Here is a 72,089-nt window from a genome sequence, read left to right as displayed (position 1 = left end):
ATGAGAGGATGTTTGATTTCTCTAAGTTACAAGACTTGGAAAGCTATGAATGACATAATATTTGGAGGGGATGCTGGCATGTGCAAGACTTTTGCTGGTGAAATGCAAAAGTAGTTTGAAATGTCCATGATTTGCGAGTTGAACTTTTTATTGAGTTACAAGTGAAACAAAATAGTAAGGTATTTTTATTTCTCAGTCAAAGTATGTTAGAGAGTTGTTGAAAATTTTTATGGATTGGAGAATACCAAAGCAGTTTGTGGAGTCTCCTATGACAACTGGATGCAAGTTGATTAATGATGATAATTCTCCTAAGACTAATGCAAGCAAGTAAAAATCAATAATTGGAGGATTGTTATACCTGACTAATACCAGATTAGATATCATGTATGTTGTTTGCCTTGCAACTAGATTTCAGCACGATCTGAAATAGTCAATTGTTGTTGTAGTAAAGAGGATTTTTAGATATATGAAAGGTATAGAAGATTTTGGACTATGGTATCCTAGAGGATCAAATTTTACTCTAAAAGCTTATACTGATGTAGATATGGCAGGAATTGTTGACGAAAAAAATAGTACAAATAGAGGAGCATTTTTCCTTGGCTTCTAGTTAGTTTCATGGCTAAGTAAAAAGGACTCTATGTCTTTATCAACCGCATAAGTTGAGTACATTGTAGCCACATCATGTTGCACACATATACTTTGGATGAAATAAATATTGAAAGACATTGGTGTAATATTTGATGAGTTGATCTCAATCATGTGTGACAAGACAAGTGTGATAAATATCTCTAAGAATCTAGTACTACATTCTAGAACAAATAATATCTCTATCCGATATAACTTCTTAAGGGAGAAGGTGTTGGATAATGAAGTAAAACTTGAGTATGTACCTACAAAAGAGCAGGTTACAGATACTTTATGAAGGCTTTGTGCAAAGATACTTTTGAGTATCTCTGGTAGAAGTAGGGGGTAACACCCCTTCCTAGTTTCAACTAAGTGCATTTACTAGTACATTAGTCCAAGGAACTTCATGAATATATTTTAGTCTAGAGTAATGATTGGGGCTTCCTCTCAGGGCGAGCTTTGTGGGTTCTAAAGATAGTTACAAATTCTTACTTATTGTTCACCTTTGTCCTTGATGTCAAAGGGAAGAGATTGGAGAGATTAGAGTTATGAATTTGGATTTATATTTGTCATTGATAAATGTTGCCATCAATGACAAAGGGGGAGATTGTTGTAAATGTGAAGTTGATGGTGTGTTAGTATGGTTGTCATTGATGTCAACATATTGATTCTTTGATTTAGTGATTGGTTTGTGCTCCACATTTTTGATATGTTGCAGTTGTAGTCATGAAGCTTTGGTATGTCATTGGATGTTGCCTTGGGACACCATTATTATGATTTGGTGCTTTGAAAGTTGTGCTTTGGAAGTATATACAACAATGATGATATTTGATACTGTTTGCAGTGCTCCATATTTCTTCACATTTATGGTTTTGATGATTATATCTTGGATTTATGTTGTTCATGTCTTTATCTTTTTTATTCTAATTCAGGATGTGATGATGTGCTCTGGAGACATGGTTACAGATGTGTTCATTCCGGGTTAGGTCAACCTTGAATGTTCTATTTTTTTCTCTTGTGATTATGGAGTATGGAGTTATTTTGGTTGATGTAGTGCATTATGGTGTGGTCCACTTCTCATTCCTTTCAACCATGGGAATGTTTGGTGTAGACCTATTTCAAATTGGGTTCGATAAAATTCTTTAGCCAACTTGGGAGATTTATAGTTTAGAGACTAGTATAAATAAACGATTATTGTAATGAAGAATTATAGAAGCAAGTGGATTGAAAAAGAAAATGTCTCTCCTATTGGTTGTGTGTGATTGTGGTTGAGTAGTGTGGTAGTTCATTGATGTTGTTTGCTACCAGAGGCAGTGAGCCAAAGGTCTCTTTTGACATTACAACTTAGTGGTAGTTGTTCTTTAGTGGTGGATTATTTCTTTTTCCTTCTTCTTCTTCTGGGCAATGAGCCCACCTATAGTGAGCATTCTAGCAGCGAGCCACCCTTTGTAAAAATCACCTTAACCGGTGTCATCCTAACAAGTGTTTTATACTTGAGAAATAGCATTCTCTGTGGTTTTTCCCCTCTTGGGTTTTCCAAATCAAATCTGGTGTTTCATGTGTATGTTTCATGCATGTGCACTCTCATGCTTATATCTATTTATGGTTAATTAATTAGTAATTATTTTATCTGATCTATTTCTATGGAATAAGTAAAATATTTTAATTGACAACTAATTCACCTCCCCTCTCAGTTGTCTGGGATATTCAACAATGTTTACTTAAGAAGACTCTTCCCAAAAAATCTAAGTAGACTTGCTTGATTTGCTAGCTTACCTCATGGCTCTATCCCCTCATTCCTCGATCTTGTTGAAAAATTTGTGGCTCATTATGAGTACAACATTGAAAATGATGTGTCTATGATTGATCTATGTAATACCAAGAGAGAAATGTAGAGCCCTTTGCCAACTTTTTACAAAGGCCACATCACCTCATTAGGAAATTCCCTTGGGATATCCTCGAGTCATATCAAGTTGAGTTGTTCATTCACAACCTCGTACTTGAGATGTCCTTCTGCTTGAGTTGCCAATTCCTTTAGGACTTTGAAGAAGTCACCAAAAAAGATCTGGCTCTAGAAAGAGTGCTCTTTGAGCAAGGGATCCTTAAGCCATATCAAAAATATTCCCAAGGGTCATCGTCCAATGACAAGTCTAAGTATTGGTCCAAGAACAAACATGTCATAAATGATGGTGTGACTGATGCTAAATGTGTTCAAACCATTACCATACCATCCAATCCAACCACCAAGAACAACTTGCCTCATACTAAGTCCAATCCTCAAAAACCAAACCAAAACCCGCAACATCGTCTCCATTCCTAGTTGACCATCTCATCCTAATAACCAACCTCAACAAGAATACACCCCACTTCTTGAACCCATAGAGGTTGTCTTCCAAAATATATTCCAAGCCAATGTCATGGTCTTTCTTATGACATGTCCTTATGACCCAAATTGACCCAAGCCACTATGGTACTATTAACTATTTTTGTGTCAACTTAACAACATATCAGGCCTGAAATCTTTTTGCATAACCTATGTGTTATGCGCATTATGTTAGCAAAGTGTAGAGGGGCCCTTTTTTGCCTTTACATCCATTTTTGGCTCCTAGTTCTATTTTTGAGTTGACCAGCTTGAGGCCAGCGGGGTCGTTGGTAGACAGTTTCTTTTTGTTTCCACCGGTGAGCAACTATTTTTTCTAGCTCTTGCACCACCACATGGTTCTTTGGCTCCATTGTTCTTTCTTCACAAGCATCCCCTGAAATTTTTTCCGTTCTCCTGCTTCCCTGCATGTTCCTTCTGGCTCCACCATTCTTTACTGCGGGTGTGTGGGTGATTGTTTCTTTTTGGTTCCTTGCCACCCCGCGATAGATTTTGAAGACGCAAAACAACCTTGCGGGGAAAAAAACACAATGCAAATGGCATTCCCTGCTATCTCGTGATAGGGGTCAAGACAAAAAAATAAAAATATGCAGGGTAGAAAAACAAAGAGAGATGGGGTTCCCTGCCACCCCGCAAGCATTTTCAATATGCCAAAGGGGCCCTACGAGGTAAGTAAACAATAGTTAGTTTGATCATCACGTTGTCCTACGACAATTTCCAAGGAAGCACGACGACCTTGTGGGGTAACATGAGCATAAAGAAGTGGCTCTCTCTGCCATCCCATGAGGGAAATACGAAGAATCAAAAGACCTTGCGGGGAAACATATGAGGTAAAGGAGACTTAGTCTCCCGCTATCCCGCACTAGGTTAGAGGCGCATCATAGGATGCTGCAAGGTAACAAATACGAGGGGAGGATGGTGTTTCCCGACATCCCATGTAGTGAGTAGGACCAACTTGATGATCACAAGTGAACATTGATGTGGTCTCAACCCGCCACATTAGACATTTATGACCATTAGATCTTCATAAAGACTTGATCGAATGGTCATGTTTTAAAGTTCGATTGAGCCCTTTGGGGCGCTATGTGGAGAGATCTCACGCATCCATCTTGGCGTGAATCTCTCTGATCAATGACCAATTCTCAAATTTGTAGGGGCCATTGGCATTTAAACCTCTGTGCAAGGTGGTTGTCAACCCGATGGTTGAGGTCCCTTTTTCTACCCAGTCGACGCCCAATTCTAGATTAGATTTTATCCAGCCACCAGATTCTTTCAGCATTACTCTAGACATGAATCTTGCAGTTGATTTTAGATGCTATCCATGCCCCTTCAAGGCATTGTGTATAATTTAGTTCCTGCAGATGCCATCTCAGTGCATTCAATTATAGAGATTTCCTCCTTTTGTAGGGATTTTTCTTTTCTAGAGGTAGAGGGCACTCTCAGAGTTGAATTCAGCACATCATTAGATCATCCTTGATTTGATCTTCCTCCTCTCTAATATTTTTTTAACCTAACCCTAGCTAGGGTTAGGGTTTCTTAACTCCATCTTGACCTAAGTTATGCCCAAGATTTAAAGGCAATGTTGTAACACTACTCCAGGGTCCTTTTTTCATCTCTCATAGAATTTCATATTTTTTGTAACTGTAAATGTTGTCTTGCCTTTGCATTAATAAAATTATCCTTCTTGCCTCTTTTTGATTTTGATAATCAATCTAGTGTGTTCTGCTTCTTTATTTGAATCCATCTCTTTCCAGCTCCTTAATTATTTGACTGGGTTGTTCCCTCGATGTATGATGACTGCGAATTACCTTAATTCCTCTCTTCATCCTACAAAATTGCAACCTTCACTTATTCTTAGAAATCTCATTTAGATACAAACTTGTGCATACCTAATTTAGTTTTATTGATGTCCCATGTAGTCATAATTAGAGAGGATCAAACTTCCATCTAGGTGCAAACCTTATTTCCCTTCTTTCAAGCATCCCTTCTTTCTCCCTTTTCACTTTCAAAACTAGTAGAATAGATATTTCAATGTTGGGTTAGTCCAACACTTGCACTCAAATTGGAAAGAAAGTTCGCCTTCTTCGGAGAGTCAACCTCACTTCTGCAAGTCTCACATTTGGGAGGTTGTTTCCATGTTGCACAAGGTTGATGATCAAGGTTGTTCATCAAGAGGGCACACTTTTGTGACAATATTTTTTGGCATGCCAAGTGGAACTATCATTTCTACATTCTTACTAGGGATTCGGTGCTTCTCCTAATGATTTAGCCTTTGGAGGAAATCAATCAAACACTTGGCAACTCTAAGGAATAGATTCAGACTCTTGGTGATTACTAGTGGAGCTTATATGCCAAGAAGACAAACCAAGTCATCTTCTAGAGGTAATTTTCATTTTATTGAGCTTCCTTATTGAAATTATAGGAAAGGAGGTGGAAGACATTCTTTATCACCTATTAGGGGAAATCAAGTAGAAGCATCCACACCCCTAAGATCCCATTCTACCCTCCTATTACAAGAATATCATAGCCTAAAGTCCCTGCCATTCATATCAATAGGCCAGTATTTTCCATGGTAGTTCCAAGAGAACGTACAATTGTCACCTTTAATGGTGACAACCCTTTAGTTTTAGCCCAAAAGAATGACATGTCAGTTGCAGCCCTAAAGTCTATACCATTCTTTACCGAGGAAACCTATGTTATTCCTAATGAGCACATCCAAGATGTTGCAAGCATCTGCATGATTTTTGATGTCACAGAGGGAAATGTTTCATTGATTCTCCTAGCTTCATTATTTAAGGGAAAGGCCCTACAATGGTATAGGGGTCTTCCCTCTAACTCCATTCACAACTGGGAAAAATTGGGAGAAAAACTGTGCATGCACTTTGAGGAAAAAAGTGACCATTTGTCACTAGTTGAGCAGCTAACAACCATCAAGAGAGAACCCCATGAGTTCATGGATGACTTCAACTACAGATTTTAGAAGACTTAGGACATTATCCCAACATTGGTAAAACCCTCTTCCAATCATGCTTTCCTATATTTTCTTAGGGCTTTGAACAATGATATAGCTGCAATGATTCAATCAATGGGAGGAGATAACCTTATAGGGGCCTATGATAGTGCTATTAGGGAAGATAATTGTTTAATTCAAGCAAGGTAGTTGTCTCCTAGGCCTCCAATGCCCTTGTTCCCAAAATCTCCTACACAACAACCTACTTTGGCACCAATACCAATGGCATCAATGATTCATTTGATCACACCTACACCAACTCCATTATCTTCAGATATTAGGGAGTTGCAGACCTTACTGTAGGCCTCAATGGAAAAAATGGATTAAAAGATAGACCAGTGGATGCACGGGTTTGGGAATGAACTAGTCTCAATCAAGAGACAGTTGCCACAGACCAATAGGCCCTACCAATCTTCAAATCAGAATTATCAACAACAGAGGCCTAGCTATCAAGGACAATATCAATGGAGTAATCCTAGGCCCTTAAACAATGTGAATCCCTCAAGTGCAAGAACCTCAAAAGAAATAGTGCCAACTCAGGACAATCTTGCTTAGGAACAAGATGGTGTGTCCCATGCAATCAACCACATAATCAGGCCACATGTCAGAATGGTGAGTTGTCTTAGGCCTTAGTAGTACAAAATGAAACAACAACACCAGGGAAATAATAATTTGGTGATTTCTCTAGTCACCCACAAGGATATTCATCTTTCATGAATTGGCAGGAGACAATGTTTTTGTGGAGACAATGTTTTTGTGTTACTTCTACCATAGCAATCAAGGCTCCACATGCCACCATGAAGTCCTCAATACCAAAGACCCCTGATAAGGTGGTTTCTCCAAATATAGAACAAGATTTTACTCAAAAGGTCACACAAGGTGAGCAACCAAAGGTTCTTGCAATATCAAATCTTGATATTATTGCTACAAAGACTTATACTAAGGTTTTGATTCCTTTCAGTATAGTGGAACAAATGAAGAAGGCCAACCTTAATGTTTCTATGTGGGATGCATTCTCTATTCCATCTCAGATGTATCTACTTCAAGAGGCCCTAAAAGATATTAATATTGCTGAGGTTTCAAGAAAAGGTAGCAACTCTTCCACTCCTAAAAGCTTGGTGCAGCCTTTGGAAGCAAAAAATCAAAATAAAATCAATAAGCCTCCCCACTTTTATTTGTCATTAATCATAGGAGATAAACTCGTTCATAATTTATGTGATAGATAGTGGGGCTAGTAGTTCAATTATGCCTAAGGGGGTAGCTGACCACCTAGGTATCAAGTATGAGCCTATAAAAAGAGGGGCGGTGAAACTTGTTAGCACATCAGTTTAGACTATGGGGGTCATTAGGGATTTGAATCTATCCTTGCATGTTTTTCTAGGTTGTAGTGTATTGCAAGACATCTCAGTGATTGAACTCCCTGCTCACTTTGCTATTTTCTTTTTTATGGAATTCACTGCTAAGATAGGTGGCTACCTATCTTCTAATTGGTCTCACATGTTGTTTAGGACAAGATATGTCACCAAAGTAACCATTAGGGATGAGCCTACAACCAATGATCATATAGAGCCTCATACCCCTATCCAATTAACATGAATTGTACCCTCCATGAAGAGAAAGGATAAATTTTAGTAAGAGAGCCTACAACTCAATTGGAGGAAGTCCCTAATTTCTTACTTGATGATTGGGAAAATTTATTTCAATTTGATTCCATAGAGGAGGCCAATGAGACAGTCCTTGGTACATATTGCATCCATGAGGAGGATGCCCCTATTCCCAATCTTTCCAAAGAGAGAAGTGACATGCATGGAATGTGGGATATGTTCTTTGATGGCTCAAGGAATAGGAATGGTGCAAGGGTTGGTGTACTTATTATTTCTCCAAGAGGGGAGAAATATTACTTTTCATTCAGACTTCATTTTTGCTGCACTAATAATTTAGTTGAGTATGAAGCTTTAATTTTGGGTCTCCAAACGACACAAAGAAGAGGGATAAAATCCTTAAAGGTTCATGGAGATAGTGAGTTGGATTTTAATCATATTAGAACTTGGAGTATTGCAAACAACTGTTGGATATTTTGCTACTAGGATATGTTGTTGTCATTGATGTCAACATATTCATGTGTTTTGATGTCGCAGAGAGTTGTTTGATGTTCTGGTGATTACATTGAGTTGATATGGTTGGTTTATCTATTTGGGATGTTGGAATACCTCATTCTTTATTGGTTTTAGTGATTTGGAAGATTGATTGATCATATTACTTGATCTTGTTTATAGTTTAGACTTTTTGTGTAGTGGTTGGCAGAGTTTGGTGTTTGATCCGGTGAGCTCTGGTATGATTATATCTTTGGCTATGGATTTGGGAAAATATTTTGGATGTTCATGTGTATCCTTATTTCATATGGTTCATTATTTTGTGGTCCGCAAGTTATCTTTCTAGTCTAAATTACTACTCTTAATTGTTCTTGTGACTTAGCGTGTTGATCAATGAAGATTTGAATAAGTGGTGTTGGTGCAGCTATTGTGGATGGTTCTAATGTGATTGTTGGTGTTTCTTGATCATGTCCTATTTGTTTTGGTGGGCCGCATTGATCCTTGTGTATGTGCTTTCTATTTTTTTTTATCTGGTGATATTCTTCATGTTATGCGGTATTCTTGGTGATGTAGCATGTTGCGGTTGATCTTGGTGAGATTTCTGGTGGTGATGCATGTTTGGAGATTTGATTTAGGTCCATTCTATTTCATGTATATCATTATATTGGTTTGATGGTTCACATATGTATCATGTGATGTAATTGTGTAATTAAGGTTTGAGGGTTTGGTCGGCCTTGTAGTCAAGGTTGATGAATTGTATATATAGGTGGTATAATCATGTAATTTAGGCATTGATGATGTGTTTGCATTATGAGAGAGTGGTTAATTTTTACTTAAGAGAATTCATCCTTTAGTGTGGTGTATTGAGCAGAGATTGCTGCAGGGAAGACAAATGTGCTTAACCGATATGGAGATGTTATATTTGTAGTTCATGTAATCCAAATTGTAGTTCAAATTTTATTGTAAGGTAGTCAACCTTCCTTGAGGGTGACTTCTAGGTCATCATATTTTGAGAAATGAGCTCTAGGTAGTGTGCCCAAATACATGTGCATTCCCCATTGTAATATTTACACATACTACTACAAAGTATTATCTTATTGTGGGTAGGTTTGGACCGTGGTTTTTCCCTTAACCGGATTTTCCACGTCAAAATATTGGTGTTATGTGTGTTGGTGCTCTTGTGATTATCTTTATTCTTTCTGCGGTTGTTTAGATATGAGTTTGTACTTAATTTCCTTAATCTGGTGAAAATTGATTCACCCCCCCTCCTCTCATTTTTCCTTTTTTATTGCTGCTAAGAAGAACAACTTTCTCAAGTCCTACAAGCATAGAACATGGGATCTAATTGAAGGATTTGAGGCCTTCAACATTTCTAGTATCCCTAGTAATTAGAACAAGCATGCTAATAGATTAGCAACAATTGGTGCTCAACATGACATTCCATCTCATGTTGCAGAAAAAAAAAGAACAATAGATCAAACTTGTGGGGAGACCTATAGTGCCTGATAACCAAGTGAATTGGAAGGTCTTTGATTCTGATCAACAAATTGTGAGCTTCCTACAAGATGAAGTAGAGTTCTCACACAAAAATCAAAGCATATTGTAGGAATGGTATGGAGTTTAAATTATGCAACTAATATCAAACAAGCTACCTAAGGGATTGATCACCTTAGAAGGGATCTTCAACACTGATGCTTAGATGAAAGGGAGAGTAGTGAACCTGGCCGTGAAGAAGGGAGACTACAAAGTAGTCCCTATATCTGATGGAAGATCTCTCAATTTGAGAAAGGTATGTTCCCAAAGTGATCAAGTTACTTTTGTCAATCTTTCTCAAGAGTATAATGATATTTTTTCTTTTACATATGAGGATATAAAAGGGTTTGACCCTAGCTTAGCTCAACATACCATAGAATTAGATCCTAATGCTAAGCTTGTTAGACAAAAGCAAAGACCTATAAACCCCAAAATTGAGCCTTTGATGAGGAAAGATCTATCCAAGCTCATAGAATATGTATTATTTTTCTAATCAAGTATTCTTCTTGGGTAGTTAATCTTGTTCCAGTTAGGAAGAAGAATGGGGAAATCAGATTGTGTGTAGACTTTAGGGACCTCAATAGAGCCTCTTTCAAAGATCATTATTCCCTCTCTTCTATGGAACAAATTTTAACCAAAGTTAGTGGCTCAGAAATATTTTCATTCTTGGATGGATACTCAAAGTATAATCAGATCCTAGTCTAGGAATCAGACCAATTTAAGACTGCATTTACTACTAAGTGGGGCACTTATGCCTATTGTAAAATGCCCTTTGGACTAACAAATGCAGGTGAAACTTTTCAAAGAGCCTAAATATGGCCTTTAATGGAATATTAGAATAATTTGTAATTGTACATCTTGATGATATCACTGTATATTCCAAGTATGCAACATACCACTTTTCTCACCTTGAACAAGTATTTAAAAAGTGCATAGACTATGGTGTATCTTTGAACCCCAACAAATGTGTATTCTCCACTAATCAAGAAAGAGTACTAGGACATATTGTATCCAAAGATGGTCTAACCATAGACCCAGAAGAGTGGAAGCCATTGTGTCTCTTCCACTTCCACATCACAAGAAAGGACTTCAACGCTTCTGGGGAAGAATCAACTTTGTTAGAAAGTTTATCCCAAACCTTGCAACCTTGGTTAAGCCTCTCACAACCATGCTAAAGAAGGATTTTCTCTTCAAATGGAACAAGGAAGGAAAGGAGGGCTTTGATTGGATCAAGCAGGCTATTGCTCAGGCTCCTACCCTAGTAATTCCAGACTATGAGAAGGATTTCATCCTTTATACATTAGGAGGAGATGCAAGTATATCTGCTATCCTAACACCATTAAATTAGGAGGGATTGGAGAAGCCCATAGCCTTTTTAGTGAAGGTCTAAAGGACTATGAGCTCAGGTATAACTATGTGGAAAATTAAGTCATCACAGTTGTGAGAGCACTAAAAAAGTTTAGATACATGCTCTCAAACAACAGGATTCAGTTCCTAGTCCCACATGCAAGCATTCAAGTTTCTTTCTCAAAAAGGACATAGGTGAGAAGAGAGCTGGATGGATCACTAAGGTCATGGATTATGACCTTGACATCAAGATTATCGGGTTAATGAGGGGAAGAAGACTCTATCAAAATTTCAATTCATGTTTTGGAAAGGATTTAGAGGTCTCTCTCTTGCTACAAGAGAAAAACAAATTGAAAATCAAGAAAAATTGCAAGTTGAATGGTTCCAGAACATGTCTGTCTTCCTAAGGGGTGGAAACTACCCTCCTCACCTTGATATAACCAAGAGGAGACACCTTAGATTGCAATACATCCCCTATGCTTTGGTGGATGGAATTTTATTCAAAAGAGACCTAAATGGTGTCCTGCTAAGGTGCATTTAAGGTGATCAGACCCTCAAATTTCTAGAAGAGTTCCACAATGGATCTTTAGGTAGTCACTTCTCAACAAGGACCACAAGCATGAAAGTAATTAGGGTAGGCTATTATTGGCCCTACCTATTTGGTGATGCTAAAAAATGGATTGGACAGTACAAGGAGTGTGCACTTTTGTAGGCAAACAAAGATTAACAACTTTGCCCCTTTATCCTATCTCTGTTGATCAACCCTTTTCTCAATGGGGGCTTGATTTTATTGGCCCTATCAATCTAGTGTTGAGTTTAGGCCACAAGTGGATTTTGGCCGCCATAGACTATTTCACAAGGTGGATAGAGGCAGTTTCTTTGAAGGATGCAATTGAAAATTTGATAGTTCAATTCCTTGAGGGGATTGCAACTATATTTGGAGCTCCCTCCACAAGTATATCAGACAATGTTATGTCTTTTATGGGATCTCAGATTAGCTTATGCAAAGTCTACCATGATGTGTTTTTGAAAAACATCTTCAAATTACTATCCCCAAGGAAATGGCTTAGCTGAGTCCTCCAACAAAAATCTCATTAGGATCATCAAGAGGACTCTTGAAGATAATCAAAGGTCATGGCACCTCAAGTTGGGAGTAGCCCTATGGGCTGATAGAATCACTCCCAAAAGAACTTTGGGAAACTCACCTTTCATGTTAGTATATGGAAGGGAAGCAAGGCTTCCATTATCCCTTGAGTTTCCATTTCTAGACCTAGCACATCAGTTGGAGCTCTTAGAAAATGATGCCCTATCAGTTAGGTATGTTGAGCTTACAAAGCTTGAAGAGGTCAAAGAAAGAGTCAAGCAAAATTTAAATGTCCATCAGGGACAGGTAAAGAGATACTTTGACAACAAAGCCATTTTGAGGACCTTCAAAGTTGGATATTTTATCCTAAAATGGGATGCTAATAGAGAAAAACTAGGTAGACACTCAAAATTGGATGCCATTTTGAGTGGCCCCTATGCGATTACAGGCTATAAGGAGGCTAATTCTTTCAATCTATCCAGGCTAAATGGTGAAGAGCTCCCTATTGCAATCAATGGTATACACCTCAAAGCATGTGCTTAGGGTGACTTTCAACCATTGTAAATATTGTAAATATGTGGAGTTAGCTTTTCTAGCTTTCCATGAAGTGCTTGAGCACAGGTCATTCCTCCAAGAATGGCAAATATCAAAATTTTTTACAGGATGCAATGAGGGGTTCCTTCTCTATTCTCCCCCTTTGACTCATGCCCAATCAATACCTTCGACATATGGTCTTCTAGGCTTAGGGCCCCCTCTGAGTTGCCAAAATGTTGACTATTTCTATGTCAAGTTAACTATAGATCAGGCCTAAAATCATTTCACATAACCTACATGTTATATGCATAATGTTAGCAAAGTGCAGAGGCGACATTTTTTCTTTTACATCCTTTTTGGGCTCGTAGTTATTTTTTTGGTTTGACCACCCATGGAGGTCACTTTCACTTAATTTTACCAGCTCGAGGTCAATGGGGTCGTTGGTAGATGGTTTATTTTTGTTTCCACCAGTGGGCGACTGTTTTTTCTTGCTCCCATATCACTGCACTGTTCTTTGGCTTTGCCATTCTTTCTTTGTGGGCATGCGGGGAAATGTTTTCCCTTCTCTAGCCTCCCCATATGTTCCTTTTGGCTCCGTCATCTTTAACTGTAGGTGTGCAGGTGATTGTTTCTTTTTAGTTCTACACCACCCCACGACATATTTTGAAGATGCAAAGCGACCTTGTGGTACAGAAAAAACATAGCGTGAATGGCATTCCCCACTATCCCACAAGAGGGATTAAGGAAAAAAAATACATATGCAAGGTAGAAAAACAAAGAGAGATGGTGTTCCCCACCACCCCATAGGAATTTTCAATATGCCAAAGGGTCTTGTGGGGTAACTAAACAGTAGGCGGTTTGGTCATCCCGTCGTCCCACGATGGTTTTTGTGGAAGCAGGGCAGCCTTATAAGGTAGCACAAGCATTAAGAAGTGGCTCTCCATGCCATCCCATGAGGGAAATACAAAGAATCAAAATACCTCATGGTGAAACATACAGGGTAAAGGAGACTTGGTCTCCTTCTATCCCACACCAGGTTAGAGGCACATCGCATGATGTTGTGGGGTAACAAATACAAGGGGAGGATGGTGTTCCCCACCATCCCTCGCAGTAGGTAGGACCAACTTGATGATCACAAAGCAAAGAGGGATGTGGTCCTGACCTGCCATGTTAGAAATATTTGACCATCAGATCTTCATAAAGGCCCATTCAAATGACCATGGTTTAAAGCTCGATTGAGCCCTTTGGGGTTCTATGTGGAGAGATGTCGTATGCCCATCTTCATGTGAATCTCTCTGATTGATGGCCAATTTTCAAATTTGTAGGGGCCATTGGAATTTAAATTTCTATGTAGGGTGGTTGTCGACCTGAGGGTCGAGGTCCCCTTTTCTACCCATTCACCACCCAATTCCGGATAAGATTTCATCCAACCACCAAATTATTTCACCATTACTCTAGACATGACTCCTTTAGTTGATTTCAGATGCCACCCATGTCTCTTTAAGGAATTATGTAGACTTTTGTTCTTGTAGATGCCATCCCAGTGCATTCAATTACAAAGATTTCTTCCTTTTGAAAGGATTTTTCTTTTCTAGAGGTAGAGGACACTCTCGGAGTCGAATTTAGCACGCTATTAGATCATCCTTGATATGATCTTCCTCCTCTCTGATATTTTTTGTAAGCTAACCCTAGATAGGGTTAGGGTTTCTTAACTTTGACTCAACCTGAGTTATGCCTAAGCTTTAAAGGAAATTTTGTAAACCTTCTTCAGGGTCCTTTTTTCATCTCTTACAAAATTTCATGTTTTCTATAACTGTAAATGTTGTCTTTCCTTTGCATTAATAAAGTTATGTTTCTTACCTCTTTTTGGTTTAGATATTCTGTGTAGTGTGTCCTGCCTCTTTATTTGAATGCATCTCTTTCTAGTTCTTTAGTTTATCTAACTATGTTGATCCCTCTATGTATGATGACTATGAATTAATTGAATTCCTCTCTTTGTCCTACAAAATTTGAACCTTCACTCAATCTTAGGAAGCTAATTTAGATAGAAACTTGTGCATACCTGAGGTAGTTTTATTGATGTCTTGTGTAGTCATAGGTAGAAAGGATCAAACTTCCATCTAGGTGCAAACCTTATTTCCCCTCTTTCAAGCATCCCTTCTTTCTCCCTTTTCCCTCTCAAAACCACTAGAATAAATATTTCAGTTTTGGGTTAGTCCAACACTTGCACTTATATTGGAAAGGAATTCGACATTCTCTAGAGAGTCAACCTCACTTTTGCAAGTCCCACACTTGGGAGGTTGTTTTCATGTTGCACAAGGTTGATGATCCAGGTTGTTCATCAAGTGGGTACACTTTTGTTACAATAAGTGCAATGAAAATGAATATTGTGATTACCATTGTGTACAAGGTCATGATACAAGAAAGTGCATGAAGCTTAAAAATTATATTCAAGACCTTATTGAAAAAGGTGATGTTGAAGTTTTAGTTGCTAAAAATAAAAATTCTAATGATAAGCATAAAATGTATCAAGACCATTTTCCTAAACATGGTAAGGATAAAGGTTCATCATCTCATTTCGTTCCTTATGACTACACCAATACTATCACAGGATTGACTCCTTGTAGGACACATTGAGCCCATGAAAAACTATGTCAATACCATAACTATTAAAGGAGTTGATTCTACACCTAAGCCTCATAGGGGAAGGATGACCATTCAAGGCTTCCCTTCTTTTTCATCTAGTAGAATTACCCAAGAAAAGATAGTTATCCAAGGTACCTCACCTTCAAATCCACACCCTTCAAGAAGCTGCAATGTAACCACAAGAAGAGGAAGGGTAACTATTCAAGGATCTCCACCTCCTCCTCCACCTTCTTATTCTTCACCATCCACCACTCGCTATAAAAACCTTGATCACCTTGGTAAGATGCATGAACAAATATCCATTCTTGAGCTCCTCGAGACTTCACCCATCCTAAAGGAAAATGTTGAAATACCTGATAATATTAATGTTATGGAATTTTAGGCCTTAATAGGTAACCTTGCAACATAATATCACCTTGTATTTTCTTCTAAAGATGTTCCATCCAATGATCCCTCACATAACAAATCCCTCCATATTGAAGCTATTTCACATAAGCACAAAATCAAAGGACTCCTTATAAATGGTGGATCCAATTTAAATCTATGTACGTACAAGTTGATCAAATAGTTGGGATACTCTGAAGACCTCGTTGATTGTATAGGAATGATTACAATCAAGGCATATGATGATGTTGAGTGAGTCTCTAAAGGAACAATTACACTTCCACTCCAAGTCAACCCAACAACAGTTGAAACAATATGCCAAATCTTGGACCCCTATCTCCCATATAACAACCTTCTTGGCTGCCCATGGATTCATTCCATTTAAGTCATCCCCTCCACCTATCATCAATGCTTAAAATTTAATACAATGATGGAGAAATCACTATCCCCATTGATTCCCAACCCTTTTTGTATTATATAAGCTTCTAGAAGGGAAGCACATTCACCACTATCCACTCACTTCCCCCGCTTCCACATCACCCGCAACTCCTTCCAATTACACATCTACCTCTAATCCTAATCCACCTAAGATCATGAACAAGATTATTGACAAGGGATGTGGTGAATATAGTCTACATAATGCACTTTATGTGGGGAACCTCCCTACATCTCCTAAATCTTATGGTAGACCCAAAGAAATTGAGCTTTCAAATAAACCTACCATCCAATGTAAGACATATCCCCTAGTAAAAACCTGGAAAAAGGTGCTAGATGATGAGTGAATTGACTTGCCACTTATGGTACTCCCACCTGATAAATCATCCATTTTGATTGAGGAAATTGAGGAAATCAACCTTGGCACCGCTAAAAATCCCAGAGATACATTCATTTCAAAAATTCTCAATGATCAAGAATGACAAAATATCATAGTATTTCTTCAAGCTACAAATAAAAACTTCACATGGTCCTATGTCAACATGCTTAGATTGGACCTAGATCTTGCAGTATACCACCTTGCATTACGACCGGATGTTAAACTTTTCAAGTAGAAGTTGAGAAAGATGCATCCCCAAATTTCCCTTTTGGTCAAGGCAAAACTAAAAAAGTTGTTTGATGTAGGATTTATCTGTCCTATTGATTATCCAAAATGGATCTCTAATATAGTACTAGTTGGCAAGCCGACTGGGGGCATCTGCATATGTAATGACTTTAAAGATCTAAATAAGATATGCCCTAAAGATGACTTTCCTCTACCCAACATTGATATGATAGTCGATCTTACAGTCGGACATGAGATGCTCTCCTTAATGCATGGATTTTTAGGTTATAATCCAATCAATATTATAGTGGAATACCAACACAAAATAACTTTCACTTGTCCATGGGGTACCTTTTATTACCAAGTGATACCCTTTAGATTCAAGAATGTTGGTGCTACCTATTAGAGAGATATGACCATAATCTTCCATGAAGTCTTACATGATATCATGGAAGATTACATAGATTATCTCCTCGGAAATTCCAAGAAAAGAGAAGGTCACATTGTTGTGTAATGGCTAGAGAAATACAAACTTTGAATCAATCTCAAAAAATTTGTCTTTGGAGTTACTTCAAAAAAAATCCTTGTGTTTATTGTCTCTAGAAGAGGCATAGATGTAGACCCTGCAAAAGTCAAGGCCATCATGAAAATGCCTACTCCTAAAACTCTCCAATAGTTACACAACCTACAAGGTAAGCTTCAATCTATCTGATGTTTCATTGCCCAACTCAATCACAAATTTCATCCATTTTCTCATTTACTTTGTAAGGATGAAAAGTTTCAATGGGATTATTTTTGCTAGAAGGGGTTTGAAAAACTCAAGGATTACCTAGCTTCTCCACCAGTACGCATGCCTCTTGTTCTGGATAGATCACTCCTTATGTACATATCAGCAACAATAGTAGCACTAGGGGCACTTCTAGCACAAGTAGATAACCAAGGAAAATAATGAGTTGTATATTGTTATAGATGTGTTCTTTGTTGTCATTGATGTCAAACACTGTGGTCTAGATATGCTATGGTCTACAAATCAGCTGAGTTGGATACTGTGTTGAATTATTTGTAGTTATCCTTTCGATTGGAGGTCACTATGATTGGTTTTATGGTTTGGTGTAGATAGGTTACATTGCCAGTTGATCCAATTGATGTTATCTTTTTTTTTATGGTGAGGATAATTGGAAGCTTTGGCTATGTGGTCCAGGAATTTCATTTTTTTTTGGTTTGGACTCTTTCATTTGTGATATAAATGGTTCGTGCATTATGTCATGCCCTCGGAGTTAGATGTATTATATATTTCTTTGTCTAGTCATTGTGTGTGAAGTATTATTTTGGTTTGATATTGTTGGTTTAGGTCCACTTAATGACCTATGCATTTCATATTTTGGTCTGGTGGTATATCTTAGGTAAAAAATGTGCATACACTTTGCAATATTTCTTTTGGCTGACTTGGTGAGGATGTTTTGTTCCAAGTTGGTATATGTATGTGATTATTTGTTGAAAAGAAATATAGACATGGAGACATGAATATAGAGTTTGGTGGTAAATAAAGTAGTGTGTATGATATTTGGTGGTACAGTAAGTGTACATGAGAAGTTTTGTGATAAGTATGTAAGCGACTTGATGTAAGGATGTTGATGTGATTTGAGATGTTGTGTCAGATGCTATTGTAGTGTAGAAGTGGTAGTTGATGTAGTTGCAGTGATCTAGAGGTCTGGTGGTCCGAATATTTAAGTAAGTTTAGAGATTGTGCTATAACAGTGACTATAATCAACATATTGAGATTCTTTTATTCATACAGTTCCTTTTTTGAATGTTGTAATTTCATTTCTTGCCCTATTGTAGTTTACTTTAGGTTTGCAAGTCCTCTTTTTGTATCTTGCCCCAAGAGCAGTTAGCCTTCATATGAAAGTCCAGAGGAGTGAGCTCTCACTTCTGTAAATGATTTTACATAGTGGATCATTTTTGTGAGCAAGTGCTCACTGTGGTTTTTCCCAATTTGGGTTTTCCATGCATAAATTCTGGTGTTCATGTGCAATTGATGTGAACAATTTTATGATTGTTTATGAAAGTTTGTCATCTAGAATAAATTTTCTAATTGATAGATTGAGGTTTAAAATTTTGGTTTATGTTGATTCACCCCCCCTCTCAATATTCGATGTGTGTTCAACAATTGGTATCAGAGAAAGGCTCCTCTTGAGTAAGCTTAACCACTTGAGGTAGATCTGAAGTCTTGAACACTATGTTTGAAGAAGAGGTTAATGATATGGATGATTTAGATCAAGGTGATCAGGATGATGTTGAAGGAGTTGTTAATGAAAGGAGAACTAAGATATGCATTGGTTGATATAGATGAGTGCAGCAACAAATATAAGAAGGAAGTTGAGAAGATTACTTTCTTAAGGGGATTATTGGACAAAGGAAATAAGACCATTCATGAATATTAAATGAAGCTTGATGAGAAGACAAGAGAATGTTTCAAGATAGAAGAAGAAGTAACAAATATGTAAAAAAGAACACAAATATGTTAAAGATTATATTAGTAATGGCTTAAGTCTGAAAGGTGCAAAAGAGGCAAAAATTTATCCTAAAAGTTTAGAATAATGGAGAGTTGGGTGAATGCTTGAAGATCAATGAAGAAAAGGGAAAAGGGATGAAGAATGCTACTAAGGATACAAATATTTTCATGCCTAATCAGATTTTTTAGAAGCCTCTGATGGACCGAAGCCCTCCTATTTATTCTAGGTATTTTCTTTCAAAGGAAATTATTTTTCATGTAATCAAGTAGGGCACAAAGAAAGTGGATGTAAAAATCAGATAAGGAATTACTCTTTCAATAGAAATTGTCATTATTACAACAAGTTTGGACACAAGGCTAGCGAATGTAGAAGCATAATGAATATGAACATAAGTGTTAGATGTTTCAATAGATGTTGTTATGTTTGCAATGGATATAGGTACCAAACTGTTAAATGTAGGATGAGTAATAATTCTAGAAAAAATGTGAATGAGAGTATGATGCAGAATGGTCTAGTATGGTATAATTGTAATATTGTTGGACATATTTCAAAAAAAATTAAAAGAAGTAAAGGAAGGAATTCTAGTTTAGATAATGTGGTCGACTCTAATAGAAAAGGAAGTAAATTGTGGGCAAATAAATAAAAAGAGAAGACTGAAGGAAGTGTTGAAGGTCGTTTGGCATCTGCTATGGATGTAGTTCCCTCTTCCAGTAGTTGACTCAGACAACAGGGTTTGAGGGGGAGCTTCAATGAAAACATCTTTTGACCACTCTTGGTTTTATTTTGGGTTTCCTCTTAGCATGACAAATGTGTGTGGTGATTTTTCAAAGGTTTTAATTATATCTTGTGGTCCGGATGTAATTATTAAAGGTTCGAGAAATAGTGTATCAATTTTTTGAAAAACTAACTCATGATTATTTATTTCTATGATTACAATAATTTGTGGACCTGTGATTTGGGAAGTGAAGGCGAGTGAAGGAGTGAATTCAAGTCAAAGTGTGAGAGAAAGGATTGCACAACAACGATTTGGAAAAATGATGACAATTGTAAGTATGAATGATGAACCCAAACCTAGTATGAGTTGAAACCTTTCATTTAGTCAGATGTAGACCTTGTTGGAGCTTTTTCTAGAATCAATGAACATGTTATTCATAAGGAAAATGTTTGTCAGTAAATTCATGTTGTTGTAGAAGAATATGATCATGAGAAGATTAGGGATTTTAGGTAAAATTATTTGGTTGATAGTTCACAGAGGTTGAAGAATGAGTTTGGTAGCCTAGGGAACAAGGGTTTGGATACTTGGAATTGCTTTTTGATGTTTGGTGATGAAGATCAAGATTGTTCTTAGCAGAATTCATGGTGAATATATATGGTTTGATAAACCATACTTGATTTGGAAGGAAGTGCTACAAATTGTGATATGGTTCTATGCGACCAAAGAAGTGTTGATGTTGAAATCTATAAAGAATGTTGAAGTGAATCAATTGACTAGAGAATTTTCAGATGGAAGAGCATTAAGAATTGATACTATCAGGGATGTAAACATCAAGTATACAACAATGGAAATATCATACAAAGTCTATTATAGTAATAGAGAAGGTTCTTGTGCGTTTACCAGAGTATATGTGGCTTATAGGATGGTTAAGGAGAATGCATAATATGATCTATGTGAGATTCTATAGTGACAATTGTTCAACAATATCAAGATGACAAAGAGTGATATGTTTCCATTCTGGTATGGTTCTCTAATTGTTTGTTTAGTTTTCTATTTTTTGAATGCTTTTCCCAATGTTAAGAATATTTCATGGAGAGGTGATATGACTATTGGATGTGCGATTAAGGGTTACTTAGGTGGATTGGATGATAGCTTGAAAATGTGTAGAAATTTCTTTGAGAAGCTCAAAAGTTCTTTGATCTTGAGGAACCAGATTCCTCCTAAGGTTTTGCATTGGTATGAGAATGTCATTGTGTTTTTGGTAGATAAAGATAAATACTTTTTAGAATTCGTGGTTACGAGAGTTTCTTGGATAACTTTGTTATCCTATGAAGTGTCTAAAGATGAATGTATGAGGTTAGCAAAAAAAATTCGGAAGATGCAAAAGGATCTGAATGCAGAAAGGTTCAAAATGAGAGAGGAGATTCTAGGAAGAATCAAAGTGATGAAACCAAAGAAGAGAGTAAATAAATCTAGAAGACTATTTGTAGAGGATTTTGCCTCTAGTTCTAAGATACAGAGATGAGGAAAAAGAGTTTCTGTCATGCCAAAACTTTTGGGCAAAAACGCAACAACAAGTTTTTTTTAAACAATACTAAAATTCTTGAAGTTCTAAGCTCAAAAGATGAGATAACTTAATCTGTCTATACTAAGGTTAACTCATGCGTCAAAAGAATGGGTTCCTAAAGAGAGATAATTTATTTAATTTAATTAGGAGACTTAAGTCTTACCTCAATCTCCTAAACAGATTAATAACAAATTTTATTTTATTTTACTTAACAATTTCAATAATTACCATTACTTAAATTGAATCATTTAACCCTATAAAGTCATCACAACTTAATTAATTAATTAATTAATTTTCCCAAATAAATCTTCCAATTATATTAAGAGTTAATAATAATCCTTTTAAATAACTCCAAAATTCATTAAATTAACATTAATACAATTATTTGTATTAATAATAATTAAATAGGCAATTAATATAAAATGCCTCTAATGTCCTTAAATAACTATATTTAGTTGACTAAAATTAAAATGCTTCTATAATATCGTGTTGTCATTAAATAAAATCTTTTTGTGAAGGAATTCTCTGCAATTTTTTGGTGATATGGGTGATAGCCGATGATTAGGGGTTTGGGCAGATGTAACATGGGATGATCTACCTCATACCCCGCAGTGAGTTTTTACCAAGGGCAAGTGGGAGGATAAGGCATTTCTGCCTTTGAAGCCAGTACGCAGCCGATGGTTTAGGCCGGTGTCTTGATACTTCCAGGGGTTTTTTAAGCATCACCGAAACTTTCCTCATCGGCAACTTCTTGTGGCTAATTACACTCGGCACTCGGATTCTTATGAGCTAGGGAAGCGACAGTGGAATCCAAGGTTGAAATGGGGGTCTGCTCATGGTAATAATCGATCATTTGCACAGGTGGTTGTCTCTAGAGAGGTGGCAAAAGAAGCTAGGGTTTCTATCATGGTACCTGGCAAAATGGGTAATAATGCGAAGGAGGCTAGTGTTTCACTTCTTGCAAATCAAGCAATCGGTCAGATGGTTGGATCACGAGATATGGAGAAAAAAGATAGTGTTTCCAGAGTGGTATTTGGCAAAAAGGGTAATAATGTGATGGAGGCCAGGGTTTCAGTTTCAGTGACTCAGGTGCTTGGTCAGGTAAGTTCAAAACCAAATGACGCTAGCCCCGTAAAGGATAAGGTATGTGATTCTAATGATCCTCCATCGCAAGTTTGGATACCAATTCCATGCATTGATCTCCTCGGATCTTATGTTGATAAAAAGGCTTTTTCCCTTCATTCTAATGCTATTATTGGGGAACTCTGGGGGGATCAGATCTGTTTGTCCAAACTTTTTACTAAAATACATAAATGTTGGGCAAATATTCATTACTTTCAACTCCTTTCATCAAATTATTTTATTATTTTTTTCGACTCTCTTGTGTTTTGGGATAGGGTTTTGGTTTCTCCTCATCACTGGTTTGGAAAATACTTTCTTTTGGTTATTACCTGGAAGCCTTTCTTTGTTCCTGCTTGGTCAAATAATAAATTTGCTCCCTTTTGGTTTGGACTTCCTAAACTTCCCTTTGAATTCACGGATCCCAATGTCCTGCAACAAATTGGCAATTCCTTTGGTAGTTTTGTCACATCCAACTTGGATTTTGTGGAGGGGGAGGTTCCGATAAAAATCTATGTTTTACTCAGTCCTGAGAGTGTGCATCCCCGTACTTGTAATATCAAGTCTCATGAGGGGATTTGGTGTCAAAATATAGAGAAACTGGATTCTGAGATTTTGAAATCTCCCCTTATTTTAGATGCCCCGCTGTTTAAGGATTTTAAGAAGACTCATCACATGTCGGGTCCAATAGATGTTAATGCTAACACTATGTTACAGTCTTAGCAGTTTACTAATAATAATGGGAAAAATTTGAATAAAGATGATGCTACTTTTCTGTTGAATTTTATTCAGGTTACTGTTTCTCCTTCCATGAATAAATTAATAAAAATGACTGAGTCAATTTCAAACTTTACTAAGAAGGATTCTAGGAATATTTTAAATTCTTTGGGTGCTATTGATAATTCTAAAAAGAATGTCCTCTTTCCTTTCGAATCAGTAGCATTAGACACCTCTAAAATAGGTAATTCTGGTAAGGTTTCTGAAGTAGAGATTTCGTCTGACAAAGCCTTAATTGCCCAAATCAAACTTTTAGCTTCCAATACTGCTAATCTTGGCCCAAAATCTCTAGACAAGGAATTAAATCTAGGTTTTAATGAGTTACCCAAAGTAGTGGTGTTGGATATAGAGTTAGTGCATTATGCGAATGAGCTTCTAGATAATCATGCCCCCCAAGGTGGGATGGAGGGAACAGATAGGGTTATTTGCACTATTGATAGCGATTTAGGTGAAATTAAGTCTTCCCTTCCTGTTGTTAAAACTGCAAATCCTTTTGAGATTTTGGCTACTAAAGATTTGGGTACGACTGATAAATTGACTATTTCTTCCCCATTACAAAATGTTAAAGACTTGCCAATTGTGCAAACCTCTTTGGCTTTGTCCCCTCCTTTTGGTTCTACTAGAAGAGGTAGGCCTCCTAAAAATGTTTAGACTAAATTAGAGATAGCTGCTAGGATACATAGGACTCTCTCCCTTTCCCCTAGAGTTGGTAAGGGGAAGAAATCACTCTCTTTAGGTAATCGGAAAAAGGGTAAGCTACATTTGTCTAGTCCTCCTGTGACTAGGTCTGGGTCTGTTAAGAGGAATTTGCAGAAGTGCTATGAAGATAGCTCTAAGTCTCTGGCTATTGAGAAGAGGGGAGTTTTGACCTCCCCTCGACCTCAATGAAGCTTATTTCCTAGAATGTTAGGGGCTTAAATGCCCCTAACAAGAGACGCTTGATTAAGTCCCAGTTGGATTTAATCAAGTGCGATTTGGTTTTGCTTCAGGAAATGAAATTGTCTAAAGAGTCTGCTGATGTGCTTTTTTCAACCTGGAAAAAGTGGAATTCTCTATCTTGTTCTTCTTCTGGTGCTTCTGGAGGCTTAGCATTACTATGGAATTCTTATACCGTTGAGGTACAATTGGCCTCCTCGGTAGTACATTGGATGTTTTTCTTGGTTACCAGTAAAATTTCTAGGGTTAAGATTTGGCTGTTCAATATTTATGCTCCTTCTAGGATTCAGGGAAAAAAGATGTTATGGAGGGACTTGACTAGGGTGGCTTCTCCTCTGAGACAGGGGTCCCTTGTTGTTTTTGGAGGAGACTTTAATGCTATATTGGATCCTAGTGAAAAAAGTGGAGGCATTTTTCCAAATAAAAGAATCATGGAGGATTTTGGGAATTTCATCCTCCACATGGGTCTTTTTGATTGCCAATCCCAAAATGGAATTTTTACTTGGACAAATATGAGAAGGGATTTCTCACAAATAGCAAAAAGATTAGATCGGTTCTTACTTTTAGAAAATTGGCTGTAGTCAGACCTTGAGTTTTTTTCCTCCATTTTGCCTATGTTGGGATCTGATCACTTTCTGATTTGTCTCTCCATCTTGGAAGACAAGGCTCCCTTTCGGTCTCCTTTTAAATTTGAGCCTATGTGGTTCAAGGATGCCTCCTTCTTACCTCTCCTTAGAAAATGGTGGGAGTTTGCTCCCTTCTGTTCAGGGTCTCGCATGTTTCAGCTTGTCAAGAAGGTAAAGTTCTTAAAAATGAACATTAAAGAATGGAATATTTCACATTTCAAAAATATTTTTCATGAAAAATAGAGAATTCAGAATATGATTGAAACTCTTAATAAGCATGTGCTGGATCATGGTATGGTTCCTCAAGTGTTTGATGAGTTAAAGTCTCTAAGAATAGACCTTGAAGAGATTTTGGCTAGGGAAGAGATATTTTGGAGACAAAAGTCTAGAGAAGTATGGTTGTCCGATGGAGATAGAAATACCAAGTTCTTCCACTCTTCTATTAAATTAAAAAGTAGGAACAAGATTTCTTGTATAGAGGATTCTTCTGGGAATGTGCTTACAGAGCCTGAGGAGATTGTTGCGGAGGCAGTAAGTTTTTTTAAGGCACTGCTATCTTCTGAAGGTGGCAATTTTAAAGATGATTTTATTTTTTGATATACCATCTTTAGTTTCTTCAGAGGACAACAAGATGTTGATGTCTCCTTTTTCCCTTGAGGAAGTTAGATTGGCAGTTTTTTCTATGAGTCCTGATAAGGCTCTGGGTCTGGATGGGTTAACCCCTTTATTTTTTCAGAAGTGTTGGGATTTTGTGGGTAGAGCTCTGCTCTTAGCTCTTGAAGAAAGTAGGAGAAATAGGTCAATTTTGAAGGAACTTAATACCATGATGATTGCTATTATTTCAAAAAAGGAGATTGTTAAATATTTTGCTGATTTTCATCCTATTTATTTATGTAATACTTTATATAAGATTTTCACTAAGGCAATATCCATTCAGTTATCCAAAATCCTTCCTAAACTAATTTCAGTGGAACAAGGTGGCTTTGTACCTAACAGGGAGACTCCGGAGGGGGCTATTATGGCTCATGAGGCTCTACATTCTATCTCCATTTAGAGATTCCCGACCATGATCTTGAAGTTAGATATGATGAACGCTTATGATAGAGTGGAATGGCGGGTGTTAGGACTTGTTTTGGAAAAATTAGGTTTTTCTAGGGCTTGGATTAAATGGATTAATGCCTGTATGTCTTCTGCAAGGTTCTTGATTTTAATTAATGGATCCCCTTGTGGGTTTTTTTCCTCCTCTCGAGGTTTAAGATAGGGAGATCCTCTTTCACCATTTCTGTTTATAATTTTAGCTTAGTCTTTTAGCTGGGCTATTAAGGCTGCGAAATTGAAAGAACTTTGGTTAGGGGTCAAAATCCTGAGAGTTCCAAGCTCCATATCAAATTGTCTATTTGTAGATGATACCTTGTTATTTGGTCAGGCATCTATGCGAGAAGTTTTAGTCATGAAAGAAATTATTCAAGATTATGCTTCATTTTCAGGACAGAAAGTGAATACTGACAAGTCAAAAATCTTCTTTCTAAATACCCCGCAATTCATCCAAAAAAGATTATTGTCCTTTTGGGGTTTTGAGCCTAGCAATCTTCCATGTACTTATTTGGGTATACCTTTCTTTATCAAACAGGATAATTTAAGCTTTTCGGATAAAATCATTTCTATCATCTCAAAGAGAATTCTTTCTTGGAATCACAAATGGTTGAGTTTAGCTGGGAAAATTGTTCTCATCAAATCTATGTTGAATGCAGTTCCTATTTATCTCATGTTAGTGTTAAAATCTCCAAAGGGTGTGTTGGTAAGCTTACAGGATAATTTGAGGTCCTTTCTCTGGAGTAGCAATAAAGATGGAGGAAATAAACTTCCTCTGGTGTCCTGGGATAAAGTTTGTTTGCCTAAGGAATTAGGGGGTACAGAGATCAGAAACCTGGAAAAACATAATTTGGCTTTAGGGGCTAAACTGGTTTGAAATTTGTATGAGAAATCTGGGTCTTTCTGGGTACAAATTATGTTTTCCAAGTAGCTTAATAATGGTCCTAGGGAATATATTTTTCAGATTCCTAAGTTGCCTTCAAGATTAGTTATGTGGAACTTTATATGTAAAGGCAGATCTGTTATTTTGCCTAATCTCTCCTAGATTGTCCACAAAGGCACAAAGGTTAGATTTTGGGAAGAAAAGTGGAATGGGCACCCTCCATTACGAAGCCTAAGGAATTGGTCTCCCCTGATATCTATTCCTTCTTCCCTTTGGGGAACCTCTCTGGCAAATTATTTTGACATAATACATAGTGGAAATGTGAGGTTGGCTAAATGGAAATCTATTGACTTTTTGGAGATTGATCAAGAATTGAAATTGCAGTACACCAAGGTCTTGAGTGAGAGGGTGGTTATTCTCTTTGATCAGGAGGATGAACTGGTTTGGACTAAAAATATTTCTGGTAAATACATGGTAAAGGATGGTTATGATTCCCTTATGAGAAAGAATGGTCTTCCTTCTTGGCCTGATAAGCTTTTTTGGTACTCGGCCTACTTGCCAAAAGCTGGTGCCTTTGCCTGGTTGGCAGTTCAAGATAGGGTTCTCACAGGTATGAGGTTGGATAGGCTAGGTATCACCGTTGCCTTCACATGTGTGTTATGTCATAAAAACTTGGAATCCTCTTCCCATCTCTTTTTGCATTGTGACTTCACATATCATTGTTGGCAGTGGTTGTTTGATAAATTGAATTTGGCTTTTGTGATGGGAAAAGATCTGATTACCTTTTTTAGTTCTTGACCACTCTTGTTTACTTCATCCTTTTATGTGTGTTTATGGGTTATTTCCCCATGTATTTTAATCTAGAATATTTGGTTAGAGCGTAATAACAGGATCTTTAGAAACACTATCTCTTCTCTTCCAGAGGTCTTAATGAAAATTGAGTTGTCCATTTTTTAGGTTGCTTTGTCTCATATAAGCAAGAATTTGGAGAATATCACATCCTTCTAGCATTGGGATAGTAGGGTGACTAGAGTTTGGAGTATGTTATCTGCCCTTCCCTCTCATGGATCAATTTTGAAAAAGGGTGATGCCTTAAATAAAAGAAAATTGGCCTCTTGGAAACCTCCTCCTCTTGGTAAATTTAAGTTGAATTTTGATGGAGCCTCTCATGGAAATCCCAGTTTGGCTGGGGTAGGTATGGTAATTTTTGACCATCATACTCACATTATTCATGCTAGGTGTCATGCAATTGGTATTCAGACTAATAAATTTGTCCAATTTAATGCTTTGTCTTTGGGTTTGGAGTTGGCTATTTCCCTAAGTATTAAAGACCTTATCATTGAAGGGGATTCATTGGTGATCATTCAAAGTGTGTTAAAAAGGAACTCTCATTATTGTCAGCTGCAATATCTTCTTGATCATATTCTCCAGCAATTGGAATTCTTTGATTCTTTCTTCATTACTCATTGCTATAGAGAGATAAATAGGGTAGCAGATTTTTTGGCTAATCTAGCTATTGACAGTAATGCTAACCTTCGTGATGTAAGTTTGGATGAATTTCCCGTTTTAGTTTTGGAATACTTGCAATGATATAAGATTTTCTTGGTATCTGATTTTTGAAAATTGCCTCTCTTTTGCCAATCAGGGTAGACATGTTTATTGTTTATGTTCAGCTGGCAATGTGGCTCTGTATGTGGGAATATGTTCTCTTATATATAGCTTGGTTTCGAGCTGACATAGGAAATAAGGGTGGCTATGTTTATTGGCCATTAGAGTGGCGGCTCGGTTGTGTTCTTATTTACTTATAAAGTCTATTTGAGAGGTGGCTTGATTTGTTCTTACTTTATCTCAAGTCTTTCCAAACGGTTCTCGCATAAGGGATTTTCATTTTGTGACACGATAATTGTGTCGTGCTCGATCCTTTCAAATGATGATTATTGTTGTACTATTTTTTGGCTTAGGTGGTGATATTTTGGTACTTCTCACAGCGGTGATAATAAGGAACCATCATTATTTATTTGTTGATTTAATTCGGATCAGCCAAGATGTATCACTTGGAATGATTTTTTTGGATACTTAGCCTTTGCACGAGCGGATTATTCATTATTATGTAAGGTGGTTAATTAATATAGGTTGTTTGGCTTAGTTTTTGTTTGGCCGAGATGCATCTCTTGGAATGATTTCTTGGATACTTGGCTTTCACACGATCGGATCATTCATTATTGTGTAAGGTGATAAATTAATTTAGACATTAGCTGCTTTTTTGCCTCGGCTATATATTGTTTTTTTTTGGTGTAGAGTTCATTTAACAGTTGTGTCGAAGGTAACTTGGTGAGTATTTCTCTATGTGGGAAAGGCAATTTCTTCTTATGTCTATTACACTTCTAATTTATCGTGTTTTGTTAGATTCTCCAGAGGTAGACATTGTTGATAATTATGGGTATGATTCTGAGAAGCTTGGGAGAATTTTCGTTTTGCATAATTTAGAGTTGGAGTCTGAAATTCGTAGGGTGGTGGGGAATCATTGGTTGCTTTCTCCTTCTTTTATCTCTTCTTCAGAAGTTTTTTCTCATTTTTTTACTATTTGTTATGATCTTCTATGGGATAAGACTCTAGTCCAACTTATTGCATCAAAATTTGTGGCTCCTCCATTGCTTGATATGCATTATCTTGGGTTAGTTTTGGATAGTTATAACTTTGATATGGGTACTCTTCCTTATGGGGGTTTCCTTTATGTTCAAGAGCTTTTGGAGAATGGATTTTGTGGAGAGTTGCTCTTTGAAATTATAATGGGCCTAATTTGCGATACTATTGATGAAGCATTAAAAGTTGTGGATAGGTTGCTTGAATTCATCTCTCGTCAGGTTTTTTCTAGGGCACGGGATGTGTTAATTGGCCTCCATGCTCTGATTAATTTTTTTTTTGTTTCATCTACTACTCCTCTCGCCACAATCCCGATACAGGCTCTGGTTCCTGATGATGTTCAGCCTAGTCCACCTATGGAAAGCTCAAGTAATTGGTTTATGGCTATTTGATAACATGTTTTTGCAAGTATCTCTTACTCTTTTTTGGCAGGTTGTCTATGGGATGTTGGATTTGGACACCACATTGCACTAATGGTATAGGTTTTTGGGCATTTCTTCTTGGCCCAATTTTCTGGAGTCAGATATAATTGGTCTATTTTAGTTTTTCACTCCCCTTTGGTACAAATTTATGGGCTCCTTAGTGTCTTGGCATGTTCTTCTTGAGGAGATAATTTTTATGATGTCCATTTTTTGTAATCTGCTATTGCTCCTCGATTGATAAGAGTTGTTGGGCTATTGGTTCTTCTCGAGGAAACTTCTATATAGTGCAACTCTTCATTTTGTAACCAACTAAGTTATAATCAGTTGAGGATCTTTTGTATCTGGATATGTCCTAGGAGACCTCTCTATATAGGTCAATTTGTATGGGTTTGGATGGGATTTCAGATCAACTGGATCCAGCTATTTTGTAAGGGTAGATTAGTTCTTTGGCTAACATATAAGGTGACAACCGGAGGTTTTCTTGCGGGTTCTTTCCGCTAGTATGCCTTTTGAACCCGATGTAAAAAAATTTAAAATTAATAAAAAAGTTTAGTGGCTTGACCATTTTTATGGAAAAAAAAAACTATATTTAGTTGACTAAGAAAATTAAATCTTCCTATAGATTAAATCAACACTTATAAATGAAAATTAATCATATATAATTAAATTAACCCCTTAGAGGTTTAATTGACCCTTAAAAATTAAAATACCCAAAGATAAATGTTAATAAAAAAAATTTAAACACACACACACACATATATATATTAGTCTAACCAAGAAAATAAAACCCCAATAATATATTATAGAACAATTAACCTTTAATATAAATAATAAACCCTTTTAACATTATAAATTTGGCTTTATTTAAAATGGGGTTTCCCCATTCACTTTTTTTCAAATTTTAAAATGAATTCCCTCTATCATTATTTTATTTATTTTACTTCTAACCCTATCTAGGGTTTTCTTATTCCTTTTTACTTTATTACATGAGAACTATCTGTTTTTATTTTTTTTAAACTATATCCTTTTTATACTAGCCCTAACCCTAATCTCAGGTTAGGGCTTTGTTTTCATTTGAATGTTCTTATTTTTAGCTACAGGTCGAAATGGACATGGCGGATGGCAGTGAAATCCGCAGGGGTGGTGGCGGAGGAAGGTTGGCGTTATGGTCACACAGGGAGGTCGGGCCACCCCTATGAGTCACAACCCACAATGGCAGTCGAAGTTGCCCCTATGGGTCATGGCCCACAGTGCGGCCAAGGCCACCCCTGTGGGTCACGGCCCACAGTGGCGGTCGAAACCATCCCTGTGGGTGGCGACCCACAGTGTGGCCAAAGCCACTCTGTGGATCACGACCCACAATGCGGTCGAAGCCACTCTATGGGTCACGACCCACAATGCGGCAGAAGTCGCCCTGTGGGTCGAATCCCATAGTGCATTGCTAGCACGAAATCTGTCATTTTTTTTTAAGTTTTTTTTTTTAAGTAAACAATAAAAATTGTTTTTTCATATATCCATAATTTTTTTTAACATACAGTGAAATGCATATCTTCTATTCTTTTTTTTTATATCAGATTTACTAGTTGCAAAATAAATAACTATAAAGCTTCAAATGAATATTTTTAGATTTAACATTTTTAGTTTCAAGAATTTCAATGAATGCTAATGTAGGGAATACATATGAACCTTTAACTAGGAAATAACCAAAATGATATATTACAACAGTAATGATTTTATTTTCCTAAGACTAATCATCAATATAACTTAGTGTACATAATGAATAAATCAAGATTTAAATATGAACTTTAACTTGTTGATTTTACATTCTGCTAAATATTTATTTTCTACTCCAGATTTACTACTAGCACCTTTTAACATAAAGAATATGCTCAAATAAATAAATGATTTTCAAATATATATTTATTCAACACTGCTATTAAAATGCTTCTTTGATTTCTTGGAAATGAATATACAACAAGGTAAATATACAATATTTTCTTTTTGGATCTACTTTACAATAATAACAAAATTACAACTTCAAGCCTCTTACATTTCTACAAAACTGAGGGCTTGATACAAATACATATTTTTTTAGAATTTTCAAATGAATCTAATAGGAGACCTTGCACATGAACTTGGCTTTTCTCCATCCTTTATCCCAAATGAAAACCTTCAAATAAAACTTATAGGTTGTGACCATGGAGGCTCATCTCCCAGCCTAGGCTTACAAGAAGCCACCCATGAGCTAGGAGAACCAAGGCTAAACGGGTTACAAAGAAACTCAACCACAAAAGAAAGAAGAACTTAAACAACAAATGAAATTCAAACCCAAGGATTTACAATGTCACTAAGTGACTAACTTTATGGGGTGGAGGTGGACCAAGTACCTAGAGGAGATCTGCAGGAAAGAGGAACAAATGCCTTCACAAGGCTACCAAAATATAACAAACTCAAGTCACATACTTGACCCAAAACAAACCTTATGTCCCCCATGGCTTACAAGCCCATATCTCCCCTTATGACCCCCTTTGCATAAACATAAAATAATGCAGCAAGGGTCCCATAACCCTTGTGTATCTCTCTCTTCCAAGAAGAGAGTCTCTACACTCATAGGTTGTCAAGAAACCCTTCACCCCCAAGGCTACTCTACCCTCCCAAGGGTGAGTATGGCCTTGAAACACCCAAAACACATAATCATACAACTCACAAAAAAAAATACAAAGAAATAACTTAAACATTCAACTTCACATATCACATATACAAGAAAAGATAAATACACAACAATGTTTCCTTCATATTAACAATGGAATTCAATATGCATGGAAGAACACTACCAAACTTTAATCCTGCAAATGGTATGAGGAATAGTTGAAGGAGAGCTACCCAATCCACTAGTCTTTTCTTCCCAAAACTTAGAAATGCAACATTGAAAACCAAGTTTCCAACAATAACTCTAAGTCTCCAATATTGGAGAGTGGGTGATCAAAATCCTAAGTTTGAAACCCTTCCCTAAGTACTCTTCTAACACTTTCCAACCTCTTGGAAAAGATGTGAGACCTCATAAGGTTGGTCTTCCCAACCTCTTGCATTCTTTCTAAAAATGACAACTGAAAAAGGTAAGAGAAGGTGGGGAAGAGAAACTATCACTCAAATGGAAGGTTATCTAACCAAGGAGAAATCCTCAAAAGTTGCATTTTGTCCATCTTGGAAAAATCAACTTTTGAGGTGACTTGACAACCACATGGTTAAAATTGACCTTTACCCATAGGTATAACATATGCGCCTTCCAAAATGCCCTAAACCTAACCTTAGGAGTTAGTTTGACCCTCTAGAAACTCACCTAAAGTTTTCCTACGGGTCAAACTTGAGTTGACCATTCTAATGGCTCTCTATCCAAAACTGTATTGGGACCACACTAAGATATTTTGAATAATGAATTGGTTATAACAATTCCCTCCAAGGGACATGTCATTGCCAGCTCACCTCACAACACAAGTGTCGAGTGACACCATAAAAATACACAATATTTTAATACGCATGGCAATATCCCTTTTTCGAATTAACAAATACAAATTAAACACACATTCAAGCATTAACATTTACAAATAAAACACATAACACACGAGGTTTTGTCTCTCGAAATAGACAACCCTTGGCTTCACAAACACACATAGGTTTAGCTTTATTCTCCGAATAGTTTCCATGGTCACATGGATTAGTTTTCTTGCACATATCATTTCGCACATTAGTAATCTCAATAATCACATGCAATATTAATACATGGAAAAAATACAAATCAGACACTTTGCATACAATTTAACTCATAACAATCAAATTATCAATTATCAGATAGAATCCACATGAAATAATTTACTCAGTGGCATCATCATAATCATCATGAAATTCAATCATTCGTAAGGCATGCATCTATGTTTTCTAACATCATAAATGAAGTACTGCAAATCATAAATAAATGACATACATCATATCAATGTTATCCAATCATTGGATCATATAGAATCTATCTTCATAATGCATCAAAATAAAGTATCAATAATAGGTCTAACATAAAAAATAACTACAATGCTAGGACGGCTCGAGGTAGGGCCTCACAGTTTCAAAGAAGAAGGATATTGAACCGGTGACTATAGATAGTGATGATGAAGAAGAAGAGATGAAAGAGAAAAACAAAGTTGTTCATAATGAGGAAGTAGAAAAGGAGAAGAAGTTTGAAGAAGTGTTTAATGATGATGACAAGCTTACAAAAGAAAAGGTTCTTGAAATGATTAAGAAGCCTGGTGGAGTGCAGTCCATTGGTGATTCGTATCATAACTATGTTTATTATGATAAAGATGTCATTAAGAAAGCATTTGTGAAATATTTGGTTTATAATGATCTAGTTTCTACTAATGTTGTTGATCATCTTTCGAAGGAGCTTTAGGAAACCCTTGTTAAGAAAATGGTTGAAGGTGATGACACTGGTGCGAAGGAAGAGGTTACAGAAATAAATTTGCAAGAGAAGATGTTAGAAATATGTAAGAAGGTATATCATGTGCTAATTCTTAATTTAATGAATTTTAGGAATTCTATTGAAGCGACTGAAATGTTATACAAATTTTGTTTGAGGTAGGCTACTTCCACATAGAAGTTCAAAGATGAAATTGATCGCATTGAGTCTCAGTTAGTGGAAATTGCTAAGAATTATAAAATATATGAAGATGTTTATGGCAAGGAAAGAGATAAGGCTAGGGAATTGCATTCTCAGTTAGCATTGAAAATAAGTCAAAGAGATGAGTACATAAGGATGTTTAGAGAGCTTAGAGCTGACATTGAATTAAAACTTTCCTCCTATTCAAGATTGTTTGTTGAAGCAAAGAAAGTTGAGAACATTTCTAAGGACATAAATTCTTTTGATGATGCGGTAAATAAGTGTATTGATTGTGAGAGTCAAAGTAGGATGGTGGACATTGCTACTCATGCTTGGAATGCTTCAGTAATTAGGTTAAAGAAACACTTCAAAGATATTTGGTCGGACAATGTTGAATTATTTTGATGTTTATAATGTCTTGTGTTTTGGCCTTTGTCTTTGATGGCAAAGGGGGAGAAAGATATATGAAAAAATGTTTTTTATTCATTTTGGAGACAATGTTTTTAGGGGGAGTTACATTATTAGTTTCTATTCAAAGGCTTGTTGTATATGAAAACATTTTTGGTTGTTTGCAATCAATGACAAAGGGGGAGATTGTTATAGATGTGTTGTTTGTTGTCATTGATGTCAAATAGTGTGGTCCAAATATGTTCTATTCTAGACATCAGCTAAGTTGGATATTGTGTCGAAGTATTTGTAGTTATGCTTTTGACTGGAGGTCGCTATGATTGGTTTTATGGTTTGATGTAGATACATTGTGTCGGCAACTGATCCAATTAATTATAGCTTTTTTTTTTTATGGTGAGGACAATTGGAAGCTTTGGCTGTGTGGTCCAGGAGTTTCTTGTCTTGGTCCAGACTCTTTCACTTGTGATATAACTGGTTCATGCATTATGTCATGATATCAAAGTTAGATGTATTATATATTTCTTGGTCTAGTGATTGCATGCATAGTATTCTTTTGGTCTGGCATTGCTGGTTTAGGTCCGATTTATATTCTTTGTGTTTCATATTTTAGTCTTGTGCTATATATTGGGTTGGAAATGTGCATACACGTTACAAATTTTCTTTTGGCCAACTTGGTGAGGATGTTTTGTTCCAAGTTGGTCTATATATGTGATGACTTGTTGAAAAAAAATATAGAGATAAAGATGAAAATATAGAGTTTGGTGGTAAATAAAGCAACGCATATAATATTTGGTGGTACAACATGTGTGCATGAGAAATTCTATGATGATGTGATTTGAGTTGTTGTGTCAGATGGTATTGGAGTGCAAAAGTGATAGTTGATGTAGTTGCAATGATCCATAAATTCTAGTGGTGTGGATATTTTAGTAAGGTCAAATATTGTGCTATAACAGTGACTGTAATCAACATATTGAGATTCTTTTACTCATACAGTTCTTTTTCTGAATGTTGTAAATCTGTATCTTACCCTATTGTAGTTAGCTTCAAGTCTACAAGTTCTCTTTTTATATCTTACCCCAAGAGTAGTTAGCCTTGGTCTGCAAGTTCAGAGTAGCTATCTCCCTCTTATGTAAATAATTTTATATAGTGGATCATTTCTATGAGCAAGTGCTCACTATGGTTTTTCCTAGTTTGGGTTTTCCACGTATAAATTCTGGTGTTCATGTGCAATTGATGTGAATGATTTTATGATTATTTATGAAACTTTTCATCTAGAATAAAGTTGCTAATTTATAGTTTGAGGTTCAAAATTTTGGTTTATTCTAATTCACACCCCCTTCTCAGCATTTGGTGTGTGTTCAACATATATTACATAAGTCACACCTTAGTAGTCTATGAGCTTAATTACACGCCAATTGAATGAGACTATATAGTTTTAATCTTTAGCACTCAAAAACTTTGACACTACATGCTTAATCAGAAAACAAAGCTCACTGCTAAGACTAATCCCTTGAAGTACCTTATTTCAAAGACATACCTCACAAGTAGAATGACTAAATGGGTCATGATACTAAGTGAATTTGACATTAAGTACGTGGATAGAAAAGCTATAAAAGGACAAGTAATTGTCACTCAACTAGAAGAAGCACCCCTAATAGAAGATCATCCTGTCATAATGCTATCATGATAGTTACATAGGCTACTCTATGGAACTTATACTTTGATAGTTCCTTCACCCAACGAGGATCAAGGGTAGTCATTTTTTTTGTTACCCCGCACAAAGATTGTATACCTAAATCCTATAAGTTGGGATTTCAATGCACAAATAATATATCTAAATATGAGGCCCTTATCACAGGATTTCGCATGGATATTAGATGGAAAATCACTAACTTATGTGTCTATTGTGACTCCCAGCTACCGATTTGGAAAGTCAATGATGAATATCATATAAAGGATGATAAGTTAGTCTCGTACCATCACATGGTTGACAGCCTCAAACAAAATTTTACTTCAATCAAGTTTGAATAGATTCCTAGCAACAAATCTACAGCTACTATGGCAACAATTGGATCCTTGCTACAAATACTAGATAATATTACCAAATGTGAATTCATGGTTGAACATCTCATAGTGCATGAATATGACATGCCAAAGTTTGAATTGGTCCACAAACTTGTTGGTCTTGATTCCCCTTGGTATCAAGACACCTATGCTTACCTCAACAATAAAACTATCCAACCCCACCTCACCAAAACCCAACAAAAAACCTTCATTCACAAATCTGCCTGCTATACCATTCTTGGAGACACCCTATTTTGAAGGAACTTTGATGGAACCCTATTATAGTGTTTAGACAAAGAAGAGGTTGAATGAGCACTATGAGAAGTACATAAGGGTATATGTAGATCACACTCAAGTGGTCTCATTTTGGCTAAAAAGTTCATCCGGAATGGGTTACTACTATCCTACCATGGAACAAGATGACTATCACTTTGTGAAGATATTAATACCATGCCAAAAGCATGGTGATTAAATTCATGCTCCATCACAATAATTGTATATATTTGTTACACATTGGCCCTTCTCATAATGGGGACTTGATCTCATTGGAAAAATTCATCCCACTTCATCTCATGGTCACAAATTCATTATCACCGCCATTGAATACTTCACTAAGTGTGTGGATGACATTCCACTCACTTATACCATTGGGACGCAGATAGAAAAGTTAAAATACCTCATCTGTCGTTATGGCATCCTAAAGGTGATCATCACAGATAATGGAAGACCATTAAAAATCAAGATGTAAAAGAATTGTGTTAGAAATTCAATATACAACATCGCTTTTCCACCCCATACTATCCACAAGGCAATGGTTAAGCTAAGGCTTCAAATAAAAGCCTCATCAAAATCCTCAAAAGGACAGTCAACGAAGCTGGTCATGATTGGCACTTGCAAATTCACCCCACCCTTTAGGCCTACCACACAAGAATCCACACACCCATAGGGGCCACTTCATTTTCTCTTGTGTTGGCTCTGAAGTAATCTTTCCTCTTGAGATCGAGATCCCCTTGATAAGGGTATCACTGCAAAATATTCTCCCTAATGAAGAATATAGAGTATCTAGACTTCAAGAGCTTGAATCATTGGATGAGTGACACCTCAGTGCTTTGAATCACTTTTGAGTTTATAAAAATCATCTTTGTCTTATTTACAACAAGTAAGTAAAGACATGAGAGTTCAAAGTTGGTGACCTTATTCTTAAGGAAAATCAGAGAAATATCCACAATCGAGAAAAAGAAAGGCAAGTTTAAGCTTAACTGACTGGGACCTTATGTCATCGCTACTAAATATAGATCTTGGACCTATCATCTGGCTACACCTAAAAGAGAACCATTGGATGAACCCATAAATATCATCCATCTGAAGAAATTCTATGCCTAGTCTTCAGGGAATCCCAAATTTCAAAAATCAAAAAATAAAAATAAAAGCAAAGAGCATTAAAAAAATCCAAAAAAATTCAAAAAATATGCAAAAAAGTAAAGAAAAAGCATTTCTTCCATTAGTGAAAACCACTTTGTGGTGCAATGGGCACGTACTTTGGTGAAAAATTTATTTCAGGTGCCAAGGTAAATAAGTCGAATCCACCATTTATTTGGACAATTCTCACATTCTAGCCCATTCATTTATTTCCATCCAAACATGATCATAGCCTCCATTGCAACTTCATGATATGCACTTCACTCCAATCCTACCCATTTGTGCAGGCATTATTTGCCTTGGTCAAGCACTTTCATCAGACACCACTTTGCTACCATTGCCACCTCTTTCCAAATGAGATTATGAGCTAATCTAACTGTCATGAATAAGAAATCACCCATCACACTAATCTTATACCCATCACACTGAGCTTCCCACCCATCTAATCTTATCTTGACTCCTATGTAGACCAAACGCCTATCCACAATGTGTTAACCATATTCGAGCAAAAATCCTCCCACTAGCGTCTCCCCCAATCAACCTATATTTTTCCTCCCGTAGATCTATCCCCCATCATGTCCATCAAGATGCATCCTTCCCATGGCCATCTGCCTATCCAAATCCATGTCCTACTCTTGGCAAGAGATTTGTTTTGGCCACACAAGTTGTTTGCATGTACGATATTTTCACTTGGATTTTATTTTTTGTCCCAGGACTATACCTATTCATGGCTTCCCTGATCATCTTATATCTTGGTATGTCTTGGTTGGTGTATATTGGGGCATAGTTTTTGTGGTATGATATGTTTTCCATTTTCTCACTCGCAATCCAGCAAGTCTGGCATTAACTCTGAATATATAGGTAAATTTGGGATGACCATCCTTTGCATATACCAATAAAGTCATTGTAAATGATTTGTGTGCAAAAGGATTCCATCACCCTCTCATACTCATATATTCCATCATGGTTATCATTGAACTTGAATGCATTGGGATAACCTATTGTTTGAGAGTCTAATCCACACATAAGATATTCATAACATCTCGATCCTATAATCTGTGATGTCAATAATCCATTGTAATATACAACCTAGGAATGCTCTCCACACAATAAAAAACAATAAAATCACCCCCCCCCACTCATCAACCCCCATATTCTTGAGACCCCAATTTATTCACCCCCGTCTTCCTACATTATTAACCTATGCTTGACACATAAAAAATAAACACCTAAATTTTAACCTCACATTGTATTCATTTTCATCTTTTATTACACAGTTTAGATTACATTCATTTTCATCATTCATTGCATGATTTAGATTACATTCATTGCATGGTTTAGATTGCATTCATTGTATTGTTTAGATTGCACTATATTAAGATTAGGTCATCTTCATATTACGATCCATTGACATTCATTGCATATTAGACATTTCATATACATTTATTTTCATTTTAGGATTCATTCATTTTATACATCTCATGTACATTCATTCATACTCATTTAATTTACTACATTGCATTCTTAAAAATCCATCCATTTTTCATATGCATATCATAAAAACCACAATACATCATAATCATATCCATTCACATATCATATATAGATACATGTATCCATCATAGTAAGATCATCATGCATAAATCATCATAGATATGCATAAAATCACATGCATGCATGCTCCACCTGCATAAATAGATGTTAGGTCCATCTTGCATACCAAATCAATGTTGGCATTATACACATCATACAGTCATAAATATACATACATCCATCCTACATGTACACATGGTAGGAACATCATAATCATCATCATATAATAATCATAAAACCATCATACGTACACATCATATAGTCATAAACATCCATACATCCATCTTGCATGCACACATGTTAGGAACATCATAATCATCATCACAACATAATCATAAAAGCATCATCCATGTCCATCATATATCCCATCATAAGTGTCCATCATAAATATCCATAATAATACATAACCAATAAATGAATTGCCAAAAATCATCACCATTTCATACATAAAAAATGGTTATGTGTCAAATCATGGTACAATAAAAATCCTCATAGGGTCAACAATGGTGGTGTCCATATAATATTCCCTGGTAGCTAGTGTTACCACCCCTAGAGGGTGTTGGCCCTCCTTGTCCTCCACTTGGCCTTGCTAGTGGTGCTCTCTTTTCTACCTTCTGCGCATCCATAGGCTCTATAACTATATGGCCGAGTCCCATTGGTGCCAGGGCCTACTGTGCTAGGTCTCTCTTCCCTTGTAATCGGGTGACAACTGCTTGGGTTCGAGCTACCCACACTACACCATCTATCTCTACACTCATTGCCTCCAGTTCTACCACCATCTATCCTCCTCCAACCACCTCTAGGACCTCCTACATGGCCTCTCTCTTTCTCCCGCAAGAATCTCAATTGACTATGGTTGTATTATAGACCACCTAGATGTTATCTCTCTAAGCCTAAAGAACATTGGCTTAGTTCCTCTCCTTGCCCAGCTCTGTCACCAAGTTTGCAACTCGAGCCTATTATATATCTCACTCTACATGTAGCTAGTCTCTCTCTTCCACTATCTGATCATACATCTCTTGAGTGATCTATGGTTGTGACTGTACCTCTGGTGCTTCCAATACTTGTAGCTATATCGATAGCTAGACCTATACCTATTCATGCACCTATGGCTGGACATGTACCTATGGTTGTACCTACCCTCAAACTCTTTTAACACGTTCCCTTTGCCTCAACAGCTATCATTCCATTTGTCTCCTAGCCTCTCCTGCCTCAGCCATCAGGATGTCTCAATCCTCTCCTACATCTCCATCCCTCCATGTCACTTGATCAACTACCATGCTACCTCATCCTCCTCCAAAACTCCAAGGATACTCAATCTAAATGGCCTATGATGCTCCCACCATGCATTGTATGCACCTATCATCTTAACATCTTTAAAATTTTCTTGTGGATCCTATGGCACTGGAGTCATCATTGTATAGCTACTACATGCATGCTTCAGCTCTATGTACTGCCCTGGGTCCGTTTCTCACAAGTAACCCATAGAAGTGTTTGCTCCTCCCATATGATAATCTGCTAGATAGTGAACTGCCACATCACTCAGTGAGGTAGATGTTGATCAATGATGTGCACCATCCTCCCCATAAACTAGCATTGTGTTTGCACAAATGATAAATAGAAAGTATCCTCCTCCCATGCCTTGTAGGTACTATATGGACTCCATGTACTCTATAGCATCTCATAAATGCACCGCTACAAAAAAACCAAGGCTCCCATTCACACATAGTGAATAATGTTGTTGTATCTATCAATATATGGATGTTGTGGGCATCATTCCCTCACTCCCAGTGGATGACTGATAGAAATATGCTCAAATGCCCATATATGTAACAAATTAACCCATGTCCCCAGGCTCTTGTACCCGTGGTACACACACATGTGGATATCATGGTAGAGCTAGCATATCTATCAATATATGGATGTTGTGGGCATAATTCCCTCACTCCTAGTGGTTGACTGATAGAAATATGCTCAAACACCTAGATATGTAACAAAGTAACCCATGGTACATGCACATGTGGATATAAGGGTAGAGTTGCCCAAGCATAATATATCCCCCACGCATACTGTGGACCTATTTTCATCATCCTCTATAGGCATCATCCAATGGAGAAGTCATGTTTGATGAGATCGGGAATTGATTTCTCGTTAATGAGACTTGGTAGATATAATACAAATCGAGGTAGTTCTGCCTCCTCTCCATATCCGACTCTAACCACATCCAAGTGTAGTCCATAGGCATATCATCTATCCAACATGGAAGTATTAGGTAATTCTCCCCATCCTCTAACTTGTGCTATAGGATGATGCCTCTGGTAGGTATTTTTAGTATCCTTCAAACATCCTCAAGTGTGATGGATACCTCTCTAGTGACAGGTGAAATGAATAGGTGTCACTATGCCACCTATCTAGTAGTGCTTTCATAATCATATTGTGTGTTCGCACATGTGATCACTCATGCACATAATCCAACCCAAGTATGACCAAAGCCATCTGATTCACACGTTGTAACCTCCACTATAGTTTCATAGTCATTGGCCAATACTCATGTGACTCAATGTGCATTGGTGTCTCCTGCATCCATCAACCATGAAAGTTAGCCATTTTTTATCCATTTTTTCCATCCCAAGATAGTTAAGACATCTCCTTGCTTTCCTTTTTCCTCTAGTCCCCTAACCTAAATACCCATTCATGCCTCCTGTGTGGAGATGCCAATTTCCTAGGTGAAGACACCAAAACTATGACACATGCACCGTTTCATAGGCATAGACGCAGCTACATGCTTTGTCCCATTTTTTGGCCCAACATAGACATCGATTCATCAAAACGGTGTTTGTGTGTGTGTCCCTAGTCCCCATAGATGGTTCCCATCTACACATATCATGGTACTCCATGTGGAGATGCTACAAGATGGACATAGATGCCAGACTAGCAATCAACATTTGTGCCTAGACAATTTTTGTACTCCTTTAAAATGCATTAATTATATGTACCTACGAAAGCACAAAGATAGGAGGTGGTCCATACTCAGGTGACCACTGGAACCACCTAATGCTCTCTCTTCCTTGTAGGTGTCATAGAATGATAGGCATTGTGCTTCTTGTTTTCGCTCTAAGGGCTCTTTCGCTTGTTAATTGGGAGTTCATAAATGACCCTCACATGAGCCCCTCATGGCCTACATATTCCCTTCATCTAGCCTTCAAACCAACACTTTTTCTCCATTTTCCTACTCCTTAGTTTGTTCCTTCACCTTATTTTTCATTTCACTCTCCTTCTTGTTTTCCCCCCCTTTTTTCGTTCCTTTTGAGAATTTCCTTGGAAAATTTAAATTTTTCGATCAAATCCTTGAGGGGGCATCCCTTATCCACATCATGCCTACGATATTTCATTTTCCTTGCTAGAGCATCTTCTTCTTTTACTCATCACCAACTTATTACCACCACGTAAAAGAGGGGCAAAATTTAGACACCAAATATTAATTAAATTAATATTTAATTAATTATCTCTCCTCACATAATTAATTTTATTAATTATGTTAACCCTTTATTCTTCTCAAAATTAATTAATTTGTCCTTCCTATCGATATAATATATTTATTAATTAATTATATAATCCCTCATTCCTCTAAAATTTAATTTAATTCCCAACCTTAGCCAAATACTTCAATATTTATGCTAATCCCAGTTAGTTAATTAATTTACAAATACTTAGCTAACATCTTAATTCCTATAAAACATCCTATTAGTCTCCTTCATCAAGCTAATTAATAAAAGTCAATCTTCATTATCATTTTTTCTCAAATTAAAATTCCCTCCTATTCCTCTCAAGACATGTCACATCCTCTTGTTGGGATAATCGGTGAACAACTGAGAGGGGGGGGGGGGGAATCAGTTGTTAATAGATTATATCAATCAAACCACTTAATAACCTTTAACCGAAGCACATAAACATTGAATATCAAAATAGCAGAAACAGATACCGGTAAGCAACAAAACTTAAGAATGAAATAGAGAATTAACACAATGCAACCATACCACATAACACCATGATCTGTACATGGAAAACCCAGTAAAGGAAAAAACAAAGGTGGGAAGCCTACCCACAGTCAGATGATACTTCTGCAGAAAGTATGTGATACAATGAGGGGCTTGCACATGCAGGAAGGCACACTACCTAGAGCATACTTCTCATTACAAAAGAGTCTCACTGACTACAGAGAGGTTATAACCACCTCAAGATAATTGGACAACAATCTGGAATAATGAACTACCGAAGATAGCATCTGCCATGCCTGATTATAGTCTTGGTTAAGCTCAATACTGGAGGCCTTTAACCTCTTCTTTAAACCCAATTCAATCACCTACGATCGACTAAATCTCCTTCGCATATGATATTGCATTCCATGACCACGACACACTTATTTCATTCCCATACCATTCCATGATCTACAATGAGATCTTACATCATTTATACAAACCCTAAGGCCTAAACCAATTAGGTTGGCCACCTGAATGATATTACAATAAGATCATTACATACATCCATATTACAATGATATGCCATGTCAGCTTTAGACCAAAACAACAATAAGCAATTCATAAATCATCTCAGTAACGTGTACAGAACACGTTAACATGATACTGATCCATAACCTAGATAGGTACCGAACCTAATTTGGGTCCACCATGCCAAAGAAATATCTTCAATCAGTTGAAGCATGATCAAGGATCACCTTCTACATCCTGAATTCCATCTAGAAGCCGCACCAACACCACTTAGCATTCTGTCAAGGTTTCTTAGTGAAAGCTTTGCCGGTTAAACTTTAAACCCATGTCGGTAAGGGTTTACAAGAGTGTATGATAGAATCTGATCACCAAGTCAATACTAACTGACCAAAACATACTCCAGAAGCATGTAACACATAAAACCAAACATACTCCATTGATCCAAACATGTCGGAAGTGTCCAATATATAGTCCCTTATGCCGGTAACACTACATCTCGGTAACCAAAACATGTCTATCGGTAACCAACCATAATAGATAGTGTTGACATCAATGAAAAAACACCAATGGAACACATAATCAATTCATCCATATTGCCAACACCTCTATCTTTTCCCACTTGCACTCCAATCCCTCATTATCTAATCGAATCATCCCCACTAATCATTTGCACAATCCCAATCTCCAAGATTAGGAATGCATAAACTATATGTCATAAATGAAATCTCCACTTCCTCACACAACCTTAAATTACATCCACTTTTGTCTAACTAAGGAATTTTAATTTCCTTTATTCTCCCCATAATCCTCTTCCCAAGGAATTTTTATTCCTTATTCATCTTCCCTGTGTACTTTGTCCCTTTTCCCCATGTCATTGTGGAGTGTGGAGACAAAGAAAGCCTTTATGGAAAATCTCTTGAGTCTCCACTTTTCCCATCCAAGATACCTCATCTTCTTACACTCAATCCCAGCCCTTCATCAACTCTCAATCTCAACCTTTCATTTCAAACTAAAAAATTTATAAATTGGAGTCTCCTCCCTTCACAAATCATCCACTTCATCTACATGCTTATGTTGCTAATTTAACCACCAAATCCATCATTTATAATACCATTATGCCAAATTTACTCCACAAATACATTTGAGTAAATAATCCCTTACATCCATCAAAGCTTTTGTTGTGTTATTGGAGAGAATCTAGATACAATCTTACTTGAGAAAATCAAATGGACAACGGTGCATCCATTTGAAGATCAATCCATGAGATATGAAGGTATATGTTTATGTTTTGCATTTGGTTTAATGTTTTACATGCTTAGCTGGCATTTTACTTTTCATAGACTTCAAAAGCCTTAGATGATGAAGATCCTCCTTCCCAGCCTACCAAAGAGGATATTAATAATGATGATAGAAAGTAGAATCTTCCTACAAAAGATATCTCTTCCTCATCTTTTTATCCCTTTGGCTCTTCAACATGTCCTTATGCATTACATTACAAAGACCCTCCTCGATTATCTAATGCATCTATTCCTCTACTTTTTATCTGCAAGCGAATTGTCTAAGAATCTACGAGCGAGGAATCATGCAGTACATAGATGATTAAAAAAAATTAGATTTTGAAGGCACAAAAAGAGGAGGACCGAGATGATCAACTCCCAATGGTCTTGAGAATATTTGATGACCTTATGATAGTGGATTATGTGTGTCATCCCAATCCAAGAAACATTCAGTCTATTTGCCCCTGATATTTGGAGGACTAGGGCGACTTGCTCCAACTAGTCTAAAAAATTTAGCTCAAATTTGATATATTTTTCATTATTAGATCCAAGTTTACAGTTGTGCATGATATCAGGAACACTCTATTATTGTTATTTTATATCAATTTCCCATTTTTTGCCCTGGATCTAGCATTGTAATGCAATCCTAATTACAATTCAATTTCAACTCTAACAAGGGAAGGATTAACTTGATATGAATTCAATCTTTTTAGGATTGGATCAATTAAATTCCCATCCCTTAATGTAAGGTTAGTTCAAGGTGAAATTAGTGGCTTTATCATTCATCAAGGTGTTGAATCCCTAATTTCAACACCTTACAAATGGAAAAGGCACAATTAATTTAAGAGGACTCATGGAATGGATACCTATCCCTTAAAAAAATTCCCAATCTTGAAAAAAAAGACAATTATTGGAATCAAATTGGGGGAGAAGATTGTGTGATTACCTCATAATCACTAAAAGAGATGGAAGAAGAGAGTGTTAGTGGGAAAAATACAAGATTAAAACATTAAAAAAGAGTAAATGGACAGCATTAAAAATGAGTTAATGGTTAGGAATCATTTCATTACAAAAGAAGAAGCTCATATAAAATGGTGTAGAGGGCCAAATGGGGCAAATATAATGTGATGTTTGGATACAAACTAGAAGATGTAAAATTGAAAAGGAATATTTACCAACACATTTATGTTGGCATAGAAATTCCCTACCCAATATTGAGGCCTTTTCTTGGGCAATTATTTAAAAAATGAATCCTCATAGGTGAAAGACTATGAAAGTGGTTTAAAAGGATAGTCTAGATGTGAAATATGAAATAAAGAAGAATAATTAGTAGATTACCTACTTCTAAATGAGAAATTCATTGATATATGGTGGCAGTGGATTTCTATAAGAAACTAAACTAGGCTACTCCTTTTGAGTTGAATATCTTATCTTTGAAAGGAAGCTACGATGCACGAAACACTTCCTAACACTAATCTAATAGGGGAGATAACATAAATTTTCTTACAAATCTTAAACTATTACAAAACAAGACACACATATAGAAGGAGATATACAACATACAAATAGATTAACAATAAAGACAAGGATATATGTATGTATGTATGTGTGTGTGTATGTATGTACATATATATACATATACATATACAAATATATACATACATATATATATATATATAAACAATAAACACAAGGATATATGTATATATGTATGTATGTATGTATGTATATACATATATATACATACATATACATATACATATATATATACATATACATATACATATACATGTATATATACATATGTATGTATGTAGACACACACCCCCCCCCACACACACACATATATATATATATTAACAAAAGGATATATGTATGTATCTATGTATGTATGTATATACATACATATATATATATACATATACATATACATACATATACATATGTATATGTATATGTATCTGTATGTATATGTATATGTATATGTATATGTATATGTATATGTATATGTATATGTATATGTATATGTATATGTGTGTGTATGTATATGTATATGTATATATATATATGTATATGTATATACATATACATATACATACACACACATATACATATACATATACATATACATATACATATACATATATATACATATACATATACATATATGTATATGTATATGTATATGTTTATGTATATGTATATGTATATGTATATATGTATATGTATATGTATATGTAAATACATATGTATATGTATTTACACACACACACACACACACACACATATATATATTTGTGTGTGTGTGTATATGTATATGTATATGTATATACATATATACACACATATACATATATGTATGTATATATATAAACCCCACAATCCAAAAGTTTCCTAATATATTATTCAGAAATTAATAACAGAATACAATATACTTGTAGAGCAAGCTTCTCGTAAGAGTGTCACCAACTAGACATTCAGAGGCAATTCAATAGCTATAAGATTCTTTTACACAATTCCCATTTGACACACCTAATATATAGCATATACAATACATAAAATAGTCAAATGTTATTACAAAACCATTAGCTAAAACCACCCAAAAAGTTGTGCCCAACTTATCTCCAATCCAAGATGACTCATGATGTGTCAACACACACACCAACACGTGTAACCCCATTTTATATCTGATTTATGTGTCCAACACATTTTTATATTTCCTATTTTAGGAGACCAAATTTTGGAGGCATAGTTTTTGAATCGAGTGTTTGATTGAACCTTTGAAGCATTGGAAGCTCGTGATGTGCTTTATCAAGATATAACATGCTACAGTGGCTACAGACAATTTCGGTCCATTTAGGAGCCTCTAAGGCCTAAAAATTTGACTTTAAAACTTTTGTTCACAACTTTTTAAAATGGAAACTTTAATATCTCCAAATCTAGACATGATCTTGCAACAAAAATTTACCGACATGCTTATCTAGCCAATCTAAAGATCTGGGGTAAATGTTGAACCAATTATGTTCTAATAAAAAAATACTATAAATAGAAACCTTATGTAAATGCAAGGTTGAGACAACATTATCCTAATATTCTCCACTTGTCAAACACCTTGCAAGAGAAAAGGGAGTATGCACACCATAATTTAATTACTAGGGGCCATGAGGCCCATAGACTTGAAACACCATATGAACTTCTCTATGCTCACTAGTTTTGTCAATAGATCTGCAACATCCATTTAAGTGTCAACCTTCTCTAGTTTTACCTTCCCATATTCTCCCATATCTCAAACAAAATGAAACTGAACATCAAATCTTCTTTATTTTGGTAGGGAAATTGGGATTCTTAGTTAAGCAAATGACTCTAACTTTCTCAACAGATCTAGTAATCAATCATGCATCAAACCCAATATCTGAACATAACCATCTAAGCCAAATGGATTCCTTACAAGAATGAGTAGCTACAATATACTTTGCCTCTGTCGTGGACAAAGTGGCTACAACTTGCCACTTACTCATCCAACTAATAGCACCACCATACATAACAAAGACATAAGCATCGGTGGATCTTTTGTTGTCAATGCCACCTTCTAGATATAAATCCATATATTTATAGATACTCATATAATGTTGAGGACTAGTAGGATACCCATGATAAAATAGGTAATACTTGGAAGTGCCCCTAAAATATCTAAACACTCTTAATTGCATCCCAATGCACTCATCTAGGATTAGACATATATCGACTCAAGACTCCCATTGCTTATGCAATGTTTGGTCTTATACAAACTATAGCATGCATAAGACTACTAACAACACTCATTTATTCTACATTGACCATGTCCTCCACCTCAATAGGATATTTTGGACAATCCTTAACAGATAACTTTGTTCTGAATGCAACGGGAACTATCATAGATTTACAAGTTGTCATGTTGAATCTCTCCAACATTGAATTCACATGGTTACTTTGGCATAGACAAATATTTCTATTAGATCTATCTCTTCTCATCTTCATTCCCAAAATGTTGGTAGCTACACCTAGATCTTTCATCTCAAACTATGTTGACAACTAAGACTTCAAGTTTGTTGTCCTCAATTCTAAGTAAGTTCATAATTGAGTGCCCTCCAAATTTTTTGTCCATTTCATGGTTTGAAACCTCCAAGGCATTTATCGAGGTGTATTTTTGTCCTTTGGAATGTTGTCACAAAATTCATGTTTGTTGTTTGGGGGTCTTTTTTCAGTATTTATGTAAAGTCGGTCATTTTTACTTAATATAGTAATTTTGGTTTTACACTCTGTCATGTGTTAATTATAATTTTTTTTTTGTATTAATAATCGAGAGATCAAAATAGAATGAGTTTATACAAAAACCATGGGAGGCAGAGCCTCAACCATCAAGCAATAAAGTCAAAGACACTAACCAACTGAAAAAACATAGTCATCCATCTACCAAAAAAGAGCCAAAAAGGAAAGTATATAACAGTATACAGTATTCGAGGCAACGGACTAAGGAAAACACTAATTATGACAGCAGCATAATAAACATCTATTGGAGAATCTCATCATGATTCTCCAGCCTTGTGGACCTTCCATCCACACCACCTTCTTCCGATCCAAGATCTAAGTAAACATCTTGAGCTTGTCAAAGTAGGGACCTCTGTTGTCTTTGAGTTCCTTGATCAACTTCTTGAGTGCATCATCGAAGGTAGTCTGATTCTCCACAATCCTTACCCATTCAAATCTATCTTTCATTTCATAAATGAGCATAGTTGCATGGCCATCCCTAAGGAAACGCAAAAACTTTTCCCTCTCCACATTCATCAAAGAACAAACCTACGCAGATCAAAATAGAATGAGTTTATACAAAAACCATGGGAGGCAGAGCCTCAACCATCAAGCAATAAAGTCAGAGACACTAACCAACTGAAAATGCACAATCATCCATCTACCAAAAAAGAGCCAAAAAGGAAAGTATATAACAGTATACAGTATTCGAGACAACGGACTAAGGAAAACACTAATTATGACAACAACATAATAAACATCTATTGGAGAATCTCATCATGATTCTCCAACCATGTGGTCCAACCTTGTGGACCTTCCATCCACACCACCTTCTTCCGATCCAATATCTAAGTAAACATCTTGAACTTGTCAAAGTAGGGACCTCTGTTGTCTTTGAGTTCCTTGATCAACTTCTTGAGTGCATCATCAAAGGCAGTCTGATTCTTCGCAATCCTTGCCCATTCAAATAAGTCTTTCATTTCATAAATGAGCATAGTTGCATGGCCATCCCTGAGGAAATGCAAAAACTTTTCCCTCTCCACATTCATCAAAGAATAGACCAGTAAGAGATCTATCATTTCCTTGGAACTTTTCCTCATTTTGAAATTTCCAAATAAACCAAAGAATGAAAGAAGAAAGAATTTGTCAGAATAGGTTAGCATGCTTCTTAAGCCTACGACTGCAACTAGTAATAATATCAGGAGTACAAACATGTTCAGTAAGAGAGATTCCAAACATCAACTAGACTTCTCTAGCAAAAATGCAATCAAGAAAGATGTGTCGTGTAGTCTTGGGCTTCCTACAAACAGAGCATAAGTCATAAGCAGTCAAGTTATTCCTAATAGGCAGTCTATCCAGTATGAGTTGTCACATGAAGCATTTGATCTTAGGGGGGATGGGAGACTTCCATAATTTCTCAAAGGTTTTCTGCCAAGCAAAGGTACTTGAGTCAACATACCAAGGGGAGTTAATGTGATCAACCACCGAGGTGTCATAGTTGAGAAATCCATAAATAGACTTGGCTTTGATCTTGGAGAGGAGGGATCCATCCTTCCAAAGGAAAGAGAGGTATCTATGAGAGTCAACATCAATGTTCCTGGGAAGTTTGAGACAAACACAAGCACTTTTAATCATGTTGTAGGTTCTCTTATGGGAGGTAGGAAGGCCATACTCACCACTAAGATCCTCCTAGCTAATAAGATTATCATGCTCCAAGATGTCCATAAGATACTTAATGCCCTTATTATACCAACACCTAGAAGAACAACCTTGGGTTAAGGCAAGGGGTTTATAATTATGGTAGAGATTCCACCATATTGATCTCTCCCCATGTAGAGTGTTGCTATAGTCAATGCTAGAGTTGACAATAAGTTTGCACACATGCTCCCAAGCTTTCCAGATGGACTTGAATACCCAAGTGCCTTGGACAGGCACAGAGAAACCACTTGCAACCAGATCACTAAAGGGGAGGGTTTCCAAGATTTGGAAAGCTTGGGGACACCATTTTGAATGTTGTTTCTCACAAGAATCTTCCAAGGTTCTTGTCCTTCCAAAGCATGAAATATCCATTTGGAAGCAAGGGAAATTCCTTGCAATTTGAGATCCTTAAAACCCAACCCACCAAGTTTCTTGTCTATGTGCCACTAGATCCATTTGACCACGTGGGCCTTTCTTTTACCCTTGCCATCAGACCAAAGGAAGCATTTGATAGATTTTTGGATTTCAAAAATTTGGTAGTTACTAAACATCCAAGCAAAGGAGTAGTAAATACTGTAGGAAGAAAGGATCTTCTGGCAGACTTTAATCCTACCAGCTAGAGAGAGAACCCTATTGTTCCACTTGTTAAGCTTTTTATCAATCTTTTCTTTGACCCAAAGCCATATTTCCTTAAGAGAGGGAGAGACAGAGAAAGGGATATCAAGGTACCTAACTATCTTGTTGGGTCCTCCCCATGAGTATCCAAACTGCTGAAGCCAGTCTGAGGGTTCCTCTTTCCACCCAAGAAAAATAGATTTGGAGTTGGAGATACGAGCGCCAGAAGCTCTACCAAAGGTGTCAAGTTTTTGATTGAGGCAGTCAATGTTATGCCTAGAGAGCTCCAGGAAGAGTGAGGTATCATCAGCAAACTGAATGTTAAGCAATTCAGAGTCATCCGGCAACTTAATGCCATGAACTCTAGGAGATAAGGTGTCATCTCTTAGAAGGTAAAATAAGGCATTTGAGGCAATAACAAATAGAGCAGGGGCAAGAGGGCAGCCCCACCTAATGGATCTAGTAAGAGGAATAGGCTGAGAGAAAGTCACATTAACCTCAATCAAGGCGGAGGCATCTTTAAGAAGGATTTGAACATATTAACAAAACTTGCTAGGGAAACCAAAAGTTTTAAGCATCATGAGGATGAAGTACCATTCCACCCTATCATAGGCTTTCTTAAAGTCAACAAGAAACATGGCATAATCTTGATTAGAAGTCTTGGCCCATTCCATAGATTCCCAGCTAGTGACAAGGTTCTCCAAGATATACATACCTTTAATGAACCTAGTTTGGGTAGAACAGATGAACTTGGGAAGAATTTTTTCAAGGCGAGAAGCTAGGGCTTTAGCTAAGATTTTATATGAGACGTTAAGGAGGGTAATTGGCCTCCAATTTTTTATGAGGGCTTTGTCCCCATATTTTGGGATAAGTTTCACAATACCCCTATTAATGGACTCCCCAAGGGTGCCAATATCAAGAGCTTCAGAGTATATGTCACAGAGGTCTTTAGTGACCCACTCAATATTAGCTTAGTAGAATTCAACAGGGAGCCCATCAAAGCATGGGGCCTTATTATCCTTGAGAGAATTAATGGCATCAACAATTTCTTGCATAGATATTTTGGTCATGAGGAGGAGAGTTTCATTCTTAGAGATCCTATTAGGGATAATGTTATTACATCTATTTCTAGCATCTTTCGATGCTTCATTATCTTCTGAGGTGAAGAGAGGCTTATAAAACATTTCAAAAGAATCTTTGATATCATTGATATTCAAGAGTTCCTTGTCCTCCACTATGATTCTGTCAATTTTCTCTATGTTTTGTTTTTCTTTGAGAAGGATAAAGAAAAATTTGGAGCCTTTGTCTCTAAACTAGAGCTAGTGATTACGGGCTCTGATGAAGGCACCCCTGATTTTAATCTTTTGATGCTTCCTAAGGATGTCTCTAGCCTGAGAAACCTATTCAGCCAAGGTAGAGGAGGAAGGTTGTAATTGAATTTCTTGGTCCAAGGAGTGGAGTCGATCAGTGAGAATTTTTCCAACATATCTGTAATCGTTGGCTTTCTTCTGGCCAAAAGTTTGGAATATGTTCTACCAGGAGGAGATATTCCTATTCCATCTGAGAGTGTGAGATTGGGGATGTCGATTCTACATGTTAAAGAGTCTAACCATTTTAATGGCAACTAGGATATCCTTAGCTTTCAACAGGGAGGTGTTGAGGATAAACTTCTTATTGCAAGGATTGTTGTTGGAGATGGAGTTCCTAGTATTAATGATAGCTATGATAGGATAATGGTTAGATAAAGTCATCGACAAGACAACCACCAAGTTCCCCAGGTGGTTAGGGGAAAAAGAAAAGTAATCTTTATTGACATAAAACCTATCTAATCTGGAGTAGATTCGGCTAGGTCCTTGCTGAAAGTTACACCAGGTGTACCATAGGGCAAAGGTTTCAGATTTGTTTCCATCAAGGGGGTCGAATAATTACATTTGTTGCTTAAATCTATCCCATTGAGGTTTCTCAAGGCTTTTCTATTCAAAAGGGATACCCCAAGCCTTATCATCTTGGTTTTCAATCATGTTAAAGTCCCCAGCCATAACCCAAGGGATACCCAGGAGGGATGCCATCCAATTCCAAAGGGACATTCTTTCCCTATAATCATTAGGTGCATATATAGAATAGACACCAAAACAAGAGCCTCTAATATCCAAGGTAGCCCAGGCCACTCTATTACATGGGGAGATGCCCCTATCCCTAATGTAATTTGCCCACTTAGGATTAATGAGAAGACCAACTCCACCCTTTCCTTTAGGATGATTAGTGCATATTTTGATTGCATCTCTCCAAATAAAGTCAAGCATAGTGTCAAGAGAGAACTCAACAACTTTAAGTTCTTGAAGCATCATGAAATCAATATTTTTATGATAGTTCAGAAACCTTTTAATAACAAACTACCTATCAAGTGACTCTAGGCCTCTAATATTCCATGAGATGTACTTCATGGGAAAAGAAGATTAAGAGCGACTACTAGGGAGACCATTTTGATCTCTAGACTTTTCTTATTCTTGGAACTGACAGGTCTACATTTCTTCTTAGCCATGGAGCATCCTTTCATGAGGTCATCATCTTCCTCACTAAGCTTAGTTTGATCAGTCCCACCTTCAACATTTTCTCCAATGTTGGACCCAGACAATTGGGACCGTGGAAAGCCAAGGAGCATTGAGGAGGAAAATTTGGATTCTTAGTTAACCAAATGACTCTAACTTTCTCAACGGATCTAGTAATCAATCCTGCATCAAATCGAATATCTAAACATAACCATCTAAGCCAAATGGCTTCCTTACAAGAATGAGTAGCTACAATATAATTTGCCTTTGTTGTGGACAAAGTGGATACAACTTTCCACTTACTCATCCAACTAATAGCACCACCATACATAATAAAGACATAAGCACTGGTGGATCTTTTGTTGTCAATGCCACCTTCCAAATATAAATCCATATATTTATAGATACATATAATGTTGATGACTAGTAGGATACCCATGAAGGTAATACTTGGAAGTACCCAATGCATTCTTAAAATATCTAAACACTCTTAATTGCATCCCAATGCACTCATCCAGGATTAGACATATATCGACTCAAGACTCTCATTGCTTATGCAATGTTTGGTCTTATACAAACTATAGCATGCATAAGACTACTAACAACACTCATGTACTCTACATTTACCATGTCCTCCACCTCAATAGGATATTTTGGACAATCCTTAACAGATAACTTTGTTCCCAATGCAACGGGAACTATCATATATCTACAAGTTGTCATGTTGAATCTATCCAACATTGAATTCACATAGTTACTTTGGCATAGACAAATCTTTCTATTAGCTCTATCTCTTCTAATCTCCATTCCCAAAATGTACGTAGCTACACCTAGATCTTTCATCTCAAACTATGCTGACAACTAAGACTTCAAGTTTGTTGTCCTCAATTCTAAGTAAGTTCAGAATTGAGTGCCCTCCAAATTTTTTGACCATTTCATGGTTTGAAACCTCCAAGTCATTTACCGAGGTGTATTTTTGTCCTTTGGAATGTTGCCACAAAATTCATGTTTGTTGTTTGGGGGTCTTTTTTCAGTATTTCTGTAAAGTCAGTCATTTTTACTTAATATAGTAATTCTGGTTTTAAAAGCAGAATTACACTCTGTCATGTGTTAATTATAATTTTGGTATTGAAACTTGAATTACAAGCCTTGTTTTTTTTTTTTGCAAAGCTAGATGCACATCGGGTTTTGAAACCTGACGCGCATCTCATTAATTCCCATGATTTGCATTTATGACTTAAGTTTTTTAGTTTTGATAGGACTCATTTATACATCTCTTTATGACATTTGATAATTTTATTTTCACTTTTATCTTCTAAATTGCCTTCTTAAGTGTCTCTTTATCGCCCTTGAGCTAAGGATCTAAGTGGGTTTCCTTCAAATCTTTGTTCAGGTAATTTTCTATTAGTTTATTGTCATTAATTTTCCTTTTTCGTTCATTATTTTTGTTGTTGTTATACTTGATGGTGCACAACACAACAATGGTGTTGGGTGTCAGGGTTTATACCCCAGCCAACACTTATGTTGTGTTAGTTAGGGTGTAAATATCCTCCAGCGTCATAGCCCTCATTTTTATTTCTTAAATCCCAAGTGTTGGACATGATTCATATTTTTTCCAACACGTAATTCGTGTTGGGAGAAATATGAATCTTACTCTAAATTTAATACCTTTATGTTCAATTCATGTTGGCTAGGTTTTAAAACCAGGCCAACAATGAAGCATTTTCCCAATCTTGCAAAATACTTCAAAAATTTCATGTGTTGATTGGGGTTTGAAACCCACTCAACATAATTAAAGAATTGGATGGGTTTAAAACATTGACCAACATATGAAATAGTAACCCAATGCTTAGACTTGTTCATTGGGTTTTAAAACCTGATGAGCATTTTTAATATTTGTCTACACTAGACTTCCTCATCATGTTTTAAATCTCGATGAGCAACTTTTGCAATGTTTTACGACCAATTTTTACCTCACTTGCAAATCAGGTTTCAAAACCCGATTTGCATGTTAGATCTCCCCACTTGCAAACTGGGTTTTGAAACTTGATTTTCATATTTTCATTGGTTTCCTTCATTAACTTGTTGATCGAGTTTTGAAACCCAATTAGCAAGTTTTAGCCATACTTGGTTGTAAATTGGGTTTTAAAACCCAATTTACAGGTTTTATCAAATTATGAGTTTTTCTAACTCCATGGGGATTTTTGTTAATTCAATCTTGTAGCTGTAGATGATGGAGCCATCACCAAGAAAAAACATGAAGTTCAAATATCAAAGTTATTTTAATATGTTCCTCAAGAATTTAGTTTCCTCAAATGTTAAAGACATCAAGGATATTGAAATCAGGCATGTGGACATGGCTGAATTCTTGGAGTGGATTGAGAAATAGGCACCAAGGTTTAGCATGCTTTCTCTCATAAAAAATGGTCTTCACCTAGTTGCATCATTCCTAGTTGTGGCTTATGATCTTGATTTCATTCTAGCAGTAGTGGCTCACTTCGACAAGGAAACTAGGAGTGTCAAAGATTCAAATGGAAAAGTGGTTATTACTGGATGTTGAATTATTTGATAGAATTTTCAGATGCCCATATGTTGAATAATATATAGACATCTCCTTTGAGTTTGCTTAAGAATACTATGATAAAAATACATAAAAGTGTAAGAAGACCATAAACACAAACTTGTTGGTGGCATCTAAATGTATAACTACCAAATGACCTAAATTTCTCTATAGAAGTGACTTTAGAGAAGAAATGGGAGATATGATAACTCTCCTAAGCACGGTCAGGGGTCTATTTGCCTTAAATATTTTTCAAGTATGGATGTTACATTTCATCCAAATAATCAGAAAAGATAAGGGCATGATGATGCAGAGCATCATGGACCCTCCCACAATCACACTACAACTCTTCATTCTTTCTTCTTGTTTGTAACAACATTCACCTATCCAAGTCTTCCAAAACAATACTCCATCTATAGATTCATTAAACTCACCATATCTGATCACACATTTAGATGTCACATCTCTTTTCCAATATGAAACACTAGGATCAATCACAAGATCCCAAAACAAGGCCTTTCTTCCAACTCCCTAAACTCTACTCAATGTGCCCAATCAAGGATAAGAACCCAATGGCTTGTTCCAACACTCCTAATGGTCTTAACACATCGAAAATACCATAACACAAGGTTCTACAAATCCTAAAACTCGGGCTCAAACTCCTAAACCCAAACTACTCCCTCTAGGCTTCAATCCTACTAGCCCTTCAAATCAGATAACTCAACAATAACTCAAAACTTTCTCAAAAAAATTGCCGAAAAAATAAAATATTCAAACACCCATTTGGAAGTTCTAAAACTTATCCAAAACTTAGGTATAGGTACTTTGGACGAACCGTACCGACCAGCACCCTGCTACACTTGAAACTTGGCTACTTAGCCCACTTTTACCAAGCAACTACCTTAAAAAAGCTTCACCAAGAATCCACACAAAAATTATTACTAAAGGATTCAAATAAATAAATTTTCTAGGTTTTAGACAGTGAAATTCTCATTTAATCACCCAAACACAAAACCCTCCTTTTTAGGCCTACAAACTAGGGCTTTCAGATACACACCCCCTCCAAACACTTCACAACTCCAAAAATGGATGAAACACCATCCACATGACCTGATAAAACTCTATCAACCATAAAAAAACCCACTCATTCAATGGTTTCACTCAGATCCATACATGGCACCGAATTTCCACTTACTCAACACACTATTCCTCACCACTCTTCACCTTAGGGTCTCACCATCACATATCCATGACCATACCTGCACTTAGAATGTTATAATGGCCTATAATAAAACTTTCCAAACCCATTCCATAAGAAAAAATAGATACATAAAGTGGAATGGGTCAATTCTTCATTATGACCCTCAAACCCTTGTAAAGTTGTCCAAAATGACTGGTTTCAGGATAGTCAATATAAAACATACAAAATGAATGATTAAGCCTTCAAACCAATGCCAAATAAAAGTTAAAACATTTACCTATCACCTCCAAAAATAATCAAATCAAAAGATGTTGTGAAAAGGAAATTACAGAAGTTGCAAGTTCAGATTGTTTTATCAAAATTGCCAATCAATTTCGACCATCAACCATCAACAGTGGTTACATTGCCAATCAATTTCGACCATCAACCATCAACAACCTCTCCCACACATGAGAATGATTTTTTAAACTCATTTAGACTCCCAAAACCAATTGCAACCTCTCTAACTAACTTTTGACCCAACTTTGGTTGTTTTACACATGATTACTCACTTGGTTTACATAACAACTTTTGATCTCTCTTGTGCTATGAAACTAATCAGCATTTATATTACATGAATATGGTCATGTGAGACCTTATAAAACTTAAAATGCTTATTAAACTCCTATTTTACCCACTAATCCCCATTACATTATTGATTTTGACATCATTTTTCCCACGTGACAACTTATTACAAAATGACTCAATACATGAACAATATGACTTTGAATGGCATTATTATCTATGATTACAATATCAAATGGTCATTTTAACCTCATAGACTTAATATCTCATAAATCTTCATTATGGCCTCATGGTGGCCAATCTTCTCCTGGGTGATCCTACACCACATGATCTATTAGGGAGAAGTAATCATTGACTCAATCTATGAGCAACTATCCTAGGTGACTACTACCCTAAAATTCTATATGACTTCTTACTTAGTATATTCTACCATATCTATGAGACATTTTCCAGGCCTCACCATAAAGGGCGACATAAATGTTGTCCCATTTTATAATTATTACCCCCAATCGACCTTCAAGTAGACTTTGTTGAGAGATTGATGGAAGTACTTATCCATGTTGTCATTAATGTCAAATCGGTGCTCCAGATTGGTCTAGATTGATATGTGAGATGTTACATGATTAATATGAGAGATGTTTTATATGTGGATTGATACGTGAGATGTTGTTGATTGATATGTGATTGATATATAAGAGGTTGTATATATTGAGTTGCAGCACAGTAGAATATAGGTATGTAATGATCCTTGGTGTTGCTAATATTGTTGTTGTCGCAGTATTTGACATGATTATTGCTCTGAAATCATGAGGATATGAGTATATATATGGATGTGAGAGTTTTTGGTGTTGGTTGTGGCATTTGTTCATGTGGTTCAGAATCTATTCTTCGGATGTCATGTTTCAATTGTATGTTTTTATATACTCTGGTGAGTAGATTCTTGTGTTGTGATTTCTTCTAGCCTCATTGGTTTTTGGTATCATTCATTTGGTGATTTGGTTTTCACATCTTGAATTATTTAATGTTGGCTTGGATTGTGATTGGTGCACCCCAAAATTTTTAATCTTAGTTATTTTTTGGTCGTTCCAATTTGTGCTCCAATAATTGAGGCATTGTGGCAGTGTGTTATTTTAGTGCTTCATGGACATGTTCTTTTCTAGTCTGGCCAAATTTGAAGATCTATATTGGTATTATGCTCTGGTGATTGCAATGTGTCATTACAATGTTCATTCTTTAGAATATCTCTAAGGCCGACTTGTAGTATATTTCCAAATTGATACATATATGTGATCCCTTTTGGTTGTGATAAATAGAAAGTGTGAATTATGATGGTGTATGTGAGAGAGAGTGTATGTATGTGGAAGTGTGAAAGTGGAATGAGCATGAATGAAGAATAGAAGTGGTAAGAGATAGATGTGAAGCATTGGCTTGGTTGGTTTCGTAAGTTGGTAAAGTGTTTAGCAAAGGTTCTTAACCGGATCTGCTGCAAACAGTCATAATATCACAGTAAGTTGGTGAAGTATTTTGCAGAGGTTCTTAACCAGATCTGTTGCAAGAAGTTGGTTGATTGCCAAAGCTTTCACTAGAACTAATTTCATGCATATGTAGATGAAACTTTCTTAGCTCACTCCTTTTGGCAGTAAGACTTTCCGACAATAAGTCGATTGTATCTGAGCTGTAATCTCTCTAGGTAGTGGGCCTATTTTGTAATCACATATAACTAGTTATATTATCTTTAGAGTTGACCCTCTCTATGGTTTTTCGCTCTTTGGGTTTTCCACGTACAAAATATTTGGTGTCTCTTATGTGGTTGTGTTATGCAATTCATTTCTATGTTTACAAGGATAATTAAGATTTAGTTAAGATCAACATATTATCTATTTCAATTTGAGAATTTGAGTGGACTACTGATTCACCGCCCCTCTTGGTATTTCAGTCTATTCAATAGACTTTAAATCAATGCAGAAGGGTCAACGATGATTTCTTTGTAGCATTGATGTGCTCACTTGATCAAAACTTGGAGAAGAAAATGTTTTCAGAAGATGCTTGGAACACAATGAATAAGTATGGATGCCTTTTTCCTCATTTTCCCTCACTCCCTACCTTAGGATTGGTTGTTATGAATGAGAACACTTCATGTTGCTCAGGAAAGCCAATGATAAGATAGACACTGTATAATGACTATTATGGCATGAAGGACAAACTCAAGAAGAGTTGTAATCATGTACATAGAATTGAGGACATCTAGGTAGAATGTATAATTGATGAAGATTTGAGAAGATTAGATTACAATTGACTCAAACTCAAGAAGATTGAGAATATCTACCTAGTAGATATTCCTAACACCATGGAGGATGAAGATGGTGTAATGGATCCTAAATCTGTACAAGGTAAGATTGTTCGAGAATCATCTCCTTAGAATATAATGGTCACAAAAAGAATCAAATTCCATTAGAGAGATATTTCAAATAATTCTGGCAAATACAAATAATGGTTGCAAAAAAGAGGAATCGGGTTGAATCCTTTCAAGACAGGATCCGAGGAGGACATTGTAGGACCTCCCAGAAAGAAATATAAGACTAGAACCAAGAATAGAGAGGATCCATCTACCCCAAAGAAGGGGCCTAAGATCAAGTTCATATTAGGTAAGGAGAAGTAAAGGGATAAAAATGAAATACCTCTTCAGGCATAGGAAGAAGTTGATGTTGTTGAACTTGATGAGGAATAAAAACTTGAAGAAGGCTTACAGGAAGAAAATCTCCTAGAACCTTCCATGATGATAGGGAAAGTATTCACTTCTAAAGTAGCTCTTGAGGCTTCAAATCCTCTTACTACTATGGGTGTGTAATGTTCTTCCTCTATCCCTATTGATTCCTCTTTGCCTAGATTTTCTATTATGGTGTGTACACCTATTGTTCCTATCATTCTTGTTCATTTGTCCACTTCGGTTGAGTTTCTCCTAGATACTCCTCAGGATAATGTAACAAATGTTTTTGGCTCTCTTTCTTCTTTTCCAATTCTTTCATAAGTAACTACCTGAATGTTTTATGAGGCTTATGTTGGGTTTGGCATGTTTGTCATTGATGTCAATAAGTGTGCTTGCAAACCAAGGTATGTAAGTGATAGGATAAGTATGTTATGTAAGTTGTGTTTGTGTCTGAGACAATGAAGTGTATTGTGGATATTCTCTTTTGACAATATCAAAGCTCAATCATTTGTAAACCACACAAGCATGCAAACCAGTTTATGAATGTGCAATGACAGTGTTATGTTCTACACTTATCATGGTAGAAACTCGAATCTACAATTAGTTTTGATCATGATTATAGACTAAGGAGTTGAGGATAGTAAATGGATTGATATCATGCACATCATTTTTTTTAAACTGATGTTTTTGTGTAGATATATTGAATATTTTATCTCTTGTAGCTCGAGCGACAAGATAACAGAGACAAGAGACAACAAAACAAATGACAAAATCTATTGATATTATTGCAGAAGTTTAGTATCTTAGAAAATGATAATCTTTTCTTATCCAATATCTTTGGAGATTATGGTCAAAGTTGAATGTTTAAGTTCATATTAATACATGAGTTTTTAGAATGACAGTTACGGTTCTAATAGATAAGCATTTACTTGTCGATAGTTCTATAACTGTTCACTTCAAAAGTCGATAGAATGTTTTTGATGAAATTTTAGATTTGTGTGTGAATGATGAAAAAAAGAGGGGATATATTTTTGAAAGTGTAAAAGTTGTAAGTGAGGATTGATGATGAATGACAAATTTTAGTAAAATAGAACATTTTTATTTTACTGTTGTAGAAGTTGTTTAAAAAAAAAACCCGAGTAGTTCAAAGAGAATGTGAAGATGGTGGATCAATGAACGCGACTTAAAGGAAATAATTTTCATATGTAATAACTGTAGTCACATAAATCTGTCCACTTAATTAAATGAATATTTAGTATTTATTTGATTATTTAACCACCAATCAGTAATTAATTAAATTAATATTTAATTAATTCATCTTAACCCTCTTCTCCTATTAATTAAATAAATTATTCAATTTATTTGATTTAATTCACTTAACCAAATTCAGACCATTAATTAAATAAATAAATCATATTTGATCAATTAAATCTTCTCTCACATTTAAATAAATTAATATTTATTTAAATCCCCCAAAATCTCATCTCTCATATTTAAATAAATTAACATTTATTTAAATCACCTTTATCCTCCACCCACTTGCATTTTCCTACAAATGCAAGTTGCACAACTATTTTAAATAAATAAATTATTTATTTAAAATCTTATTTATCCTCACCCACTTGAAACCTTTAATGGTTTCCCTTAAATTCTTCAAACTCAATGGCTTCCTTCTAGAGCCTTCTTAAGCCTTTAATGGTTTTCCTTAAAGTCTTCAAACTTAATGGCTTCTTTCTAGAGTCTTCTTAAGTCATTAATGGTTCCCCTCAAAGTCTTCAAGCATTTAATGCCTTATCTTCCTTTTTCTCATGTAAATAAATTAAGATTTATTTAAATAAAATCCAAAATTCACATTCACATTTAAATAAATTAATATTTATTTAAATATCTATCCAAATGCAAATTACACCATTTAATTGAAATAAATAATTTTATTTCAATTGAAAATCCCAAAATTCCTCCCACTTACATTTTCCTACAAAATCCACTTGCATGCCTAAATCCCTTCTAGATTCTTCTAACTCCTTCTAATTAGCCTAATCATATCCTAATCATTGTCACATTCCTAAATAAAAGGAATTCACTTCTCAAAAACCTCCAAAGTCTTCAATAACCATTAAAGGCTTTATGTCTTCAAATGGTTAACCTCTAAAGTCTTCCAAACCATTAAAGACTCTTACATAACCATTTATGGTTAACTCACCTTTTACCTTTGGTTAGAGACTTTTCTCTAACTTAACCATCCTTTAGACTCATGGGTCTCTTCAAAGCATTTATTTCTTTGACTAAGGTAACCATTTAACCCTTGCACATTCATTTATCCCTTGGATAAAAGGAATATCCATTAACCTAACCCTAACCCAACCCCCTAGGGTAACCATCATGTCCCCTCAAGCATTTAATGCTCCTTATCTTTCCTCTCAAGCCTCCTCATCGTGACACTTGTCAACATGGGATTGGGTTGAAAGTCTCACATGGATTGAATATCTTTCAATCCTAACCCTTGCTAAGATTGCTCAATCTTAACCCTTCATTTCCCCATTTCTTCTATAAATATAACCCTTATTCTCAAGCAAAGAAGGAAGCATTAGAGTATTGTTTCTATACTCGTATTAGCATAGAGCTTTTTCATAGCATCACAATCTACACTTGCATATCATTTGTTTATCACATCCAACCATCTTGAATCTCCATATGGCATCCATGACTAGTGCTAAAAGCTAAGAGCTACACTCATTTGGGTCTTGGAGAGGGGAGAAACAAGGGATAAGCATCAAAAGTTATCATGGAAGCATCTTAGGGAGGGTCTTCTCCTTCCTTTTATTTGGTTAAACTTCTTTCATGCTTTTTGAAATCTCTTTTGATATGTTTGGAATGGTTTTTAGTTCTTTGTTTTGGTTTTATGGTTGAAACTAACTTATTAACATTGAACTTTGTTGTTTCCTTGTCCCCATTTCTATGACATCATTTGGTGAACCCGATGTGAATCCAACACTTTTGTAACTTCAAAGACATTTTTTTAGGCTTGTGAGCCCACCATGTGCACTAACTTTTTTTTAATGTTTTAGATGCAGATTTTTTAATATTTACTTTTTTGTGCAAGTTTTGGAAGGAGTTAGTTTAAAACATTTTAATTTCTTTGGTTTAAAACTTCATCTTTCTTGTTTTTCACAAAGGGATAAAAATAACTTCACATTTTCTATTTGGTGCAACTCAAACAAACTCAACTTTTTCATTTGGTGCATAAAAAAGAACTTCATCTTTCTTGTTTTTCACAAATGGATAAAAAGAACTTCATATATTCTATTTGGTGCAACTAAAACAAACTCAAATTTTAATTTGGTGCATAAAAAGAGTCTCACATTTGCCTTTTTTGCTACAAAGGCTACACGACTTTATTTTTGTTGACCAAGTTTGCTTTCCAAAAGTTTGTCAAGTGTCAAATATTTTGATATCTTGGTTACAAAGAACACCATGATTGTTGGAGCAACATCTCCAAATAGTTAGATCACATTGCAATGAAAATCAATTAAAAAGAACAAGTGCTTTTTGTGATTGGCACACTTGTGCAAATTTTGTCGAGTGGTGCTACTTCTAACACACACTATCCTCTCCCTTGGCTTTCGTGGTCCTAGGTGCAAGAGAAAAGTGTTAGTAACACTCAAAATTTTATCTTTTTAAGAGAGGCCTACCAAGAGACACGTCACTGTTGGGAACAACCTCACACGGTAAATCCTTCGAGCCGCTATAGAAATCAGATGTGAGCAAAAGTTGTAGCCTCTGGTATAGTTGTTCCTATAGTGTAACTTGCCAAAAGAACAAATGAGCCCCACCACAAGTTACAAGGCTCTTAAGTGAGTCACTGCAAAATGAACTTATGTCCAAAAACATCGAAAATTACTAGACACCTTTTTATGTAGAAACCCACCCATTCTATTGATTGAGAATATTTGTGATAAATTCAATGCAAGAGCATAGATGGTTTTGCTCCCAAGATACTCTTGTAGCTTGATAAAAGTGGTGTCTCCTCCATCATCGGGATCATTTATTTGTCATTCTCATGCAAGACTTAGTATATCACATCCTTACCTACCACAGCGGGATTCATAAGGTATGTAGTACCAAAGTTGAAGAAATATCAAGATGTGGGCTGAAATTATCGCAACTGGCCATTTGACCTTAGGGATAAATTGTGTTTGAAGTGTCTTCGTTTTGTGTCAAGACCAGTGATAAACTGAGCCGACTTTAGGCTTTTTGGAAAAACATACTCAAAAACATTTGGAAAAGGGGTCAAAAAGTCCAAAGATTGGGTTGATTTAGACCCACACTTATTTGTGCCTTTTGAGGCAACATTATTGTGTTTGTGTGCTTGCTTTGTTTTCTTGTCAAAGAAAATCAAAACCAATTCAAAAACAAGTATTCATCCAACACAAAATTTTCAACACCAACATTTGACAAAAATCAAAACAAAGTGCAAACAAGATATCAAACAATATGACCATCCTTCACATTTAAAGAAAGAGGAATCTTCATCAACATATCAATTTGAAGAAAAGACCATTGAGCTCAAAGGCTTTCATCAAAAGAAGGAAATTTTTCTACCTCAATAGACAAATTTGTGTCTCACATAGAACATTCTTGCATCATATGTGTCTATATCTTCAAGGAAAATCCAACGAGTTTGATCAAGAGTCTTTGAACAACAGAGCTTTTACTCAATATAGAGCTTTGAGCTATCATAAAACAATGGAGGCAAAATCAATCCTGCCTTCTTTCTAGACATTTGCATAACATACAACATAGCTTGAGATGAACCACCAACCCCTGAGAGAGAAGAAGAAGAATTTGTCCCATATGTGACACAAAGTTTTTATTGAAGGTTAAACATTCCATCCATTCTCACATTCATACATCATCAATCCATTCCAACTCTCAAAACATAAAAAGGTCTTGTCCTAAAGTTATGTTCCGATATTGCTTGAATTAAAAACAAACATATCACTTTTTAGAGTGTCTCTACATCAAGATAAACTCATCCTAAGAGGTATTTTATATGCAGGTTAAAACTAGTCTATGAGTGTATCCTCTCATTACTAGGTAGCTTGGTTTGTAACACATCTCAGACTTTTCTATACCTTATCATCTCAAACATTGTCAACAAACACAACAAGTAATTCTTAGGACTTTGGTAACATCAAACCTTTAGTGTTAGAGATCCATATGCAAAACACTTCACCAAACATTTATCTCTCATTCCATCACCAACTCATAATCATCTTCACCAAACTTCAACAACAACTTTCAAACAAAATGGCTCAAACCAGATCAAGGACTAGACAACTTGAAATCAAGGAGGAAGAGGAGGAAAATCTCAATGAATTCCAAGAAGCCCTTGGAGGAAACACAAATGATGGAAATCCTAGTACTCCCACTCCTGAAGCAATAGAGAGGTCACAACACAACCCCCTCTTCAATCGACTTTTCAATGAAATCCTCAAGAACAACGCTGATGCTCACTTTTTGAGACTTGCTCAAGAGGGAGACAAACTACCCTCTGATTTTGATACTACACAATTATGGCAAGCTTCAGAACACCATAGTCATAATGAGGGTAGAAGAGGTCAAGATGACTTTAGATATGACCTTCATCAAGAAAATCCCCCACCTCCTGCTCCTCCTAATGACATTGACATGTTGAGGCAACAAGTCAAGAATTTAGCCCAACAACTCCACAGTGGTGTGAAAACTACCCAGTTTTCACTTAATGATATTTGTCCCTATCCCTTTGATAGGAATCTACATATGCCACCTTTTCCATGAGGGTTTGAAACACCTAAGTTCGAAAATTATTGGGGAAATGGAGACCCTAGAGATCATGTTAGAGAATTTCATTCAACTTGCCTAGAAGTGGCATATGAAGACACATACCTAATGCGACTCTTTCCTCAAATTTTATGAGGGACAACCACATCATGGTTCTCCCGAATAGCAGGTGGCATTAGGACATTCGAAGAACTGGTCTAGAAATTCATTGCACTTTATTCACATAACATAGAACGCGATGTCACCATGGCTGATTTGTGTAACACCAAGCAAAAAACCAGGGGAGCTATTTTTAACTTTCCTGCAATGATGGCAACAAATGTCTAGAAGATGTTCTCTTCAGTTACCTGAACAAGAACTAGTGGAAATATTTATTTCCAACTTAAATGAAGAAATGGAATTCCATCTAGACATGAAAGGTACAAAGTCCTTTAATGACATGATCACCCAGGGTTTAAAATGTGAACAGGCCCTCATCAAAAAGGGTCTTGTCAAAATATACAATGAACCCAAAGATGCCCCTCACCTGTGATTCAACAGTGATAAACCTAACTTTTGGAATAAAAACAAAAACATCGTCAATGATGGGGTTGTAGATGCAAGGACTATTAAGAGTGCACAACCTGTGGTCCGATTTGCAGGGCAAAACCCCCCACCGAAGAATAACACGGTTGTTCCCCCAAACCAAGGATGTAATGTACCTCAAGAGGAACCAAGACAACGCTAGCAAAATTATAAACCAAAACAAACATACACTCCCTTAGGGGAACCTATTGAAATAGTGTTACGTCAGTTGGTCTCATCAAATTTGGTGACCTTACCAAAGACATCCAATTACGAACCTCAGGTTAAACCTTCATGGTGGAGGGATAATGAACATTGTGAATTCCATCAAGGGAAAGGGCATAAAACAAGCAATTGTTACATATTGAAAGATCTTATTTAGGATCTTATTGACCGAGGCGAGATTGAAATTGAAGGACATGACCCAAAAACCTCAAATAATGATCATCTCATGCTCAAGAATCTGCTTCCATCACAAGATCAAAAGAGCCCCTCCACTTCAAGGTGAAACACAGATACAGTTGATTATACGCGAGCCACCTATAATTACACTGTGAATCACCTATATGATGCCAATGAACAAATTGCAACCATCACCATCAAAGATCTAAACCGTACATGCAATGTTGTTATGCGTCATGGCAAGGTCACCATTAAAGCAGCTCCATAAGGCACAACTTCCATCCCAAAGAAGTATAACCTTGTGGAACATTTAGATAAGATACCCACACTTATATCCATCTTAGAACTTTTACGCCTATCCCCATCTCATAAACAATCTTGGATGAAGCTCTCCAAGAGGATTCAATCCCTGCCAATCTAAATACATATCAATTTCAAGCTATGGTCGGTAGACTGAGGTCATCACCATGTTTCACTTTCTCTGAAAGTGACAATACATCTTTCCAACAACCTCATAATGCCTCACTCCATATTGAAGGATTTATCAACCAACACAGAATCAAGCGAGTCTTGATTGACAATGGAGCAGGCCTAAATATATGTACATTACAATTGGTCACAACATTGGGATATGTAGTTGAATCAGTGGATCCCCGCAAAAAGATAACCATAAAATCCTATGATGATGTGGAGCATTCATCCAAAGGAGCAGTTGTGTTACCAATCCGAGTGGGCCCAATGGTGAAGCACATCATATGTCAAGTTCTGGACATTCCTCTGTAGTATAATTTTTTGTTAAGAAGACCTTGGATACACGCCATGCAAGTTGTTCCATCCACTTACCACCAGTGTATCAAGTTTCCTCATAACGGTGTAGAAATTACAATCCTGGGTGATGAAAATCCATTTGCATATTGTCACAATATCAACCATCAACCAAAGATTACCATTCCCAACAACAAAGAAGCTATCCCATCCACATCATATGTTAGTCCATCCTCTCTTTCTTATTCAAACACCACTATACCCAAGAAAGAGAAGCTAAAAATAAAAATGGTAGAGGAAGGTCCTGGGGAGTACAATCTAAGCCAACTCTTTTGTGTTGGGCAACTACCCACTTCTCCTAGAACTCATGGTAAACCTCAACGGTTACTTCAAGCACCACTGGTCAAGCCGATATGCACTTTGATGCCTTTTATCCTTGGAAAGAGTAAAAAGAAGAGACCAAAGATGAGGACTTAGCATAATGGATCTATAAAGACCCTATCACCACGGAAATCCCACAAGCTAAGCTTCCTACAAATCAATATGGCAAAGGCCTTCTCATTATGCAAAGAATGGGCTATGATGGTCAGAGTGCATTGGGACCTTGCAAGCAAGGACAACATGAGCTATTGCAGATGGAACTAAAGCCTAAAGATAACACTGGATTAGGCTTTCAAAAGGAGACTCTTCCTAAGCTCAGATTCAAAGGGAAACCCAACAAACCTCTATATCAGCCTAATACTCTAAAGAGGCCACCCTTGATTATATCAGCAGCACCAAAAACCACACCAACTGCCCCAATACAACTGAGAACCCCAACAATACCATCCACAACACCAATCATGGCACCAATCCAACCAACAACCCCATCAGTAGCAGCAACCGCATCAACAACACCATTAGCAGTATCAGAACCCCCAACAGTATCGACAACACTAATAATTCCATCAGAAATTACAAATTCAACAATGTTGATACTTCCAGTATCAGATTCATTGATCCCAATAATCCTCCCCTTAGCACCAACCATTCCATCTCCAAAGGTACATCAGTCGATTACACCTACAGTATTTAACTCAAAGGATATCCTGGTTTGGTATAGTAATCGGATATTAGAAAGCGACTTAGATACTGACTCACATGACTGGGAATTTGATTCTGTACATCTCTATACTTTAGATGAGGAAGACACATCACTACCTCCACCTCATAAAGAAATCCCTGTTTACAAAGAAGCACAGATTAAAACCTCTTGGGTTCCTAAACTAGAAACATCTTCCACAGACCCTACGTCACATCCTACGCCCAATTCTGACAGGGAGAGTACCATCAATGACCTTCACCAAAACGTCTTGACCCTCACTGATACATCTTATGAACTTAACCTGATTGATGAGGTAATTCCCATTGTCCATCCTGAACTCATCGAATGGAACCAACCTAATCCCCCATGTCTTGACCATTTCCAAAAAGATGAGGTGATCATTGACTTTTTGGAACTATGAGATAACATACCAAGTGGGGATCACAAAGCTAGATTCGCCATTGAACTTGATAGCACAGCCTACTTCGAGGTGGGTGCCAAACCTTTCAACTGCAAAAATATTACAATAAAACATGGATCTTCCAGTGAAAACCAAACGGTGGCACTATTTCATCCCAAAAAAGTAAAAATAAAGAGCGTATACAATGGTGAAAACCTCTCTGAGGCACTTGAGGATGAAAGGTTTGACATCCTCCCCTCTAGTATAAATCAAGAACGATCAATGATCCTTATTGAGGAAACAAAAGAATTCAACGTGGGGACTCCTGAAAATCCTCACCACATACATCTGGCATCTCTTTTAACTCTAGAGGAGCAACCTAAGTTTGTAGAATTCTTCCAGAAGCTTTAGATCAACTTTTGATGATCATATGCAGACATGCCTGGTCTAGATCCTGATTTGGTCATGCATCACATCACCGTGGCCAAAGGAGCTAACCCTATCAAACAAAAGCTTCACAAAATTCACCCTCAGATTGCGGTACTAGTCAAAGCAGAACTTAAGAAACTCCTGGATGTTGGTTTTATTAGACCAATTGTTTATGCAGATTGGATCTCCAACATTGTGCCTATTGGCAAACCAAATGGGGGCATCCACATCTATACTGACTTTAGATATCTAAACAAGGCATGTCCTAAAGATGACTTCGCCTACCAAACATTGACATAATCTGGGACCTAACAGCAGTTAATGCCATGCTTTCTCTCATGGATGGCTTTTCAGGGTACAACCAGATAAAGATCACACTAGAGGATCAACATAAGATGACCTTCATATGTCCATGGGGAACATACTATTGGAATGTAATGTCTTTTGGTCTAAAGAATGTAGGGGCAACCTATCAAAGAGAAATGACCACCATCTTTCATGATCTGATGCATACCATAATGGAGGATTATGTAGATGACTTATTGGCAAAATCA

Source organism: Cryptomeria japonica, chromosome 7 (genome assembly GCF_030272615.1).
Source record: "Cryptomeria japonica chromosome 7, Sugi_1.0, whole genome shotgun sequence".
Classification (NCBI taxonomy): Eukaryota; Viridiplantae; Streptophyta; class Pinopsida; order Cupressales; family Cupressaceae; genus Cryptomeria; species Cryptomeria japonica.
The sequence above is the reverse complement of the archived record's forward strand: the minus strand, read 5'-3'. Positions refer to the sequence as shown.